This window comes from Notothenia rossii, assembly GCF_949606895.1.
Source record: "Notothenia rossii genome assembly, chromosome: 7".
Taxonomy (NCBI): domain Eukaryota; kingdom Metazoa; phylum Chordata; class Actinopteri; order Perciformes; family Nototheniidae; genus Notothenia; species Notothenia rossii.
In genome coordinates, this window is record NC_136905.1 from 64,163,408 (window position 1) to 64,225,747 (window position 62,340).

The 62,340-nt window shown below is 41.0% G+C and overlaps 1 protein-coding gene and 1 long non-coding RNA gene across 3 annotated transcripts; both read right to left on the reverse strand.

Annotated features, from left to right (window-relative positions):
- Positions 1-2,058: 2,058 nt before the first annotated feature.
- On the reverse strand, positions 2,059-12,225 carry LOC307012965. 2 transcript variants are annotated; one of them, XR_013800794.1, is made up of 5 exons: positions 11,966-12,225; positions 4,463-4,561; positions 3,820-4,009; positions 3,527-3,682; positions 2,059-2,147 (listed from the first exon to the last, which is right to left on the reverse strand). It is a non-coding gene; the product is annotated as an uncharacterized lncRNA (long non-coding RNA). The 2 variants fall into 2 exon arrangements; XR_013800795.1 differs by lacking the exon at positions 11,966-12,225 and adding an exon at positions 4,739-4,846.
- A 3,299-nt stretch (positions 12,226-15,524) lies between these two features.
- Positions 15,525-58,918, reverse strand: pxdn (peroxidasin; the record flags this gene model as incomplete). The annotated part of the gene is made up of 23 exons (XM_079692830.1): positions 15,525-18,103; positions 18,932-19,045; positions 19,511-19,643; positions 21,034-21,145; positions 23,270-23,478; positions 24,196-24,330; positions 24,455-24,951; positions 25,079-26,085; positions 27,919-28,076; positions 39,338-39,446; positions 40,492-40,648; positions 41,077-41,189; positions 43,623-43,898; positions 44,442-44,714; positions 46,165-46,334; positions 46,540-46,657; positions 49,360-49,529; positions 50,460-50,531; positions 52,454-52,525; positions 54,625-54,696; positions 57,080-57,151; positions 58,385-58,456; positions 58,863-58,918. The coding sequence occupies 23 exons, from the start codon at positions 58,916-58,918 to the stop codon at positions 17,960-17,962; spliced, it is 4,311 nt and encodes a 1,436-aa protein (XP_079548956.1). The 3' UTR covers positions 15,525-17,959.
- Positions 58,919-62,340: the final 3,422 nt, after the last annotated feature.

The window sequence follows — 62,340 nt, forward strand, 5'->3', positions numbered from 1 at the left end:
TTTTGCTTTATTGGGGGGGTCTGGGGGGGGTCCGAAAACCAGTCCTCACACCAGTATCTGGTGTGAGTGTTAGGATTAGGGTTAGGGTTAGGGTAATGTTGTGAAATCGAGTGGCCCATGGTGGTGGTGGGGTTATGGTGGCAGGCGTATGTTATGGACGATGGCTGCAATCGGCTATTCTCGTCTACTTTCGAGGCGAGCCGTAGCTCGTTTCAAACAAGCCTAGTGTGTTTCGTGCCTGCAACACATACTTTTCTCCGGTCGGGTCTACTACTAGCCTACTACCAATAGAAATACATTGCTTTTAAAATCGTTCTGTGTGACACGAAAAAAAAGGGGAAAATCGTGTTGGTGAGCACAAATAAATAGATTAAATGTTGTGACTATAACACGAAATGCCGTGAGACTGGGTTGCCTGGTTACAGCAGTAAATCGAATTAGTGTAACCGAAACGCTGCAAGTTGGAAACTGGAATGCCATTCAAACCAAAATTAAATAAATACATAAACAATTAAATACATATATATATATATATATATATATATATATATATATATATATAAATATGCCTATGAAATAAATTCTGAAATAAATAAATGAGGAAATAAATATGTATACATGTACATTAAAATACACATTTATTTATTTCATTGGACTTTTATTTCATAATGACACATTTATTTATTTCAAGAGACTTTTATTTCATAATGACACATTTATTTATTTCAAGAGACTTGTATTTCATAATGACACGTTTATTTATTTCAGGGGACTTGTATTTCATAATGACACATTTATTTATTTCAGGTGACTTGTATTTCATAATGACTCATTTCCATTCCTTATATGCAAATGAACAGGGCGTGGTTAGCTCACAGATCAAGAGACCCAGACCAAAGCAACAGCACCACACTGACTACTCGAGAAGAGGAAGAAAAAGGTGGAGAAGGATTACTGAATAAAAATAAGGCAAACTACTAAATGAAAATAAGGCGGAAGCAGAAGTGGCATGATTTTGTTCTCAGGAGTGGACTTTGAGAGAGTATTGCCCAAAAAGTACACAGTAAAAACTTCATTTTATTGTAGGAATCAAACTAGGACTGAGTCAAACAGTGTCAGTTTTATTAAGAACTTATAGTACAAATGACTTGTATTACAAATAAAGCAGAAAAAAACATGCTTTATTTGACTGTTGTACAGCGATTACCATAAAGGCACTATTAATTGCGCACTCAAAAATGAATAGCTGCTGATTTGACCAAGCGAACGCGAGAGACGGCTGAGTTGACCGCAGTTATGCAACAGCAACCAAAGCTAAACTGACTATCTTGACTACTTGTTGCTATCCTATTGTGGCATAAGCCGTTTTTTACCTTTTCATTATGATTCTACTTGTGATAGTCCGACAGCACAACCTGTGCAGCCCATGTATTGAATCCATCTGATAGCTACTATAATACAAAACAACACTTCTGCCTGCTCTCCACAATGATCAATGACAGTGAACGGATGGTCAAAGTAAGGTACAAATAAACAGAATCACACGAAGCCTGGTTAGTGTTGCCTGACTTTATAAAGTGTGTTATTTTTTTAAAAGTGTGTGGTTGCGTTCCTGCTGAAAAAACCAGCATGGACCAGCATGGACCAGCATATGTTGTGTTTTGGTCACCAGCATGGACCAGCATGATCCACCAGCATGGACCAGCATGCTGGATCATGCTGGTCCATGCTGGTGGATCATGCTGGTGACCAAAACATAACATATGCTGGTCTTGCAGGCATACCAGCAGACCAGCATTTATCTATCACCAGCTTATAGTATTAAATATACAATGTATTCTGGTAACTATCAAAATAAAGACATTGTATACTGTCATAACAGTATTTTTATTTAATAAATGATACTTAATACAAAAAAAAAAACCTACATCTAAATAAATATATCATCTAAAATAGATGCATTTGATTTAAAAATAAGAAATATAATTTCAAAATGTAAACAGCAGCAAAGAAATTATAAAAATGTTTTTTATTTTTCTTGTTAATATCCATTATCTTCTCTGTTATGTATCTTCCGGTCTTTGCCAATCTGTCCAGCATTTCTTGGTCCTCCACGTCTTTCTCGTACAGCCACTGCTTGAAGCAAACTGAAAATAAGAAACAACAATGTTTTAACAAATCGTATTAAATTATGTGATGATAAAACTGCTAACAGAATAGCTGAAACTTTAACAAAATAAATAACTCAGTTACCTGTAATCATTAACCCATGTTTGTATCATTGAGTTAACTCTGTGTGTTGCTGCTAGCATACATAATATATACCTGACGTGGAAACGTTACTCGTGGATGGGGCTACAGAGCTACTAGAAAGACAGTCAAACCCGGTGCATTTCTCCGTCTGGATGTGGTGCACTTTTGCTAAATGTTTAGACAAATAGCTCGTGTTACCGCCCTTACATGCTAAACTCTCATTGCACTTTTGGCAACGAGAATTGTCCACCTCAAGACCAAGCCCCCAGGAAGTGCGCCGGACTCTGAGGAAAATATTCGTTGTGTCCAAACGGTGGTACTACAATTTCCTTATCAGTCTGTGACGTCGACCGGCCCAGAAATACTTTTTCCCATTGACTAACATTGGGAAAGAGACATCTGTAAATCGGTGGATAATTTTTTTGAAACTAAATAAACTGCCCAGTATGAACTATTGTACAGCCCTTATTAGATACATTCGGTCCTTAAAGTTGTAAAATGCACTAAAAGCCAAATCTAGATTTATATTCTCTCTCCATTCTTTCTCGTGAGCCGAGAGTGGGTGCTCGGGGGGCGGGGCTTAAGGGGCGCATGCTCTGTGAGCGCACAAACGGGTTCTTCTGCTCTGACAGCCAGGCATGACGGGTAATCTGACGTTTCGCTCTCTCAAAAGTTGGGCCATTTTGACTTCATGCGCCAATGAGCAGCTCTCATAGGGAAGAACGAGACCCCTCCTCCCACGCTGTATCCAGTTCTTATTATACATCCATGCTCAAGACTGGTAACATAACTACCCTCAGGGCACTTAGTTCTCTCCGCCATGTGTGTGTGCGCACTTGTGTGTGTGTGTGTGTGTGTTGCATGCATGTAGCAGGTTGTGTGTGTAAACTGCCCCACCCCCTCGCACACCGACCGGGGAGAGAGATCTCTCGTCTGGATTGGAAAGATCGAAAATAAATCATAGACGCACTTTGTAGTCTTATTGCATATTAGAAACGGAGTTGGCGACAGTAAGACTGCGATATAATGTTTATGTAGATATAATACATACGACATCTATTTTTTAAATGTCTCCAGTACCGATAAAAACATCGATGACGTTGGAGCTTAACGGTACCGCGGTCTTTAATAATTCAGCCCCGGGGCCCCGTTAAATACAGGGACCCGGTGCCCATCCCTAGTTTTAATTATGAAATCATCAATATTACATTTCAAATAACCAAGTACTTGGTATCTCACTAAGAGCAAGTGGCTAGTGCTGCTAACAACAGACCTGGTGATGGTGATGATGGTGGCTCTTCGCTGCAGGATCTGGTCGATGTCCTCCTAGCAGAAGCGATTGCCTTCGTCGTTCTCTTCCATGATGGTGGCGTAGGCTCCTTTCCTCAGCAGGTCCTCGAGGCTCCTTCTTGGAGAACTGCTGGACCGGCTAAAGGCGACGCAGAGAGACATTTACTCAAGTGGATTTAGAAAACTATTTTCTAAAATAAACTAAGAGAACTGCAACAGCGACTGACCCAAGAATGACTTGGCATCTAGAAATATGACAGATTTTCTTTTTCTCACCCCGTTGTTGTTGCCTTCTTTGTTCCCACTCATGCTCTGCAGGACGGCACGGTCCAGCCCGAGCTTCAGACGAGGGATGCCAGAAACTGGCGAAAATCGGACAGCCCTGGCGAATAATAATTGATTATTCGCAGCAGTGAGATTCACAAGTTCTTGATCAGGTGTTTGATGTGGGCTGGCATGATCCTTTCTGCAGCGATAAATAAAGAAAACAAAGAAAACATTTTTAATAATAGTAATGATGGAAACAACAAGTTATTCTCACAACAAAATAAAGAACAAAACAATATCAACAATTAAAAAATTTTTTATTATTGGAATGTTCAGAGACAAAGAAATTATAAACATACTAAGAGGCCGACTACAAAAGGTAGACTCAATGGCTCTTGATGACATCAAAACATGCTGCTGTATGAAAATGAATAGGTCCTGATTTATTCTATTTAGTGTTGGATGATTTGTTGTACTGAGTGCTGATGGATGTTAAGATATGTTTTACAATTATAATAAAAAGATTATTGTAATTGGAATCAAAAAGTTTACAAATCGTAGTTTTAATAAAATGACTAGCAATATAGGGTTTATTCAACACCGGTAAAGCAGTAAGTTGCTAAATTAACGTACACTGAACTGTAAAACTTACCACTATTTAGGAAAGGACCTGATCAGAAGGATTGACTAGTAAGACAGCAAAGAGGCGGAGGAGGTCTCTGTTATGTACAACCATTGGTAGATGTTACACCTGAAAGAAAGATAAGGAAATAAGAGAAGACAGGAGGACAAACATCCTCTTAAGTAAAAGACCAAATCATGTCAAGCTTTAGATCTTTCAGTCTTTACAATGCACTGTTGGAAATTACATTCCAAAGGCTAAATTCAAACTCAATACCATAAATAACTGGGTACCAAAGTGCTTTACCTGATTTAACACGTACCACACGGAGCAGCAACCATCCGGCTGGGCCTTTTGCTGCATATCATCTCCTCCCTCTCCACTGTTTCCAGTAGATACAGTGGGGAAAAAAAGTATTTAGTCAGCCACCAATTGTGAAAGTTCTCCCACTTAAAAAGATGAGAGAGGCCTGTCATTTTCATCCTAGGTACACCTCAACTATGAGACAAAATTAGAAGGAAGAAAAAAAATCCAGAAAATCATATTGTCTGATTTTTAAAGAATTTATTTGCTAATTATGGTGGAAAATAAGTATTTGGTCAATAACAAAAGTTCATCTCAATACTTTGTTATATACCCTTTGTTGGCAATGACAGAGGTCAAACGTTTTCCGTAAGTCTGCACAAGGTTTTCACACACTGTTGCTGGTATTTTGGTCCATTCCTCCATGCAGATCTCCTCTAGAGCAATGATGTTTTGGGGCTGTCGCTGGGCAACACGGACTTTCAACTCCCTCCAAAGATTTTCTATGGGGTTGAGATCTGGAGACTGGCTAGGCCTCTCCAGGACCTTGAAATGCTTCTTACGAAGCCACTCCTTCGTTGCCCGGGCGGTGTGTTTGGGATCATTGTCATGCTGAAAGACCCAGCCACGTTTCATCTTCAATGCCCTTGCTGATGGAAGGAGGTTGTCACTCAAAATCTCACGATACATGGGCCCATTCATTCTTTCCTTTACACTGATCAGTCGTCCTGGGGCCTCATGTATAACGCCGTGCGTAGGATTGACGTGGGAAAGGTTGCTTACGTAGTAGAAATCCGAAAAATAGGTCCATACATTTTCCGCCACTTTCCGATTCACCAAACATTGCGTACCGGCGAGGAAAGTGGGTATGGCACTTCCTACGCCGGTTTCCCTTTATAAATCACAACCGACTCGAAATGCAGTGCAGCTTTTGCGGGCTTCACGTAACGCCCATATTTGCCTATAAATAGTCAAAGAAACGCACATTAATTCATTCATTTTGACTGACTGCATGGAGAAGATCGCAGGAAATGACGACAGAACAGCTAAAAAAAACATCTCACACCGTGTCAGATTTTGGTTATTTTGGGGAGCTCGAGATAAATCATATTGTTTGGTGGATGCAGTTTGAACCAGAGTAGCAGCATGGAGGTCGGATCGTCACCAAAATAAATAAATAAGTCATTAATTTGTCATTAATGACAAAAAAAATACACATAGCCTTCCTCAGGCAGTGTGTTTGTACCGGGGACAGGAGACCCCCCCTTGATGAGAAACTGTAAGAAATGATCGGGGAATCCCTCCGAAGTGGAGTCATGACGACTGGATCTGAATTATGTTTTTGTATTTGGTGGTTTGTGTCCCAGCTGTCGATCAGCTGTGCGCAGCGCACTGCAGCCTGTGCATCTCAACCGCCCCCCCCCCCCCCCTCCCGCAGCAACTCTATATCCACCAGTTAAAGGAAACACAACTAATGTGTTGTGTTATATTAGCTGTACAATTTACCACATATGGTGCTCTTAGTTTCCATACCTCCTGTGTTTTACGAGCGACTTATCAAGTCTTGGCAAACGGCATAAAACACGATTAAACATGTATTAAACATATATAAAACCATGCTCGTATCTACAACCTATAGAAATGCAAAACGGCGTCTGTTTAGACGTAATTCTGTCCTCCTGCTTTCCGCATCATTTATGAGAAAACATGTCATAACATTAACACAACATATTCGAGGTGGTTTTAAATAACATATGCGTATTTATTTATTTCTCCCAGTTATGTTTTTGTGTGCACTGAGGAGTCTCAAACAGGCGTTTGTTAAATCATTTTAAGATTGGCTTTAATCAATGTTTGAAAATGAATTCTTCATATATGATAAATGAGAGGTAACAGTTTATTTATGGTATTATTCCCACATATTTCTCTCCATTCTTCCTTCTGCCAACGGTGTCGCAGTTTCTCGTCTCTCCCGTTTTTGTGCTTAGTGCCTACGCATGGGTTAGAGTTTGCGTGGAGGACCGCACGTTTTCCCGTCTTTTTTGAGCGTATATCCCTTTATAAATGAGGCCCCTGGTCCCTTTGCAGAAAAACAGCCCCAAAGCATGATGTTTCCACCCCCATGTTTCACAGTAGGTATGGTGTTCTTTGGATGCAACATGCAACTCCGCATTCTTTCTCCTCCAAACACGTCTAGTTGAGTTTTCACCAAAAAGTTATATTTTGGTTTCATCTGACCATATGACATTCTCCCAATCCTCTTCTGGATCATCTAAATGCTCTCTAGCAAACTTCAGACGGGCCTCGACATGTACTGGTTTAAGCAGGGGGACACGTCTGGCACTGCAGGATTTGAGTTCCTGGCGGCGTAGTGTGTTACTGATGGTAGCCTTTGTTACTTTGGTCCCAGCTCTCTGCAGGTCATTGACTAGGTCCCCCCGTGTGGTTCTGGGATTTTTGCTCACCGTTCTTGTGATCATTTTGACCCCACGGGGTGAGATCTTGCGTGGAGCCCCAGATCGAGGGAGATTATCAGTGGTCTTGTATGTCTTCCATTTTCTAATAATTGCTCCCACAGTTGATTTCTTCACACCAAGCTGCTTACCTATTGCAGATTCAGTCTTCCCAGCCTGGTGCAGGTCTAAAAAATAATTCTGGTGTCCTTTGACAGCTCTTTGGTCTTGGCCATAGTGGAGTTTGGAGTGTGACTGTTTGAGGTTGTGGACAGGTGTCTTTTATACTGATAACGAGTTCAAACAGGTGCCATTAATACAGTTAACAAGTGGAGGACCGAGGAGGCTCTTAAAGAAGAAGTTACAGGTCTGTGAGAGCCAGAAATCTTGTTTGTTTGTAGGTGACCAAATACTTATTTTCCACCATAATTTCCAAATAAATTCTTTAAAAATCAGACAATGTGATTTTCTGGATTTTTTTTCTCATTTTGTCTCTCATAGTTGAGGTATATCTAGAATGAAAATGACAGGCCTCTCTCATCTTTTTAAGTGGGAGAACTTGCACAATTGGTAGCTGACTAAATACTTTTTTGCCCCACTGTATCTACTGCCCCAAAACAATCATATTTTAAAAGTTAAAAACAATAACTTGCTTTTGGCATTCAAATGTATTAGAATCTCAACTTTTTCCTGGATGTCAGGAAGGCCAGGAAGTCGTTCCCTTCAAGTCTGCAACCAGTCATAGGAGTTCAAATGCAAAGCCTGAACGATGACAAGAGCGCGAGACTTACATTTTACAAGATAAGTAATACGAGAGCAGTGTGTACGACATGCAGAGAAAAGATCAAATCCCCTGACAGGCTCACACACTTTGGTGATGTCCTCATCTGGTAATGAAGTTTCATTTTTAGCAGCAAAGTAACATTACTCAAGGTATATGTTGGACCCAATTCATGTACAGTGTGTTTTGCATCTCCTCAACAATGATCTGTGTAGTTGAGTAGAAACAAACTGTCCCTACAGTTTCAGGTAGATTAACACACATTTGTAAGAAAAGTTTGCAATGAAGCACAAAACCCCTCTTTGTATTAAGCTACCTGCCACAGAAAGTACAGCTTAACCTGGTAGTTAGCTAACGTTAGCTAACTTCATGTCCAACACAAAACCTCTAACGTGCATTACATTGACGATTTTAAACGCAACTTAAAGAGCATCTTGCAGGTTTTTTTGTAGGATTGTAGGATTTGATATGTTTTACGAGACATAAGGGCAGGAATTCAGAGGGAAAGGAGCAATTTTGAGCTCTGCTCTTAAAAACGGCTTTTTTTTAAGGTCATACGTCAAACGCGTCATATTACATCACGCAGGGGACACATCTCCGCTCTCTGACCGCGGGTATAGTTAGTAGTTGCGTTGAGTTGAGCGGTTGTGTTTTAGTGAGCTGGTATTTTTCGGTAGTTTTACATTGTATTTCACCATTCGTAATCATGGTGCAGTATTGTGTTTGTGCAGGTTGCACAAATACCAGCCTGTCAGGACATTGAGTCCACAGTAAAAAGGACCGGAGCTAGCATTCGTTCCTGGGTGCGTTGTGCATCCACCTCCCTGCAGCACATACTCTCCACAGCTTTATCAGGAAACCGTTTTACTTCTCTCTCCCCCCCCTTCGCTGCTCTCTCTCTCTCCCCTCCGGTACACGGCACCGTAGACGTAGTGTGGAGTTGCATTAGGTAACGCTGTGGTGGCTGTACTGCTCCAGCCATCTCCTTTGTGTTTGTTTGTTTCCCCCTGTCTGTGTTGTTTGTGTGTGCGTGGTGGCTGTCACTCCTGGCTCCCGGCTCAACCTCCACTCACCTGCTGCAATCAGCTGTGCACCCTCCCCGACTACACACCTGCTTTCCATCAAGCCATTTACAACGGCATATCAACGGAGGCTCCACAACCTTTCTCCGCCAGATCGTCACGTATCAGCCGTATCTCGCGTCTTCCCTCCGGTACACAGCACCGTAGTGTGGAGTTATATTAGGTAACGCGAGATACGGCTGATAATTGTGCATTAGTTTCTGTTATGGATCAGTATCAACAGTCCTGCCAGTAACGTTACCAGAGCTCTCAAGTCTCACGCATTTGGCGTGAGACACACGCATTTCACTCCATTCACACGCTCACACGCCACACCTTGTGTTTCTCACGCAGAGATTTCTTTCCAGGGTACCACCAAGTCGCGCCGCAATTTTGTAAACAAACTAGGCTTGTTTGAGACGCGTGCACTCCACTAGCACCCCCCCCCCCCCGTTGACATTCACGATACAGAGGGCTTCATGGGAACTTTGAGGGGAGCCAGAAGTTGGAGTACCAAACACCGCTGCCAAAATCTCACTCTGAACTCTGTTCAAAACTTGAGTGCCCTGCGTCACTATATTATCAATGCTACGTTAGTTATAGCCTGATATATGATAGCTAACTTCACAATGTTGTGATGTGACGTTAGCTAACATTCTGTAGCTAACGCCGGTCACTCACCAAGATAGCTGCCCAGTTCTCCACTGGTTCTCCTCACACCACAGCTCAATTTCTCTCCGATGGCCGTTATTTCTTCTAATCCTTGGCTGCTCCTGGTCTCTTGGACGCCTAGCAGGCTCATAATTATAAGGTTGTGGTCCGTCATATGCATTCGAATATTCATGTTCAACTTCTTCTGTGTCTTCTGTGTCGAAACTAGCATTGGGATCCATGTTTATTAATAAGTTACACCGGCCGCTCTCCCCCTTGTTTCCCCCATGTTACGTCACACGCGGGAGGTCACGTGCCGAGGCTTTTTTAATGCGGAAGTGAACATTTCTTACAAAAACGACGCCAAATGTCACTGTAGTGTATATTTCTGTATATTTTTTTGAAAATCTAGTGTATTCATCATTTTCCTACACATTTATTCACAGGTGTCTTTAACCTGGAAGTGCTCTTTAACTCTCTCAACTTGTAAAATAACGTTAATTTAACATACCCTTAAATAACTACATCACGTTTTTCAGGGGCAACACAAACTGCAGAAAACGTTAGCTGCTAACTGTTGTTAGCTAAGACAGCTAGCTCGTAACAATAGCCCAGTGTTTCCCCTATATACAAATAGTGGCGGCGCAGCGCCGCTGCTGAAATATGAGCACCGCTGCTAGGGGGCGCCAGCAAGGTACCAAAAAAAATGAAAATAATAATAATTTTGTTTTTTACTTTTTTTTTTTTTCTTAAAATAATAATAAGTGGCGACCCTTTTTCATTTTTGATTGTTTGTTATGTGGATTTGTAGTATTTGTGTTACTGTATGGTGTAAGGGGTATTTTTGCTAAATCTTGAGACATTGCCACTGTATGTACTAGGCAGGGACAATTTCTGGCATAATACACAGGCGGTCGCCTAGGGCGCCAGATCTGGGGGGCGCTGCTCTGGGAGGGAAAAAACATTTTTGACCGTTGGCGCTCATCCAAATGTTCGGCCTAGATGTAACAACATTCATAATTAAGTAAATGTAACACCCTTTTCACCCCGGTTACACGTTTAATTTGCCCTGTACGGTGGGCGCTGTAAGTGATGAAAGTGGGGGATGTTGGCTTATTTGGCTCACAGCCAAAGTGCGAGCGTGGTAGCGAGAGAGCGAGCAAGGGAGAGGGCGCACCGGTACCGGCGCTGTTGTTATTAGAATCTGGTGCTAGCTGCGCTAACGGATATAAGAAGTAGATGTTTCTACAACCAGGGTGTAGGAGAGCTCTCCTGTCAGACTGAGAGGCTCAGTGAGGTAAAGGACTCTCTGAGTATTTAGATAGTTAATTTTAGTCTAAGTTATCTCAGTGGGTCTCAAACGTTTTGACCACAAATTATGTAAACACATATTTCCAAGGCACTCCTTTATAATTATTAGGATAAATAAAAACAGGTTTGAAATCATTCCAATGTATACTATAGGACAGTAAATCAAAAATATCATTTAAAGTTGGAGAGATACAAAAATATGCATAAATAAATAAATGTTAACTTGTTAAAATAAGATATGAATGAACAACAAAAATAAAATAAGCTACATTTATTTGTTATTAGCTATGGTAGGTTATTGGTTATGTTCATATACTTATTTGATTATTAAAATGTAAACCGATCTTTTTCATATGGGCGTTTTAGAGTTGTACCCCCAAGATCAGATCTCTAGTAATTGTGTGCTCAAAGTGCACCAGATTGAAGCATTTTACTGTAAAATGTTCAAAAAAATATCTTCCCGGGGGGCCTTCCCCCGGACCCCCCTAGAGGATGTGACGTCCACCCCCCAATTCAAACATGTTTATACAATACTGAATACATTTGAAGCCATTTTGACGTCTATTACCTATGTCAATAAGTTTCTGTTTTTGCAGTGTATTTGTCTTTTGTAGAGATTTTTTATTTATTCTTTACATATAAAATGTCAGCTAAAATCTCACCTAGGGCAGCAAATTGTCTAGAACCGGCCCTGGTACTAGCCTCAAGAGCCTTTCTTGTGCTGACACATAGAAAGAAATTGGCGGGGCACACTTCGTAGACACTAAAAAATTCCACGCGCTCCGCGCTCACATTATGCTGGGCCCACGTGCCTTAGCACCGCTGCTATGACTCCATCCTAGGGGAAACACTGAATAGCCTCCTAACAAACTTAAGGTTACGTTAACATTAACTTAACGTTGTAAGAAAGCAAAACGAACCTTCGAGAAATCTTTTACTCTCAGACTGGGTGTAATTGTGTAGTGTTGCTTACCTCCAGAAGGACTTTTAGCTATTTCCAAGTAGAGATTAGAGTGAGCTGTCAGAGCGGTTCCTGTCAGAAGAGCAGCATTGGGCGGAGTCACAGAAACGGCTCTCAACCGCTCTCAACTGATATTCACCATGGATGTATAATAAGAACGATCTTCTCACTTTGCTCAGCGCTACTGCTTGTTACAACTTTCATTTTCCGTACTCGCCATAAGCTGTTATTATGGCTCAGGTTAATCTAGCCCCCTTCCGACGTGAGCGTGGTTCTTGGTTCTTGCCGGGCAGCCAAGAGGGGTCAGCTAAGAACCGGTTTTCGGTGTTTAGAGCCGCTCCGCTGCGGCTGAAACAGGAAGAACCAGAGCTAAATCCGGTTGTAGCCCGAATCTGGCTCTGGACTCAGAACCAGAGAATAACCAGTTAAGCACAAGAAAAGCACAAGAATGGTTCTTGAACTGGTTTGGTTTATTGGCAGTTTGCAAACCACTTAAGAGTACTGGAGTGTGAAACAAAAGCTATTGAGTCAGTGTTGTGGTGCTGTTGCTTTGGTCTGGATCTGTGCGCTAACCACGCGCCGTTCATTTGCCTATAAGGAATTGAAATGTGGCATTATGAAATACAAGTCACCTGAAATAAATAAATGTGTCATTATGAAATACAAGTCCCCTGAAATAAATAAATGTGTCATTATGAAATAAAAGTCTCTTGAAATAAATAAATGTGTCATTATGAAATACAAGTCCCATGAAATAAATAAATGTGTATTTAAATGTAAATGTATACATATGTATTGCCTCATTTATTTATTTCAGAATTTATTTCATAGCCATATTTATATATATTCAGGGCTGCCAACACTCACGCATTGAGCGTGAGAGTCACCCAATTAGCCCATATCTCACGCACTCACGCCACACTTGCCTTTCCTCACGCTAAGTTTTCGTCCAAAATAAATGTATATAAATATAAAAATAAAGTGAAGGAACAGCAAACCGAGCGGTCTACGAAATGAGACTGTCTTCTGATTTTTGTATGTATGTTTGGGGCAGACCTCCCAAACCAGAGTTGGTGATTTTTGGAATATTGGTATGACTAGCAAAGACCGTTTGATGAGTTTTTATGAGTTTGAGTTAGATGACGTGTTTAACAAAACAGCAAGGTCACATTAATGTCAATAAAGTATAAGGACTGTCCTTAAATACCGCTTTATCAATTATTTACAAACTCTCAAAGCGCTTTACACACTACATGTCCTCATTCATCCAGAGAGGTGTCATACAGCGTTGGCCATGCCATCGCAAGCAGCTAGGGGCTAAGTATCTTGCCCAGGGAAAACATGTTGACTTGTTAATGGGATGGATCACAACCTTCTGGTTGAAAGACGACTGCACACCCTCGCAGCCACAGCCCCAACATTAGGCTTTGCTCTATCTTAGAATAACACAATGTAAAGATCCAGCTTAATTCAAAAGAATATAATGTGAAACTAACTTGTTTGCCATTATGCTGTATCTTGTGATTCAAAGCAGGTAAGACACCAGTCACCTCCCTAACCCTTTAACACATAGGCCTACGGTAACTGCCTGTGCTAACACATGCAGTATTAACTCAGTGGGCTTGTGTGTCAGTGCCAAAAACACTAGCGGGAAACCATCTCTTGATATTTCCCACCCACTGGGGGTGACAAGCCATCCCTGCAGTCCTTTGAGTCCCGGGTTGCAAAACCTATTTTCCCCTAGCGGGACGCCACTTCTCTCGCTTTCACCCGCCTCGCTCTGGAAATTAGAATGACGTTCCACTAGTGAGGGGAAAGAATTCCCCGCCTTGGCGAGTGAGAGGTGCAACGCCGAGAGCCAATTGCCTAAATGAAATTCCAGTAGGCTGCGAGATGAGTGGGAAGTGTTGGGGAGCCACCGAGCCAGGCTTCTGCAGCTGCAGGCCTGTGTCCTGTCCAAACCCTGAAAGACACTATCGCTTCTTTTTCTCTAGTCTGGATGGAGATATAGATCAAGGATTTTGTCTCAGTTGACTGCAACCGATGTTGTGCTCTGATACAGGTTGTTGTGTGTGTGTAGTATTTTCTACCTACATCTAGATCCTAACACCTACAGCAATTTCTTACTTACATAATCAGACTGTCCATCTCAAGTAAACAAAGGCGATTTCATTCAAACGGCCTGGAAGGGGAACTCTGCAGCAGATTTGTGAATAACCAGAGGAAGTGCACGAGACTGTGTGTTTCATGTTTGGATCTCACAGGAATAGACCTATTACTCAAACGTAAGGTAGGTCCCTTGTTGTCAGAGTGATAATATATTTTCCTGCCTGGCTGGAAGATGAAGGCACTTTTATCTGTGCAACCACTGGAAAGCTCATTTCCTGGTCCAGTTTTCTTTCCAGAGCCTCGGTCCACTCCCCGGCCTGGCCGCCAGAGCTGAGTCTACAGGGAGAGGTAAAGAAAACTGAGGGAGGGACACAAAGTGGGGGGGATGGAGAAGATTGGAAGCAGAATTAAAGGGGGGAAGATCATTTTGTTTTTGAGACACTACAGGTCAACAACACCAATACACTTTTTGTGTTTATCCAAAAATGTTATATTGCAGAGCAGACATTATTTCCCACTAAGCACAGGTGCTGAAACAGTTAGTGGGATTATGTGCCAGACAACCTGTGACAAACAATCCAAAACTTAGTTTCACAAGGTTTATGTTCTCATGCCTCTTATATTACTCACCTTGCAAATATCTTTCCCCAAACACTTCACAGCTGCTTTCCGTTTAGACACACTTTCTTAATGTTGTCTCTAATGTCAAAACCTGGCTGTTAGCAAAAACAATGCTGTCTCAATTCAATTTGTCTGTACTTTTACTTTGAAAACACCCCATTGCTAACTAGCCAAATTGCAGTATAAAGTATAGCCTTCTACATTAAAGTGTTCTTTGGGAATTATCCACATTTAGCATTCAAGTCTACAGCCACACTGAACTAACTAACTGCATTAGTTCAATATCTAAACTAAGGCAGTTATGTGACATTTGTTGACCTACATTTTTTTAAGTCAACGTTTCAGTTTTTTCAGTGTAGGGGGCTCTCCAAGGGCAACTTGTACTTTGCATTAGCATGCTAACATGCACATACACTAATGACAATGCTAATTTTATTATGTTAAACTGCTCTGTTTATATAGTCACCCTATAGCTTAATGTGTAAGCATTTGCTTATAATACCAAATACAGAGCTGTCCCTAGAGCCATGACACTAGCATGGCTAACACAAGAGGACCAGGTAGGAAGTTTTGTCTACAAATATCAAAAAGCAATTCATGCTTCTGAGGAACTACTATAGGAGTGAATGCAAGCGATACATCCTAGATTTGCTCTGCGGTAAAGTGTCCAGGTTAATGAAAGCAATAGAGAGCAATATCAGAATCCCCAAATGTCTGTGTGTTTTCAGAGCAACAAAGAGCTGATGACAGGTCAGATCTTTCACAGTGAGCTCATCTGTTGTTCAGAAATAGGCCCACTTGGCAGAGGAGCTCCAAAAGAACAGGCACAGACATGCATTACTATAATTAACATGTGGCTTATTTATTTATTAATTATTACTATGGAGAGGCATACATACATTACAGTGCAAACCATTCTTTGGCATACGTACAATACAATTGTCATGATAGGTACTAATATATATCCACATAGAGCACTGGCTAAGGGACAGTGTAGGTAAAGCATGTTCAGTCTTGCAGAGCAGTGCATCCATTGATACTTTCTTGGGAGGAATAAAAAAAACAAGGGAACTATGATGAAAACAGAAGAGAAAAAAAAAAGAACTAATACAACAGATATGTGACTACGCTGACAGGTAACATGAAAGCTCACAGTGCTTTGACAGCCAAAACATGGGACACTTGCCAAAATGCATTTAGCCTGACAGTCATTCATACACGTTTATGGATATAAATGAAAAATACAAAATTCATTAACATTTGAGCACAAGATATGTTTTAGAGAGAACATCAGAAAGTGATTGAGAGAGGAAAACAGATTTTAAAGGCTGTAAACACAAACCTGACCAGTACATTTGAACATTGATATGGTAACAGTTCACCAGTGCTGCTGCCAGCCCAGTAATCCATGTGGAATCCTGCAGGGAAGATTCCAGAGAGCATTATCCCTGTTTAGTGACAGGTGCTCGCTCAGGACATTACTCAGAAAGAAAACAATGGAAAGGAACCCTGCAGCCACTTCTCCAGAATTATGAGCGGATAAAAACAGGAAAACAAAAAGGTGACGCAGGCTTCACTGAGTGGCCAGTGCACGGCGTACAAAGGGTGTACAGTCTAATACAGTCCATGTGGGCGGTCAGTGGAATACATTTCACAATAGCAGGATGGTGGAGTCATGTTTTGATTGACACTGTATCCCGATCATGAGTGCCCCTCCCCCTACACTACCCTTGCTTCCCCTCTCATATGGCTTCCATTAGAGCGGAATGAGGGTCAGAGCGCTGGAGAAGGCTGTGCTCAACACATGCTCTGCTGAATGACGTCACCCCGGTCTCAAAATCTTCAACATGGCAGAGAAACATGAGCAGGACAAGCATTCCTAACCTATATCAACACTGAAGACGGTGCTCACAGGGGAAATCTCAACACACATGAGAAGAAAGGGAAAAGATTGAGTCAAAGCGGAGGCCTGAGAAAGAAATGGGTGCAAGCGTGTCCTTGTCTAAACTGGAGCTGCAGGTCCAGCACGGCAGAAAGGAACAGTCAACAGTTATGGTAGCAGTCCTTCAATAGTGTGTAGTCGGTGGACAAAACACAATACATGAATAACAACAATCTGTGACCAGGCCCAAAGGAGAATACTGCCGTGGTAGAGCTAGCAGTACCAAATCCTGACCTCATTACAACATTTGTACAGAGTTTCATAGATAGACATGTGCTATTAATTTCATTTTTAGAAGTAACTTAATCACGCATTTGAGACCGGAGAGAATACTGGGACATAGTTCTTGAGATTGCAGTGGTAAAAAAAGGGATTTTCTCTTACTGCTTTCTGAAAGCAAAATGAAAGTTGGAAAGGAGCACAAATGTGCAAGAGCTGGTTTTGAGTGTCCTGCAATGGGGAGTGCTACACGGCTCCACCTCACTCAAGTTCAGGACAGCCGACAGGTTGTCCAGGTATAGAGGAGCAGTGATCAGTAGACATCTCTTTTGCGTTACAAACATTTTCCTAGGGCTTCACATTATCTTCATATGTAAGCATTTTAAAATAAAAAGGGAGGGAAAAACATATTAATAACATGATATAAAGCACCTTGGATTAAAAGATGAAATCTCTATTTATAGAAAGTCTCAGTTTGAATGAAACCATCCTCTCATTTGTGATTTATTATAAAAAGGCATATACTCAGTGTATAAAGGTTGCTTTGTATACAAAAACAATACTTTTAAGGTTTGTATTTAGTGATTAAATCATTAATAAAAAAGGGGAAATAGCACCAGTTTTCGGCATCTCTAACCTGAGAAACAACAAGATGGCTGCCGCTTTTCAATCTACTTCCCTTTCCTGCTGGTCGACGGCGAGTGGCCCTGTGTTTTGTCACAAGTGTTATTGGCAGGAGAAAAAACACAGCGGCTGTTTGTTACACTGAGCACAGGAGGAGAGGTTTGTCCGTCGTGTTTACAATCCACCCATTCATCCATCGGTTCAGGAAATAAATCCATTTAGTGATCTCTGGCCGGCAGCCAGACCATTTCAAACCGAGCCTCAGGCTGCTGGCCCTGGTGGGGGCAACAATCCAAACATTTAAATATAGTCACCCCCTTCCCCCATCAACGGAAATAATAATACAAAATGAAAAGAAAAACTGAGGCTATTGGGTCAATTGAGGATATTGGTGGCAGTGGGTTGGCACACCTTCATGAGTCCCATCCTCTCTCTGTATGTCTGTGTGTGACTCTCAGCCACTAGAGTGTGGGCGGGTGGGTCCTGAGGGTTTATTCGTGGCGGGTGCCTGCTTCTTGCCGCTTCTTAACAACAGCCTGTGGAAAGCACAGAGGGCAGCAGGCTCCTTTTAGCTTTACAGGCTGCTTGCACTCGGCCGGTGGACAGGTCTCCACAAAGCAGGTCACCTGGGTTTCCTGCAGCGGAGGAGAGGGACAACAGGTCAGTTACCTTATTAGATTAGACTGGAAGGAATGTCCCTGATTTGACAAGCTGCTGATACAAGATGTTAAAAAACAAAACATTAAACATGACTAAAGCAAATGGAAACTGTTATACATAGCAAAACAAAAATATGTAATCAATTAGTTCAAAAGGAGTTGTCACTCACAGGCATACATAATGCAATTGTAAATTAATGATCTGAATAAAGTCACAAGCTGGCACTGTCTTGTGCATTGGTTTGGCACCGAGTTACAGAAAGTAAACGTTTTGCCTCTTGTAGATGGACTGACGAATTAAGTGCTTTGTTTCAGCGCAACACCACAATGTTTTGAAGCAAAAAATATTCTTTCCCACACAGTCCTTATCACTGTGCAAATGCCTGGCAAATTCAATTAGAACAAAAAAAACCTCTAATCACAGTGAAGAGTGGAGGGGGGAAAGGGATAGTTATGTGGGGGCCAAGGCGAAAGAGAGAAACATAAAAGATAAAGTGATGTGGTTAGCAGAATAAAGGGTAACAAAATATAAGTGAGGGAAAGGAGGGCTGAAGATCAGAGGCATTCAGGTTTGGCATACAGAAAGTGAAGATAAGAATACGAGAAGTAGCCTTGATAGAGGAGGTGAAACACTGGCAAGGAGAAACTGGGGCATTTTAATCAGGCTGACCATGTCCTCTATGAGAAACAGGGAGAATCCTAAACATAATCAGCACTTAGAGTGTGAAAACGAGTGCATTAGGGACTGTGCACGTGGTTATGTAAACCATTTGAACTCGATATTGATTTATATGTTGGACATACTCTGCATTCACATGTGGTGCAAGAGTCCTTTTTCCACCGATCTCCATCGGTCCGATCACGTCCCTCACTGTCAGTGCAGTCAGTCTTGCTCAGACGGCCCTCAAGCTTTTTAATCTGCAAAGACACGAGGACACATATACTCAGAGGAGCACGGCCACAAATACCTACTGCCAGCTACACATTTCACATTTTACAATATTTGAGTAAAATATACATCAAAGTGTCAATCATGCAGGAGTACAACATCTACGATCAAGTGAAAAATATGACATTTCTTTAATCAAACTTCTCATCAAAAACCCACCTTATCAATAACACAATAATTCAGCACGCTCTAAAAGACTTTTACCACAACTTTCTATACATCATGTCCCTTCACTTTAAAGTCTGCTGCTGACCAGAAGATGAAGTCAGGGTGCTGGGCCCCATCCTGAGGAATTAACTGTACCGCGGACACGTTAATGAAAAACATGTCTGTCTGGGGCTCTGAATGTGTCCATGAACTAGGCTACAGCACAGCTTCAGTGCAGGTATTCAGCATATCAGAGATGAGACGAATAATGTGTGTGTGACACTCACCTGCTTTCGTAAACTTGTGATCGTCTTCTGCATATCGGTAACAAAGCCCTGGAAGTCGTTCATTGATGGTTCAGTGCTTTTTTTCGAGGTCTCATCTACCTTCACAGGACTTTCTACAGCTTCCTCCAACAGTCTATAAAGAAAAACGTACATACATTAAGTCAGGTTCAATCTCAACCATAATTTCTTTATATGTCCTCTAGGACAGACAGTCTTAAAGCTCACCGAGAAAAGTAAGCTACATCTTATGAAAATAGTTTTATTTTAACCGTCTGGGTGTCATGGTTGGGTGTAGCATAGATGTGTTGTTTTGAATATTTAATTTAACTTGAAACTCAAACATGAACTTAGTTGGGTTTTGTTGGGCATGTTTTTTTTCTGGTAGAAGTGTCTGAAAATTGGAGTGCTCTAAAAAACAACAACAATGGCGACGTAAAAAAAACTGTTTTATGAACACTCATCCTACTTAAATAATTATATTTTAGGCTTTTGATTTTGAGTTTTTTTTAGGGGGTTAGATGGTCTGTGTTTTTTTTATAGGGCAAGTGGTCCTTTGTTTGAGAACGTGTGAGAAACACTGCTGCTACTCAGTGGCATTTTTATATGTACAAAAGTGGTGGGGCACGAACAACTTAGATGTGTATAAGGAAAAAACAGACACTCATCACCGATGTCACAATATCAATTGATCCAGCAGAGCAATAGCCTATAGGCTAAACACAGAAGATCAACACAATATATGACATCAAATGAACTTATAAAAGCTGAAGTAGATGGTCAACTTCATTCATTTACTTTCCGTTTTACTGATTTTAATCGCTATACGCTGCTCTCTCTCATCTCCTCTTTACAAACAACTACTATTTTTGCGGCACACGTACTTACAGTAAAGCCAATCAGCTCTCTAAATTATGAGATGACGTTTGGTAGGTATGTCAGCACAGTGCCCCTAAGGTGATTATTTTTTTGCCGCACACATTGAATAGAAAAATACTCTGAGCATGCGCAGTGTAGTTTTTACAGCAACCATTCACTTTCACAGTGAGAGAGGGGCTAGATCGGGGCTTGACCCACATCGCTCAAAACGGCTAAATAGGCACACACTGTAGACACTAATTAGAAGAACACAGACTAAAACAGCAATTTACAGACTAATCAGATGACTAAACATGATTTAAAAATATATATACTGTGATATATATTTTGTTCTTGGATTTATTTGCATTTTTTTGGAATTATTATTTGAATTACTTTCTGCTGACACTAGGTGGGGCTTCCCCTAATGACCAGTCTCCACTGGTTGGACTATATTAACTACAGACTAACTTCTGAATTATTGCTGAAAAATCACAGTTATACCTGCCATGCTGAATTCATTTCACACAGAGACAGGCTTCAGATTCAGAGTAGTATTCCAGTAACATTATAGTCACACCTTGAGAACAAAACATATTCTTTCCAAACATTTCTTGTCCTTAAACCAATCCTTAATAATTAGAGTATGTTATGCTGAGTGACTTCACCTGGTTTCCTGGACGCTGTCTGCGGGTGCCTCCTCTTTGTAGCTGTGCTCAGCTGACCGGCGTCCTCTGAAGTGGTACGACAGGGCGTTGAACTGACCCTTAGTTCTGCAGTCTGTTGGGGTCCAACATAATACAACATGCAGTGATTCACTAACAGAGACCAAATCAATGAGTGACATTCACACGAAAATACATCTTAATTGTAAACTTTTCAAGATCAAGATATCATTTCTTATTCAATACGATAAAATACCAACAATAAGCAACTCAGTGAGCACACAGAATAAAGAATACTTGTGCAGGGCGATCAGGTTAATAATAGTTTGCTTATGCACAAACACCCATTCACATGCATACATTCTCAAAACAGTAAACCATGACTACTGATGCCACTTTCCTGCTGCTTCAGAGTGCTGATCCAGAACTCTAAGGCTTATTGTATTACCACGAGCCACTGCTAGCTGTACTACTGTACCCAGATCAAAGAGAGTAAGAGGCACACACACACAACCCTGCTCGTGCCCTAGTACACACATGCTGAGCACGAGTGAAGAGGAACAAGAGACAGTCCCTAATAAATTGGGGGGAGGACAGATGAATGGGATCAGGCCCTGTAGTGAGGAGGGCTTCACCTCTATCTGTAAGAGTTTAGAGGTGGCTGCTCAGCCTCAGAGGGGCTTTGATTTACTAGACAACAGTCAGTAAAAGACAAGGACTATCTTAACACAACAAGGCTTCCTATCTCATGCTGATAGACACGCATGAGCACACAGATGCACGCTCATCCCCTGCTACACACACCTCATCTTTCTGGCAGGATATCGTGTTGTTTATTAGCTTAGCTTTTCCCTTGTACATTATGTCAAGCAATGGTGAACGCCGGGGTCAGAATCTGGGATGAAAGGAGAATAATTAAGTGGCACCATGTGCTGCTTATTAAAATGTTGTTTAAGGAAAAAAATCCTTGTACGCTGTAGCTTGTTCCTCAAAGACAATGAATTGATGAGTGGGCTTCATTTCAGTTTAGTTTAGTCTTTTGTTGAAACCTTAAACTAGACCTACAATACATCTAACACATCATGGAAATTAATATTGCCTCTTAAAGAGTGTACTGAAACCCATTTCTTTGATCTTTTAAAAATACAAGAAATACCAAAGCAAAATTCTGAATTGAGAAAAAGTCGAACAGCCTCCAGATGATGACAGACATTCTGATGTGTTTACAGATACACATTATAACACACAAAACATGTTTTTTCCATGAACCCAGTAACTTACAACTTAGCCTACTCAGGAAACGGGAATGACTCATGTTTTTTTATATTTCGAGCTCATTCAATTAAGTTCATAATTATGATTGTTCAATGCTAATTAAACAGATAAATGACACAAGGAAAACAATCATTAAAAACCCTAATGCTGGTTTATTATTAAAACATTTGTCTCACTTTGTCAGCTGCACATGGGTGGACTGCTTAAACAGGAAGTACAATCTCTTCCTCCGTACAATTACTGGGAGCAGTGTGTGAAAAAGACCACATTGGTTATGTCATGAGATTCAGAAAGAGGAGTTTAATGTTCCACTGAGGCTGTGATCCAGCGAGTAGCAACAGCATGACATTTGATTTGAAACGTTGTTTTACGCTGCTTTCACAACAAGGTCAGAGGAATTATCCCAGACGCTGTATGTCTACAGTTAAATCCCTTTCCATTATGAGGTCCTGAAGCTGGAACAATGATTGTTATTCCCCTTTTCATGTTTTCCTCCAAGTATCAAACACGGTCCAGTGAAATTAACACAAATAAATGTATTTGAAATGAGCTGTACAGACAGCCAGGCCCGCCCCTCCCTCCCTACACCCAGATCATGCAGACTGTGTGGGGCCTCATCTTGCGGAGGGGGCCTCATCTTGCGGAGGGATCCTCATCTGATGCAGAATTTAAGCGCTGCAATTGCGCCTCATCACATAACTTTGCGTTGGGCCACAAGTTGGCCAGGGGCAGCCCTGCAGACAGCAGTGCTTTCACGTAAATTGCATTCAAAGAATAACGTTATTCCTTTCAAAGGGGGCTTAATTGATTATTGGGAAGCCAGGCTGCCTTGAGCACGATGTTATCAAAGGGAAACAGGAAAAAAGATATTGTCCGGCTTTTTATTTTACAAAAACCGCCTAGATGCTGGACAACATACATGTATGTTGAGGCAGTTTCTATGCTGTTACACTATTTCTCTCACCTTCACAGCAGTCCTGCCACATGCGCAGGTCGATCTGAGGGACGTCCTCACAGCTGCCGTAGCCGTGGGGCAGCTCGGCCACCCTGAAGACGTCGTGCTGGACGCGTGTGATGTTGTCCCCGTTGTCACACAGCACCCGTGTCAGAGAGGCCTGCTTCAACTGTGTCAGTTGGGCAGGAGAGAACACGCCCGCGTTTTCATACCAGAACCTGAACAAATTAAACAGAGGAAATGGTAGTGTTGGAGAAACACCTGGTGAAGATGTCGTTAGCTTTAATTTGAAAGATTCCTAAAATAAATAATATCAGAGATGTAGTACTAAAGGTGCTGATAATAATTTCTATCACAATACGATATCATACTGTCGGAGAAAGAAGCATTGGGATTGGATAAAGTGCAGCGGACCTTGAGATGATCAACGTCATTTTCTGATCCCAAAGCCAGATGGGAGCTAAGCTAACCAAGCTAGGACGTAAGGCTATTGTTTTACATAGACTGCTCCTGGTTGATGTTTGATCGTTGGAATATAAGATGGATGTAATGATTTTATTTATTTTACAGTGACCTGGCTGCATCGTGGTATTCTGGATCAAGCTATTGGACTTGATGGGATGACCAAAGAAAAGAGCGCAGGACTCCGGAGGGACAAGAGGAGGTGGATCAAAGTTGATGGAGATTGTTTCCCTGAATATTTATGTTGAAATAATTGTATCTGCTCAAAGGATTCAACTTTTTGTTGCTGCTGTCTACTTTTCTCCTGAGGAACATGAATGCTCTACTGTTTTTGCTGGTTTGGTTCTGTTTTTCTTGTGTAGCATAATCAAGTAAATAACTAAAAACTGCATTTCCTTGTGCAACCAAATTTTACAGAATGACAAAACATGATATTCAAACTCCTTCAATGGCGAGGTGAGATGTTGCTGTACCTGTCTCCATCCCGTAAGCGCTTGAATTGAGTTGCCAGCAGACACATGAGGGTGGGCCCCAGTCTACTGCCAGGGACCAGATCTTCAGCCATCAGTGCAGGGAACAGATCGATGTTCAGAGGAGTGCCATATAGCCTGCCGCACAGGGAGGATCATTATTATAATTATATATTAATAATATTATCGTTGTTAAGTTGTCTCAAGAAAATGTATAGATAATTCCAACAACTATGAATAATCATCTTGAGTTTATAATTACCTCTGCAGTTTCTCTCTGACAGTAGGATTCTTAATCTCATTCTTAAGGTCATCAAATGTTTGTGCTGAGGTTAGGTTGCAGAAGGTCCTGTAATCATTGTACGGTGGTATACCGTGATCCCTCCCTCTCTGAATATTCATAGCAGCCAGATCCAGAGCCACAGCGTGGACCATGGAGAACAACCTCTCCGTCAGCTCTGTATTCACCAGCTGAGTGGAAACCCTCATTTTACCAGCGACACCAAAGAGCCCGCGAAGGAGTGGGTCGATTCCGCCCTCATTCACGATGCGGAACGGAGAGAAGAAGGCCCGGTGCAGGGAGATGTGTCCCTGGGGGATGGGCTGGAAGTCCTCGTCTAACCTGTACAGTATTGGGTTGATGAGGGTGTGCCCGAAGCGGAAAGCAGCAGTGGCGAAAGCATTTAGGATGCCGGTGTTAATATTTGGGTTGTAACCGGTGTATGTGTCCATCAACTTCATGCCTGCATCACCCAGGATCTAGGAAAAGGAATGTAATAGTCACACTTCTTATCATCATCTTTAAAAATGTCATTATAGTTTTTTTTGTAAAACAAAAGGCTGTACAAATATCGTAACAGAAAACCAATAAGATGACAGCCGTTACCTTTGGCAACCAGTGACTGTAGGTGATGTGCTGCATCTGGGCCCCCACTATCTTCCTGGCCTCGTGGTAGATGGTGTCTCCGTCCCAGTGGGGGTTCAGTCTCAGGAGCTCTGTGGCTATGCGGTTGTGTTCTCTGAACCACAACGTGTGCATGGCGGTCAGACCGAGCTGCTCATTAGCTCGGTGATCTCCAGCTAAGAAACATGGAATTGGACTCTCATTTTCGTCCTTCATGCACTCGGTGGGTGGCCCAGAAGCAAATGGAAGAAGAGGCTTCCCTGTTCGCTGGATGATACCTTGCCGGAGCAGACCCCTTTGGCTTGCCAAATCGCGGATTTCCTCTGACTCGTGCCGTGAACTGCCGTAGACATTTGAGGCGTCGATGTAAGAGGTCAGCTGGTTGATTTGCTCTCTCGGGTAAACGCTGTTCATGAGAAGGGAAGTCATCCCGCTGCCACACACAGGGCTGGATCGGACAAAGAACATGCAGCGGGCGCCACTCCGCAGCTGCCGAGGGTCATTGGGTGGAAACTGGATTGGGTAGCAGGGCGGGTCATTGGTGCAGACCTGCGTACACAGCTGGCCGTCGGAGAACCGCGATTGGCTGAGGGCTGCCACTGTCGAGTCCATATCGTGGTCTAGAAACTGACCCCATTGCATGAGCATGTGGGTGTATCGGTCATCAGGGGTGATGGTCTCTGTGCCCATCATGAAGGTGGAAACCAGCCTGGGCAGAGGCAGACTGTGTCCATTATGCAGCTGCCCAGTAGCACCTCTCGGCAGGTTGAAACCATTATCATAGACAGACTTCAGCAGGCGCACAAAGGCTGTGAGTGAAGCGCCCCACATGGGGTGCTGCAGGTTGTTGCAGGTCCCGTCGTGGGTGCGGTACTTCTGGTGGAAACAAATGTCAGAGCAGTTGTTGAAGCGACGGTGGGCCGTGCAGCCGGACAGGTTGGCAATGACCTCCAGGAAGTGAGGGGACACCAGGTCGTTGTAGCGAAATGCTGTGGGAAAGAACACATAAAGAGCAGTGTTAAAAAGCTTCAGAATTGTGACACTAAATTCACGTAAGACTTGCAAATATTTGGATTAAAATACATCATCCAAGCCATCAGTTAGCAGCAACTGGTTTCAAGTAATATAATTCACAGACATGTATCAAATGTTTTTATAGTAAACATAGAGTAGAAAGAACCTCCTGTCCCGGGGGCACAGGTTGCAGTATTTTCCTAACCTGCCCATACTTGCTTTGATATGCGAGCGCTCCTCTGTTAAAGCTCCAATGTACTACAGTGCATGTGTAGGTCTGTGATGTGTTAGCAATGTGCTGTCACGGTTATGCATGAGAACAAGTGTTAAGTGTGAGCGGCCAACCTCAATGAGGGTAAGGTGAGACTTCCTTTCGAACATTAATGGCAGAACCTACTTCTAGCTTCAAGCCTTGCCACCTCTTTTTATTATTATTGTATTGGTTTGTCGCGTGTGGTTCTGTATGTAAATGTGTGTGAAAACAAAAAGGGAAACTGTGGTGCTGCCATCTCAGATAGAAAAAGAACGGTATGTGTGTTTCTGCTGACGGGCAAAAAACCGTTGGCTTGTTTTGGTGCCAATGCAACAATGAACACTTGATTGTTGGCATAAGTAAAGATAACACTGTCTCTCTCTCACTTTCTTTATATTTCACAGAGCTCAATTTCTCTTCACCTACCTCTTTTACTCAACCTTGCAAACATTTTTACATTGTGCGAGATCACTCTTTTTATATTTTTAAATCTGTTATTTTTCTTTGAAATAGAAAAATATGAGACACAATCCCCCAAAACATAGGCTCTGTACACAATCAGCCATTTTGACTTTTGTGTTACTTTAACCCTCCATTACAATGAGTACCTTCATGTACCATACATAACTTTGTCCATGCTTATGTGAATGCAAATAAATAAGGCAAATCAGCCCATGCTTTCCCAATTTCCCCACACACATGTATAATTGAGACAATCTGTGTTCACCAACACACATCATTTTAAAATGTGTCCTGTGCTCGGCAGTGATTGCAGGTTAAGTGTTGTTGGGTGTGACAAACTGGAGGGCTTATAAAACTGTTTACAGGCTCCTTGTCAAATGCTTCATGATTATGACTCTATGCCTTGGGTCATGCTTAAGAGGAAATGGCATACAGATGGGGGTCCATCCACAGCCAAGTGTTGCTCATGATAACGTGGTCGTTCACAGACTGGTTGAGAATTGAAAAACTGGTTGCATGAGATTTTGCTTAGGAAGCTGAATGGGAGCTTCTCACTAAATCGAGAGTAAGATTAAAGTACAGTGTTGCATGTCCAATGACAAAAATGCGTATCGGTGTCAAGTTAGTCTTTTTAAAGTGATTATAAAACAACATATAAAGAACATATACTAAGTTTACATAATTATAAACTCAAGCTTTTTAAAGACTTTGAAAACCACAGATTGAATGAATCTTTTAAACAAACTGAATCTATATTATACATTTGTACTGATTTCCACCTTTATTGTGAGAGCAAGATGTTTGTCTTGATGACGTCAAACTCATTCAAATATAAACACCTATTAATCATTTTTTCCAAACATAAATTATTTCCAGTAATTACTCCACTACAGCATATTCAACAGCGATGGTGGGCCAAAGGCTCCGCCCTGCGACAGGACCGAACCGGAGAGCAGACTCCCAGAGGCCCTCTCAGGTTGTTCACGCCCTGATGCAGAGGTACTTGTCTTTATACAGCTACAGAGTGACACCTGATGCGATCATGTATAAAGTAACAACAGCAGCAGAACAGATGTTTGGTTATCAGACTCACCGGTGCCGTTGGTGTCCACCATGAGACCCTGGTTGACGTGGTTCTGGATGAGCAGAAGCGTCTGCTCGAAGATCTCCCCGGCACGCGCCTGCTCCACTGTGTAGGGGTCTCGTGGATACCGGAAAAGGGCAAGCAGCTCTCCTGGGGTACGAGGCTGACTGGAGGGATGAGGGATAGAGAGATGATGTAGAGAAAGCAGGGACGAAGAAGAGTCAAAAAGAGATGCTGTTGTTTGTAGAGGAAAGCTCCATTTAAATAGCATTCTGCCGAAACTTGATTTCACTTTTTCTGAGGGGAGGAAAAGCAGACCGAGCTTTTCTCTGACCGGTCAGAGTTCAAACATAAGGACCCCAAAATATGCACAACCATCATATTGATTTTACTTTAGTTATATCTTGTCAATCATTATTGAGTTTGTGCGCATGACTGTGGGGTTTTGTACCAAAGTCTAATGGACTGGTTTACTTAAGCTGCTCTTATTAACAAGCAGTAACTTGTGAATCATTAAAATACAAACCGAATCCACAGGTTTACCCAACAAAAACATACATTTTCTCATTTGTTAAGAACATTTCGAGTATGACATAATGCACATGTAAGCCAAGTTACTTGTAAAATATGAACACTTTATTTGACATCTTAATGTGTTTTGTTTTTGTTGGAACAAAAAGAGCTACGCTGCTTTTTATTGGATCTCTGCTACAGCAGTAACACTCTCCAAACGCATGTATTCCGTGAAAAACAACATAAATCACATGCAGGATAAATTATTTGTGTTGTTAAGGACAATTTTCGTCCTCCTACAGCTGCAAACAATAACATTGGTGTGCAGCCGACTGATCGAAGGTGTTTTAACACTATTCTTTCATGTGGGAAAATGGCTGCCTTAAATCCAGTTTGGTTTGATAACTTGAAAAAGCTGGCAACACAGATGCAATTCGTTTCTATAATGAACAGCTGCTGCCATCAACAGACAACATGCGAGGTCTAACGGTCTGAGAGTTAGCAGCAACCACGCCAATATGCTTTATGATCCGAGTAACAAGTGCTACTATCTTCGATCCAGATGCGATCTCCGCCTCCAGTGTCATTCGTTTTTTTTTGGTGTTATTTCTAAATCTTGTTTAAAAAGCCTGGTGCCAACAGCCAAGAAGGAGGCTGCCTCTTAATCTGTGATAGTCATTAAAGAGAGCTGGAAATCCCCTCATCTGTGTGCTCAAGTGAGCCTTTCTCTTCTTTATGTGTCTATGCCTCTATGTGTTTGTGCCTGAATCTGTGGGCAAAGTGCGTGTGTGTGTGTACATGCAAATAAAAAACACAGCAGCTAACCACATCATTCAACAGGATGGAAACACTTATGAGAGATATTAAGGTCACTTACAACTCTAACAGGGACCGAGTGCTATGAAAGAAGCAGTGGTTAGACAAAGACTACATCATTTCCTTCATCATCCCAACAATGAGTATAATGATGCACTGATGTAATAGAGCTTTAAAAACTGTAAACAAGCAGTCACAAATATTGACTGCAGCTGTCAGAATAACTGGCTGAATAAATGCCCGCTCCCAAGGCACCGTTTTTAATTCAAGCGTTCTGATTTAAAATGTTAAAACTGCAAACCTTGTGCACTGAAAGAGGAAAGAGCAGTAATATCAGCAGCTATTCTGAATGGCCACAGTCTTTCCCTGAAGGCTCTGACTCAGACTCAGAACATGCAAGTCATGTGCCAAGCTGATGTGAGACAAGCCATTTCTGTATCCTAACTTAGGCCCCGTGAGCTTGAGCTCTGGGCTGAGTCTTGCGAATGGATCTGGCCCTTCCTACATCCACGACATGGTTAAACCGTACACCCCAGCACGTGCACTCCGCTCTGCATCAGCCAAACAGCTCGCTGCATCCTCACTGCGAGGGGGACCCAAGTTCCCATCAGCAAAAACTCGTGGGTTTGCTATCCTGGCTCCAAAATGGTGGAATGAGCTCCCCATTGAAATCAGGACAGCAGAAAGCTTACACATCTTCGAGCGCAGACTGAAAACTCATCTCTTTAGACTCCACTTCGAGCGATTGAATTACTAACAAAGCACTTATATACTAATAAAGGGCTGGCTTATCTAAAGCCTGTTGAGTAGCACTTAAAATGTTTGGCTCTATGAAACCTGATGTACTTATATGATTCTGTTTTCTTCAAGGTTGTATCTTCCTGGTCGAATGCACTTATTGTAAGTCGCTTTGGATAAAAGCGTCAGCTAAATGCAATGTAATGTAATGCAATGCAATGTAATGTAATGTAATGTACAGGGGAAATAGTTCACTAAGTCCAAATGTATAATGACTAATGACAAAAATGTTGAAGATTGTTGCTCTAATTTGCATAGTTAAATCTATATCAAAGATGCAATTATTTTTAAGATAATTTATGTTTTTGAAATGCTCTTTGCATAAAAAAATATTAAAAGAATGCTTGTTAGCTAGCCTTCTTACAGTGCAGACGCTTTTCTGCTTGCTCTTGCCTCTGCTTACTTTTTTATGCTGATTTTCCTATTTTTCTTTTCTGAAAACTTCGAGCAGCAGCTCCTGTACATTAACTTATCACTGGAACAGTTATTCTTCGTAAATAGACGGAGGGTTTCAGCCATATTTCAATATTTTTACGACGACCTCAGTCTTACAGTAGCGTGGCCTAGCGACAGCTAAAGCCTGGTAAGCTACTGCATGCTATTTAGCTAGTTAGCAGCAAAATGCCTCCGTTCTCTACAGATGACTTCCACAAACTTCTACAGAAGATGGTCCGTGTTGGAAATGAAAATGCAATGGTTGGAAGTTAACGTGGAAGTGAATGGACTAGGTTGGAATGACACCACTTTACCAGTGTTGCAAAAAGAATGGACAAAGGCATGCTAACTCAAAGCTAGTTAGCAGCTACAAGGATTCCAAGGAACAGGAGGGCTGTGTACCGGGTACAGAGCTCTCAAGTGTCACGCAATTGGCGTGAGACACACGCATTTCACTCCATTCACACGCTCACACGCCACACCTTGTATTTCTCACGCAGAGATTTTCTCACCCAGAGATTCTTTTCCAGGGTACCGCCCACCAAGTTGCGCAAACTAGGAATGTTTGAGACGCGTGCACTCCACTAGCATTAGCACTAGCACTTTTTCTGTGACCGCAGACATCTTTTTAAGGCAAATGGAGCAAATGGAACAAGTCAGGAGAGAAATTGTTTATCTCTGTCAAGGACAAGCAACAAGAGGAATCAAAACAAGAGAAAGACACAACACATCGCTCCGAAAACATTGAAAATATATCACTGCACCCGCCTGAGGAATGTCTTGATTATGGGAGACAAATGGAGGAGTCTCAACCGCCCTTCGCCCCCCCTATCACCTTTGAGGATACTCTTCCTTCACCCCACAGCTATTCTCCGTTCACCCTTTCACCCTCGCCCTCCCTCCTGGAGATTGCTGAACACATGAAGGAGATACAGAGGGTTGGCACCAATTCCTTCCTGGAGTTCAATGAGCAAATTAAGGTGATCAGAATTCCCGTTAGAATATTTTTTCTAAACAACATGTCAACATGTCCGTTAAAGTTGAAATCTTCAGGACAAAATTTGAAAAGTGCCAGTCAAAGGTCTTCTTTGTTATTTATTGAGCTTTAAAACAAATTGATATGATTCGATATTAAACAAACTAATTATAGTAGATTAACTATTCAAAAGTTTACATTAATTTACAATAACACGGGAATAATAAACGGAGCCCTCTCTCCCTCTCCTGACAGCCCGCCAGTATCATGCAGCTCGCGGATCAGTAATGAGTGACCCGACTGTAAAACTAAACATATCTATAACTAGTTTAGGTAGTTTGAGAGGTAATTAAAATAGCTACGTGTGATATTCTAACCTGAAGTGTGTGTCTTGTTCCGCTCACAGCTGCATGTGATTATGCAGAGCTGCGTGTCGACTCGTCAGCAGCAGCTGATCTCTCTCTCGTCAGATTAGACTTCACTCATTGCGCAACTGATGCGGTATTGCGCTAAGGGGAAATTATTTTGACCGGACACTTTGACCGGAGAGATGTAGAATTGCCGGTCTTCAGCATATTTTACCGGTCATAGTCCGGTAATTACCGGCTAATGGGAACTCTGACGCAGGGTTGGCAGCATGTCCTTTACCCCCGCCCCTCAACGACGCCCATCAAAATCACCGAAGCAGAGACGCGTACCATCTCCCCCGTCTTCATCACCGTGCCTACGTCAACCACCTCCCCCCTTCAAGAAAGCATCTGCGGTCTCCGAAGCCTGATAAGGATGTGTGTGTACAAAACGCAACAAACTCTAACTGATATGTGCTGGGTCCAGGCTCAAGGGTGTATGGCACTCTCAACCCTTTCCGGGACATGCCGGAGCCCTGCCTGCCAATAGCTTTGCCGATATCTGTGTTGATAGGTAATAGATTAAGAGCAGTGAATCAGCTTAGAAACAGGAAGTGCTCGTTTGTGAGTTTTATCAAATTTAGCAGTGATTCCATATCAGCCACAGCTTGTCACAAAAAATCTTACTAATAGTTTATTTAACAAACTTAAACTAGCTTTATTAAATATCAGGTCTTTGGCAGGAAAAACATTTTTAATCAATGATTTTATCACTGAGCACAATCTCGATTTTATGTTTTTAACGGAAACTTGGATTGAATAAAAATAACAGTGCAGCTGTTCTTATCGAATCAACCCCTCCCAACTTTAGTTTTATGAGTCAGGAAAGAACTGTTTTGTGTTCTTGATAACTATGGACTAAATCAGCATGTGACGGAGCCCAAGCACAATAAGGGGCACACTCTGGACTTAATTATCTCAAAGAGTCTGAATATCTCTGAGGTTGAGGTGAGTGATGTTGCACTCTCTGATCATTCCTGTGTTTTCTTTGAGAGCTCTATTTCTGTTCACAAAAATGTTCAAAATGAGGTAACCACAAAGCGATATTTAACTGAAAATACTAGGGAAATGTTTACTCAGAATTTTTCTTCCACACTTGCCCTTGCTAACATCTCAGTAAATGAGCTTGTAGATCATTTTAATTCAAAAATAAAAAATGTTATAGATGCCATTGCTCCAACTAAGGTAAAGGAAGTGACTGGCAAGACAATAGAGGTTTCTCAATACTCAAATGTCCCCTCCTCGACTCCTCGGTCCTCCGGTAGTGACCCGGAAATGAATTTCAGCGCGCCATTTTGAAGGGCATCTCATTTCTCTAAATGCACTTCGAGCATCGAGCATCGTGGAGGCTCTCAGGAGGAGCTCTAACCGAGGAGAGACTGATGGTTCCTCCACGGTGCCTCCGTGGATGCATTTCCGGGAACGGTGGAGGCGTTACGCACGGCCGGAGTTATCTCAGCCAATGACAGCTCTGCATGCATCCCTTGGATATTATTTTAGTAACTGCTTGAACGGCAACGCGATGTTTACAGTGAGAACAGCTGTGAGGTCCGTGCAGAAAGCAGAGCAGTGTGTATAATATATATCACTCAGTATAACAGGCCTACTCTCTTTATTTGCTTTAGTTTAGCAGATATCTACAAACAAAGAGTCGCTATTTTTCTAAGACCATTTAGTGCTTCACATAATAAAATACACAACGGCTGTAGCCTGATTATGCTTTAGGAGCTGTAGGTGTGTGTGGTACAGTGTGTGTGTGTGTGTGTGTTGTACAGTGCGTAGATGCGGAGGACAGACGGGTCTCAGTTGGTTTGGTGTCATATGCTTACTTTTAATACTTGTACAACTTTTAGCCCATAATTTGAATTCCCCATTTCAGCGACCAGAGAGAGGGGGGGATATATCCAGTCTCTGATTTTGTTACGTTATTATGAGAGTGCTCTCATACTTGTTTGATTCGGAAATTGTATATATTTATATAAATATATGTGTGTATATGTCCGCATCTGTAGCCTGTTATTGTCTCATTATACCGCACTGTGAATGAATTAAAAGTAAATATATATAAGTCATCATGAACACATCTGTCCATCAGACAGAGTGCTGCTGTGCCTCCGGTCATCCTTAATGGACGTCTCTTTAAAATGACCGCTCAGAGGAGAGGAGTTCTCATTTTTCTAACCGCCTGCTGCTTCCACTCCTCTCTCCTCGGTACCCCTCCTCAGTCCTCCGCTCGCATCTCCTGTGGGCAGCACCAAGTCTCGAGGATATGAGTCGAGGAAAGGAGTCGAGGAGGGGAAATTTGAGTATTGAAACCTCTAATATCTTCATGGAGAAAGGCTGTGACTGTGAAAACAGAAAAAAGAGAGTGTGGAAAAGCTGAACGTAGGTGGCGAAAAACAAATCTCCAGGTTCATTTTGAAATCTATAAAGAGAGACTTGGCCTTTATAATTTGGAATTGAAAAATGCACGACAGTCTTTCTTCCCTGACATCATTACCAAAAAATAAAAACAACGCACGTGCCGTGTTTGCTACCGTCGACAGACTAACAAACCCCCCAGTGTTAGTAGCCTCTGAATTTCTATCCACCAGGGCCTGCAATGACTTTGCTTCCTTCTTCACTGACAAAATTCAGAAAACCAGACAAGCAGTCAGTGCGTCCGTATCAGGTACAGCAAATGTGTTGTCCCCGTGTCCACCTAATATCAATTCAAACATTATGACACAGTTCCATCAGATGAATGATAAAAACCTAGAGGACATTATTAAACTTCTGAAATCCTCCTCCTGCTGCCTTGATATTATTCCAACAGGATTTTTCAAAGATGTTTTCCATTACATGGCCTCAGATCTTACTTCAGTAAACAAGTCTCGTCTTCACTCAGGTGTTTTCCCACAGGCCCTGAAAACTGCAGTCATTAAACCGCTCTTAAAAAAGAATAATCTAGATGCTTCAGTAATGAACAATTACAGGCCCATATCAAAACTCCCATTTCTAGGTAAAATCATAGAAAAAGTTGTTTTTCAACAGTTAAGTCATTACTTGCATTTAAATAACTGTTTCGATGCGTTCCAGTCAGGCTTTTGACCAAACCACAGCACTGAGAATGCTCTTGTAAAGGTCTTCAATGACATCCACTTAAACAGAGACAGTGGCGGAACTTCAGTGTTAGTATTATTAGATCTCAGTGCTGCGTTTTACACTGTTGACCACAACATATTACTAGACCGACTAGAAAACTGGGTGGGACTTTCGGAAACAGTTCTAAATTGGTTTGAATCCTACTTAAAGGACAGAAAAAACGTTGTTTCTATAGGTAAATAAACATCTGAGTTGACAAATATGAAATGTGGAGTTCCTCAAGGCTCCATCTTGGGGCCTCTTCTCTTTAACATCTATATGCTACCACTGGCTCAGATAATGAAAAACAACTAAATAAGTTACCATAGCTATGCGGATGACACACAAATGTACTTAACCATTTCACCAGGAGACTATTCTCCAATTCAAACACTGAGTAAGTGCATTGAACAAATCAATGACTGGATGTGTCAGAACTTTCTCCAATTAAACAAAGATAAAACTGAGGTAATGTTTTTTGGAGCCAAGGCAGAACGTATCAAAACATTCAAAACAACAGATAAAGCCAGAAATCTAGGTGTAGTCATGGACTCTGACCTGAGTTTCAACAGTCACATTAAAACAGTTATTAAATCAGCCTACTATCACCTAAAGAACATATCTAGGATTAAAAGACTAATGTCATAGCAGGATTTGGAAAAACTTGTCCATGCTTTTATCTTCAGTAGACTGGACTACTGTAATGGTGTCTTTACAGGTCTCATTAAAAAATCTATTAGAAAGCTGCAGCTGATTCAGAACGCTGCTGCTCGAGTCCTCACTAACACTAAGAAAGTGGATCACATCACTCCTGTTCTGAAGTCTTTACACTGGCTTCCTGTGTGTCAAAGAATTGATTTCAAAATATTGCTGCTGGTTTATAAAGCTTTGAATGGTTTAGGCCCAAAATACATTTCTGACCTACTGCTAAATTATGAACCATCCAGATTTCTCAGGTCTTCAGGGAGTGGTCAGCTTTCTGTCCCCAGAGTCAGAACTAAACATGGAGAAGCAGCGTTCAGTTATTATGCTTCAAATATCTGGAACAAACTCCCAGAAACCTGCAGGTCCGCGGCAACTCTGACTACTTTTAAATCCAGGCTGAAGACTTTTATTTTTGCCGCTGCTTTTAATTGAACTATTCATATCTTAAACTGCACTGTAACTTTTATCCATGTTTTTTTTCTTGTAATGTTTATTTTATTATCTTTGCTTTTTAATGTTGACGATTTGTTTGAATGTGTTACAGTAGAAATTTGTATGGAAAAGTCTAAAAATGTTATTGTGAGTTGTATATACAGAGCTCCCGGAACCTGTATTGACACATTTACAGATAGGGTAGAAAACATGTTTACTAAATCATTACAAAAAATTATGTTTATCTGTGGAGATTACAATATTGACCTGTTGAATCCAAATAAGCATAAAATGACAGAACACTTCATCAATACATTTTACAGTATGGGTTTGTGTCCTAAAATTACCAGACCTAGTAGAATCACTTCTCATTCTGCTACACTAATAGATAACATATTCACAAACATTATGGAAAACAATACAGTAGGCGGACTATTATATAGTGACATAAGTGATCATTTACCTGTTTTTATTGTCTATCAATGCAGTTCTAAGAAGCCGAAAGTCGCCAGCCATTTCAAATACAAAAGATTGAGAACTGAAGATAACATAATTGCATTTAAGAATGACTTACTAAAGCAGAATTGGAGGGTAGTATATGAGAGAGACGATATTGACAAGGCCTATGATGAATTTCTAAACATCTTAAAAGCACTTTATGACAAAAACTGTCCCGTGAAACAATGCAGAGAGAGACACAAACAAACTCACAGTGCATGGATCACTAATGGCCTAAAAAATGCCTGCAAAAAGAAAAATACACTATATAGACAATTCATAAAATATAGAGCTTCAGAAGCAGAAAATAAATATAAAAGATATAAGAATAAATTAACCCATATTCTGAGGATATGTAAAAAAGAATACTATAATAAAATATTAGAGAATAATAAGAAAGTTTTATGGAAAGTATTAAATAGTGTCATTAGAAATGGAGCAGAAAAGCTCTGGTTACCCTGAGTTTTTTGTGGACAAAAATAATGTTATTAATAATACAGAAGATGTGGTTAATGGTTTTAATGAATTCTTTGTAAATGTGGGGGCAGATCTGGCAGAAAAAAATAAAACCGTAGAAACAACTAAAGGGGAAGATACGGACCTCTGGAATGAAAACAATAGCTCTTTCTTCCTCACACCAGTCGAAGAAAAAGAAATCATAGATACTGTGCGAAAATGTAAAAGCAAATCCTCGACCAATTGGAATAATATTGATATGATTATAGTAAAAAACATTATTGAAGAAATTGCAGAACTATTGACTCATCTCTTTAACTTGTCTTTTCAATCTGGTAAATCCCCAAATAAAATGAAAATAGCTAAAGTTATACCATTATATAAAACTGGGGATAAACACCATTACACAAATTACAGGCCTGTTTCATTGCTCTCTCAGTTTTCCAAGATCTTTGAAAAGCTTTTTACAAAAAGACTTGACAGTTTCATGGAAACACATCAGCTTTTGGACGACAGTCAATATGGATTCAGGAAAGATGGATCAACATCTATGGCACTAATGGAATTAAGTGAGGAAATAGCAAACTGCATGGACAATAAAAAACAAGCAGTGGGAATATTTATAGACTTACAAAAAGCATTTGATACCATAGATCACAATATTTTACTGATAAAACTGAAACGGTATGGCATCAGAGGGGTGGGATTAAACTGGGTGAGACATTATTTAAGCAACAGACAACAATTTGTTGAAATTGGTGAGCATAAATCAGAATACATGAACATAACTTGTGGAGTACCTCAGGAGTCCGTGTTGGGTCCAAAGCTGTTCATAATATACATCAACGACATTTGCAGAGTATCAAATATATTGAAATTTATTTTATTTGCAGATGACACTAATATTTTTTGTTCCGGTGACAATTTGAAAGAGCTAATGGAAGCGATAACAGCAGAAATGATTAAAGTAAAACATTGGTTTGAAACAAACAAATGATCATTAAATATAAGCAAAACAAAGATTATGTTATTTGGAAAACATAATAAAAATCCACAGGTGCAATTAATAATAGATAACATAAACATAGAAAGAGTTTATGAAATGAAGTTCCTTGGTTTTAGACCACAAAATCAGCTGGAAACCTCATATCACTCATGTAAAAGCAAAACTGGCTAAAACTATCGCAATATTGGGAAAAGCCAGATACATTCTGGACTCTAACTCATTGTATACTCTATATAACACACTAATTTGCCATATCTGATTTACTGTGTGGAGATTTGGGGAAACACGTATAAAACCAAACTACAGCCGTTATGCACATTACAAAAAAGGGCTATAAGAGTAATCAATAATGTTGGATATCTTGAACACACTAATGTATTATTTTTGAAGTCACACATATTGAAGTTCATTGATCTTGTTAAATTTAAAACGGCACAAATCATGTATAGAGCAAGACATAATCTACTTCCTAGGAAATAAAAAACTGTCGTAGACAGAGAGGGTGGGTATAATTTGAGAGGAAATCTACTTTTTAAACAACTCAAGGTCAGAACAACTCTGGGAAGTAAGAGTATAATCTGTGGGGTGATTTCATGGAATGGTTTGGAGCAGGAGTTAAAACAAAGCACAAGCATCATTCAGTTTAAAAGGATGTACAGAAACACTTTTTTGAAAAACTATGAGAATGAAGAAAAGTGATTGAAGAGGAGAAATTATTGTATATGTATGTATAAATGTAAATGTATGTAGGAATAACTTGCATAGTGATTTTAAAGGACAATCATTGATAAAGTAAGGGGTGGGATTTAATAAGCATTTGCTTCCTCCTACTCCCTTTCGGACACATATGATTTATTATTATGATTAATATGAAGACTTTTTTTGTTTTTTTGTTGAATACAGATATTACCGTGAATGTGGATGGATACTGTATTTTAACAATGCGGTGTTCTGTTTTTCACATTTTCTTATTTGTTATTTTTTAATCTGTTCGAAATAAAGAATAAAGAAAGAAAGAAATGACTTTTTTAAATGCCATTTTCTTAATGCCTTTCATTTTTTGTAAAGCACTTATAATTGCCTTGTGTTGAAAGGTGCTATATAAATAAACTTGCCTTGCCTTGTTTGCTCATACTATGAACACCATACACCAGCCTTATTCCTTACAGCTGACGCATAATGAACAGCATGGCGTTCCCATCACTTAAGAGACTTGAGTGTAAAGAGGCTGTGTGTTTGTTGTATGAGTTTCTCATAACTTACCCATCAAAGAGACGTCTTCTTGTCGACTCAATAGCGCTATCCACATTACGGATGGCTTGTTCGATGGAAGTGCTCACAAAGGTGTCTCCCTCTCTGCTGACTGCAGGAACTGCCGCACAGAGACAGAGAGGGAAGCAGATTAGAACCAGGTAAAAATATCTAAAATGGTTTGACTTGCGAACGCATTAGTGCATATGTGACCCGCTCTATTGAAATCAGTCGGAATTCGCAACGGCTCATTTAAAAATAAACGTGGATTTGCGTAAAAAAATTGTTTTTCGGGGTTCGGGTGTTTTGTTTGATTTTAAATAATCAAAGTCTTGGTTTTCAGAATATGAAACTTTTATTTCCAAAATCACTTGATAAATACATTTTTGAAGCTTGTAAAGGGAAGAAGACAGCTCTCACTCGCCACTCTGCTGTTCTACAGCGCCGCTCCACCTCCCTCCGGCTGAAATTATGAATGTAAGGCGTATAGTAATCATAGATAATGCGGCAGGTTCCGTGACAGTTTGTGTTCATCTGATTTCAAATAAACAAAGTCTTGGCTTTCAGAATATTATATATATATAACTTGTTTCGGAAAAATCAGATGATAAATACAACTTTGAAGCTTGTAACGGCATAATTACAAGCGGAGAAGGGAGTAACTTGACATCACAGCAGGCATAACAACAGCCGGTGTTTCTCGTGAGTGTTTTCCCCGGGAAACAAACACCACACACAAACGCACACACACACAACTTTGATCATTTGCTCTGCTAATAATCAATCAGATCGATGAATTCCATAGAAGAGGAAACTTTGAAGGTCTTTTTCTCAAAATGATGACTCGGTAACAGTCATTATATAATGTGACATATTTTGCTTAATATTTCTGGAACACTCTTTCGCCTAAGTTTTCCATGAAATAGAGGGAGATTGTGACGTGAGGACTAAGAGAGTCCTACAACATCAAAGAGCATTGATACAGTTTATTGTTCACCAACAGAGTAGCCTACTGAGGTCTGAGCTGAGGAGTCTCAGGAGGAAATATCAAGTCACACAGCGAAAAGCTTACAAGTCACACAGCTTACAAAATATGTTCACTTGTTCTGCGTTCTATTCCCTTCCTTTTGCATGGTTATGCGCCGTTTGCATGAGATGTTTTTTACCTGTCACAGTGAGCACCATGCTGGCCACTTGGTAGCCGATTGGATTGCGGGCGACACATTCATAGCGTCCGGCATCAGCAGTGCCCACGTCCTTCACCTCTAGAAAACCTTCAGGGCTGATGTGGAACTTGCCGCTCTCTGTCACCTGTACACCATCCTGGAAAGAGGGTAGGGGGTGGGACAAGGCTGGAGTTCAGGACCCTGGGAGATAGCATGTTTAGGTGTGTATCAAACTACAAGACACCGATTAAGAGCCTTGCAGATGGGACCTGTTGTGTGGGCTGGTTACTTTATAAAAGATGTTTTTGGATGGAAATTTCAGCTTAAACTTAACCTTATTAATCAATGAGTCACTTAATAGTCATATATTTTAAGTTCTGCCACTAGGAGTCTCTCAAAACAATGTCAGAGAAGCCTTGGATGGTGAGATCTTGTCATTGCAGTTAGCATCTCCGGTTGATGGTTAAATCGTTCAAAAGGTTTCGCGGAGGTCTCCTCCTCTATAAACTTGTCCTAAGCCCATGAACTCTGTGGTGGTGAGGTGATAAGCACCTTACCCAGCCCAGAGGACCTTTATCATCTAACCTTGTTCCAGGTGAGCACAGGTTGAGGCTGGCCCTGAGCGCTGCAGGGAATCTGGACGTCCTGGCCAGACTCTGTCGTCAGGTCCCTTGGAGCATTTGTGAAAACAGGCGTTACTGAATGAGTTAAAACATACACACACATATGCATGTGTTAATGATTATGCATCAGTGATCAAAGTATGTACATTTCATTTCATCACACATTCATCAATCACAGCAGAAACTCTAAGACTTAGTCTAGGCATTTGACTTTCTGCGTAGGCTAAAAGATCATTCACATACACACCTCTTTTGTCTATTACAGGGAGCAGAACATTAAACATCTTAAAGTCAACTTACAGATCAAAGAGAATGAAGACGATCTGTATTCTAAAACCAAATGATACATTTCTTTATACGGCAGCAAATAATGTAATGAGCAGTTGGTGGAACACATTTTTCTGTAATTCATCAATTCATTTGAAATGTTTTCCCTTTTGACTTTTGTGTAAGTCTTTTACACGATAATGTTAACCAAACACATATATACGTTTTTTCTGACTACAGGGACAATGTACGTGAAAAGAGCTGTTTTCCATTGTTGTACAGGGATTACGTTGGTCAGCAATCACAAACCACTTAACTACCCCCCAACACACACACATACACACACACAGTTTTGAGCATTGTTACAGTGAGTCACTCTGTTATACTGTTTAAGATTCATAGCAGCTGAATTCCACCCCCCCCCCTCACACACACACACACACACTATGATCAAATGTCTTCAATGTTCCCATGTAGCAGGCAGCAGTCAGCCTGGGAAATCCCCACAAGTTTTAGAAACACACGATAGGATGGGAGGCAGTTTCATAGCAGTCTGACACTAATTAACTGCTTTTAAACAAAGTTGAACCTTTTAAAATACAAGGTTCACAGCATCAAAGCACAAAGAAATCTGGGATGTGAACACAGCCATATTGAAAACGTATTATTTGTATTTTAAGCATTTTCACCTTTATGTACAGTTAAAGATCCACTACTGGTGAAGTTATGATCATTTGGCATTTGCTGTAAATGTTCAGCTACCAAGTCCGTATCGAAACATCTTTTAATAAACTTAAAATCACTGTGGAATGGAAACAAGCTTTACTCCAAGAAAGGTAAAGAACCAGCCTTTCACTTTCTCCTGCACGTCGCTCTTAGAATAAGGCATCTATCATACTACTGGTTGTGGGCTTGTTCTGTGCTTTCACAGTGTGGGGGCCATTATGCAACATGTACTTTGTGCCATGTTAACAGCCACTACTACATGGAAAAACATGGTGTCATCTCAGGATTACAGAGTGCCATGCTTTCCTGTGTCAAGCCTGTAATTTCAGCTACACACACATATACACAGCAGTGTTTCCCACATCATTTGATTCTATTTGCGGGGGCACAGCACAGCACAGCACAGCACAGCACCCCCCCCCCCCCCCCGGGCAAGAAAAGCCAAAGGCCCCTTAACCTATTTGGGTGGTCCATGCATCCACCCCCCCCTCAAATAAGATAATACATGCGAGTTCATGGCTACTGTAGACAACGATCTTGTTGCTCTGTGTTGCGTTGTTAATGAGTGAAACACACCAGAGTTGAGGATCTGTGGGGTTTATTCTCCCAAAAATATCATTTACAATTTACAATTCAGGCATTTCGCAGACGCCTTATTCCAAAGCGACTTACAATGATCAATTACAGGGACATTCTCCCTGGAGTAACCGAGGGCTAAGTGCCTTACTCAAGGGCACACTATTACTGGTGTTCCAGGCAGGATTTGAACTCGCAACCTTCCGTTCATCAGCTCACTTCACTATCCATTAGACTACCAAAACAAATAAATAATAATAATTAAAATAATAATAATAACTTCTTTTTTTTTTATGAGATCCATTTATGGCGGACGATATTTAATTGTGGCGGCCCGCCACAAATAAATCAATGTATGGGAACACTGCACAGACACACACAACACAGCCATGTGCACAAAACAAAGAAGCAGTGAGACACAGCAACTTAACTTAACAAAAACATGCAAACACAAATGCACATGCAGTGTGTTATGTTAACTATAAAGGTAAATAAAGATGCATTACCTGCATTGTAAACGTTCAATTGAAGCTTTGTGTGTGAACAAGTTGGCTTTGAATAGAGTTCTGCAAAACTCATTTTGTCTCCTACCACTTCCCTTCTACCCATCATGCAGTGTTGGAAGAGGGTCTTTTAGCAGTCACCCTAGTCTGTGTATGACAGCAATTCTATAGCCTCCTGCCTTATGCCAAATGTGCACCTGGGGAGTGCTGCCTGTGGTGAGGCGTTGATTTACTGCTCATCAGCTTCAACTGCAACTACTTTTGTTCTACTGCAAAGTGTAGCGAAACTAAAAGTGACTACCATGCACTGCAGTGCATTATAACCAGCAGCTAAATGGCTCCTTCTTCTCTCCCACTTAAAGTGAACTGCACATTACATAATGTGGACCTGAAGCATTCTTTACATTAATTGTAAAGCCTCACCCTCCATCCTTACCTCTCTGCTGGATGCTGAGCTGCACGGAGGTGCGCATAGTCCCCACAGGGCTGACTGCCTGACACTCATACTGGCCCTCGTCATGGGCGGCCACTCGAGTGATGCGGAGAGTACCGGAAGACAGGACCATATGGCGGCGATCTAGGGGTAATGGACTGCCCCCACGCGTCCAGGCAATCACCGGCTGGGGGTAACCACTTGCCTCACAGGGGAAGTCCACTGTGTGACCCTCCAGTGCTGATTGGTCCTGCGGCGTGACCGTGAACTGTGGGATTGCTGGGGGCAGTAGACAAAAAAAACGTTATTTCAAATAATTAATGCTGAAAATATACGACCTGGAGATAAGGGGATTAATCAGTAGGAGAAAATCTGACTGGTAACACGAGCCAAGAAAACATTCATTTTGTCAATATGAAATCTGAAACTGATGACACACATTTATAATCAAACATGTTAGGTATATAAAGGCTATCAACTAAAAGGTCCATACAAATTGCAAAAGGAAATTCATCACATTTGAGTGGCATGGAGATGCTTCTGTCATAGAACACTGTCCTTGCCGTGAGATGAGATAATGCAAGCAGAATAGAGTCTTGAATTCATATTACTTTGGATTGGGTAACATGAACTGAGGTGATTGGTCCGGATGTCTTAAAAGATCATGTGTGATTCTGTAAGATGCACTTTAATTGAATAAATACAAATTGGTTTAGATTGTTAATGGCTTTTAAAGAGTCCCAAGTTGCGTTTCCTAAAGCATTTGAAGGAAAGTAAAACAGTCTCCACAGAAGAAGAAATCTGGTATCTGGTAAGAAATACCTTGTACAATGATATATGCTGTCGCGTGTATGGTATCAACATTATTGGAGGCAAAACAGGTATACTGTCCCCCATCATCCTGGACCACGTTCTGAATAAAAAGCCCTCCAGAGGGTGTGATGTTGATGCGAGCATCGTTGGGCAGCGGGGTCCGATCGCCCTTTGTCCAAGAGACACGAGGCTGCGGCTGGCCGGTGGCGCTGCATTCCAGGGTCACACTCTCTCCCACCAGCACCTCCGTGTTTTGCGGCTGGATCACAAAACTTGGCCGTGCTGAAAGAGAAGGGGGAGGGGAAAACGTGGGAACTGGGTTAGATCAATTAGGTGAGAGGTTCTTTTTCATCTGGGTCTCTGGTTTAGTGTTTACACATTGGTGAAAATAAAGCAATTGAGAAATGTGCGTTTGAAAGGCCAGTTTATGCACAAAGATCATCTTTGTATATTTCTGTCAACAACGCCACTTTGAAAACTGCTAAAACAACCTCCCACATGTATGACAACATTTGTTGGGGTCCTGTCCATATTTGGCCAGTGATTACAGTGGAGTCAGAGGAAGTATGTATACAGGGAGAGGACTGGTGTTTACAGTCACACTGAGAAAGGAAATGCACAACATCTGCTCTCAAACTGTTCCTAAACAAGGGGTAGTCACTAAGGCCATCCATCACCGCGGCAATGACCCTTGGGTCACTTAAAGACAGACATGCTAATCTCCCAGAGGGACAGATATGATACTGTGACAGATGGATGTGTGAGTAATGTGTGTGTGTGTGTGTGTGTGTGTGTGTGTGTGTGTGTGTGTGTGTGTGTGTGTGTGTGTGTGTGTGTGTGTGTGTGTGTGTGTGTGTGTGTGTGTGTGTGTGTGTGTGTGTAAGGAGCTAGAGAGAAGGAGCAACAGAGGACAGAATGCACTTGTGTGAGTGTTTCTCTTAGTGTGAGTGTGTCAGAGGAAAATCTAAGGATGAAAGCCAGCGTGCTTTGCTCACAGCTCAGTGAGACATCCCAGTTATTTGACCTGCTGAACTGTGAGGGTTGCTTAGGGGCTGCTCAACATGCAGACACTTTGCTCTATTCTGATCACAGACAAAGATCAAACATGAAAAACTGATACAAGTTTTAAAAGAATCTGGCTCACAGGAGAGATGTATAAATTAATTGTTTCACTTTCGTTGAAATTGAAAGATAAGACATTTGTCACACATTCAAGTTGGTGTTAGAATAAAGAAATTAAAAAAAGTTCTTGACTATAAAAGTTGAGGTGAAAGTTTCCTTGAAAAAAAGCTATCAACATGTTGTTTGAACTCAATGAACTACAAGACATCTTTTGTTTAGGGTTCATGTTGTTTACACATTATGACTCAGAGCTCAAGTACAAACGGAAGAGCGATTTTCCTGGCAGGGAAATGCAGCATTGGCCTTGGAAGAGGTCTGAGCCGTCCTTAAAGTGTGTATAACATGACCCCCAATGACACTACGATAAACCAATTAACAAATGCAGTACATCAATGTTGGTATGTGGATCTGAAAGGTTTTTGTCAAGAAGATCACTTTTCAGAGGCTAGTGCCCTTAATCTGAATTTTCCAGTTTAATCTGCAATGTAGGTTCAAAAGCCTTGACTCCGTCAGATTCAGATGTCTGCATGAAATGTTCACAATGCAGGTTTAGAAGTTAATACAATTCCCCTGTGATAAGCAGAGGTGGACATTGAAATCAGCAACTTACTTGGGGCTCCAAAATATCGCAGCGTGACCTCTGAAGTCTTGACCTCCCCAGCCACGTTTTTGGCCATGCACTGGTAGACACCCTGGTCTGTCTCCCTGGTGTTCTGAATCATCAGCGTCCCGTCTTCCAGCAGGTTCAGACGGCTGTCATCACGCATGTTTAGAGCATTGCTATCAGGAAGGCACAGAGACACACATCACAACCAATGAGACATGAATCATTATATGTATACAGTCTATGTAAATCACGGGTCCTAACTGGGAAAAGCTGACTTAATGAGAGCAATGCGTCGCACCAAACGTATTATTTTGTAATTAATTACATTGACACGCTTATAACCAAACATTACATATTATGTGTATTTCAGTGCCTTACTTGTTCCTGAGCCAGATGATTTGTGGTTTTGGGTTTCCTTCGGCCCTACAGGTGAAGTAAACAGTGTTCCCTGAGGTCACATCCACATCCCGCGGCTCCGAGGTGATCCTGGGTACCTCTGGAAGAAAAGAAAAGCGAGAAGAATGGGAACATTATTATACACAGAATGTCCATTCATTTGTCCCTGTATACTGTTTCAACCAGTCTGTCCTTTGAACTGAGCCTCTTGTGAATAGCTCTAGCCCTTTCCATTATGCTAGCAGGGAGTCTGTAGCTGAACAGCATGCCTAGGCAGACATTCAAAACAGTGAAGACAAATAGTAGACTATCCTCTCTGGGCATATTTCCTGAGCCATTGAGGGAAAGTGACACTGTCAGTTCATTAGCCAGAGCCGCAGAGTAGTATTATTCATTTATAATTCAATATAGTCAGCATGCCCTAACCCTTGAACCCCCCTCCAAATATAAATCACTCTCGAGGACATTATTGAAACGGCATGTAATGTAAGGCACTTTCCTTGCCAAGTGTATGTAGATGATCATCCACAATAGCAACTACACACAATCTTACAGCCATGTGTACGAAAACCCACAGACGCTGGGGTAAGGAATATGCACAAATGTTTCCAGCTACTAAAACACGATACACCTTAAGTTTTACTTCTGTCTCAAAAGGAAGTAAAGCTCCCACACAATGCAGCACACACTTTTTTTCTGTGGCTCCTGCTAAACACACTCACTGTACAGATGGTAGACACATTTCAGAGCTACCTCTACAAACACTTATTTCCAATCAGCTTACATAAAGAACAAGCCATAGGATGTGGGTATATCTGTGTACAAACTCATAGGAAGCTTGTGAACTTCAGGCTACCCATCTCTCATCTTCCCACCAAATTACTCCAAATAACCCTGGGGATTGTAATTACAGTTTTGTGGTAACCCACCCTCCATTGTTGTTCAATAAGGAGGCAAGCCTGGTTCATCAGATACAACTTGTGCAGGGAGGTGGCACTTCATTTTTAAGAAGGATGGTTGTTTCGACAGCTGCTCGACCCACCATGCATTGTTCCACCTCGTTTACAGGAGCAAGAAGGGAGTACAAGGAGGGAGGGAGGAAGAGAGGGAGGTGTGGAATTACTTCCAGCGTGTTTTGAACCAGACATTCTTCCTCTGCTGCTTGGATATGCAGACAGATGGAGGGGGTAACATTGAGCAAGAACGGGCAAGTTGGTGCCATCAAATTAGCTGCTGAGAATTAAATGTGGTTGGCTTACAGTCAGCTGCCTGGCTCAGACTGAAGCATTCAGTGGGAGCTGGAGGAAACACTGAGCTGAAGCAGTTAGATTTACTGCAGCAGCCGACCGCCGGGTATAGAAACCAACTGGAAATCTGCCATGCAGGCTTATAGTGATGTTGTTTCTATTGCAGTCTTTAACAGTACCAATACACTCAGGGCCGCCCCTGACCAACTTGTGGCCCCACGCAAAGTTATGAGATGACGCCGGGGGGGCGTCGAACTTACAGTAATTGCGCCGCATAAGCGCATAAAGGTGCGCCGCATTTGCGCTTCGGATGAGGCCCCCTCCGCGAGGTGAGGCCCCACGCACTCTGCGTGATCTGCGTGTAGGGAGGGGCGGCCCAGAATACACCCTGTGGTTAAGCATACTTCCCTTTGGATTGAAAAGCTTGCAAAAGGTACTCCACCCAAGGTAAACTAATCAATATTAGTTATGTTAATAGTAATTGTTAATATCCATTTTTGCTTTTCTCTCTGTGTGTAATATTAGTTTTCATTATACTATTTTAACATAACATTTGCAGCAAAAGAGATAGAGGCAGACTTCCAGATGTCTATCTGTATTATCTTGCATTTGATGTCAGGTATCATCTGATCTTGGGCTATAGAAGGAATGTAAGCACAGGTATTTAGGATTGGCTGGGGGTATCCTGTAAAAGACGGTAGCAACCATTTGATAACCTTATCATCAGTGTTTTTTCTTTACATCCTACTAATTCACATAATAACACTTATGTTATGTGTCCTTGTGTGCCTTTCAATGTTGTGTGATATATTGTTTTGTTCTGTCTGTACCCTGTATAAATAGAAAACTGTAAAAAAAAAGAAAAGAACAAATGACAAAAGCTTAGGACCACCCCATCACACCCCATAACATGAGCACACATATCATACACAGGCTGAGCAGCTGCTGGTGGTCTGGGATCAGAGGCCAAAGAGGGTCCTGACTGACATTTCAGCCAGACCAGAGACGCAGCTGGCGATGTATGAGGAGTGAAACAGCTGTGTTCCCACAGCCGTCAGACACAAAGAGAGGATACACCTGTGTCTGTGTCTATGGGTGTACGAGTACGAGTGATTCAGGGTGACGACATGCTATTTGCTGACAGGACGGCTGCAGGATTTGTATGTGGATTTAGGATTAGGTTAAGATGTATAGAAATAAGAACATGGAAACCACATGCAAGCTGCTATGCAAACATGCATGGCTGTATGCTTGCCCCTAAATATGTGTTTTTCAGTTTCTTTTTAAAACTAAACTTCCAATTAAAAAAAACAAACAGGTTTCAATAAAGAGGCTTTTAATAAAAACATCTTGTGTTGCTTTGTGCTTTCTGCAAATAGTTTGCCAACTGTATTTGATTTTTACAAATGTGTCAGTTGGGCTTGATGGAGATATGTCATTAGAATGGATCATAAAAACCCTGCTTTTCTCTGACTTTATACATTATCTAAAACACATGGTCATTATATTTCAGAATTGTCATGATCAGTGGGAGGTGTGGTTATTCTCTCAGTACCACAATTGAGCTCCTGGGCGGTGAGTGTTGCCACCGATCTGCCCTGCAGGCGGCTTGGGTAGTCACAAGTGGCAGCAGCCTGGGCATTTCCCGACTCAGCATACTCTTTCAGCAGATCAGCCAGCCACAGCAGCTCACAGTCACAGTTCAACGAATTGGAATCCAGTCGCCTGAACACATAAACAACATGCACAGACACATAGCAAGTGAGAAATTGGGTCACGTTAAAACTGTTATACTGTATATGAAATGTGAACTTGTACCAGCAGCGGTGTAAATGAACTAAAACTGGTCTGGCATGGCATGGCCCCGCTCAGTCCAAACAGTGGGGCTCAGCAGGGACATATTGGAAGACATTCTCCTTCTGCCGTGGGAAACTCTCTCTGTTTGGCCTCTTTTCTGATTAATGATCCAGCTTTCAGCTCTAGTACAATTTTTCTTTTATCCATAATAGGTTTTTCAGAAGAATTAGCTGTCTAAGTTTTACGTTTGTGAAGCTCTATTGGATAGTGTGTTCATTTGTGTACCGCTTCACTTTTAAGTTTCTTTGTGATCATTTATATATATTAAATATTTACATACTAGAGTCATGATTAGAGTTAATTCAATGCCAGTCAGTTTCTTTTATTATCTGTTTAAGTTCTGGCCTAGGATCTGACAAATACTTAAATGGTCCTTCATGGGATGTGGCCAAACTGTGGATTTGTCTACACTGCTTGTTGGCTGGATGAGGTTAGAGTTTAAAGATAATAGGCCTCATGTTGTAAGACCACAATTCTCATATTTCATGGAAGATTAAGCATATGTTGTGCTTAAAAACATTTAAAATGTTTTTTGCTTTGCTGATCATAACTTACACTACACAATCCATTTTTAATCCCCGCTGCAGCAGACTCAAAACTCTAAACTGCAGGAAGGGCTATGACTTGTGATAGAATGCACCTTGCAGCCAAAGTGTGAGAACATTGCAGTGTGGTTACGTGGCATGAAACAGACGACAGGCCCCACTTGATAATGGGTGTCATGGGAGTAAGCTACAGAAATTGATAGAGACATGCGTTTCAGCACAGCTGTTTGAGGGACTTTTTTTTAAAACTTACAATCGCTTCATGGACTGAAGTTGAGTGAAGGTTCCCGGGACTAGTTGGGTGATTCTGTTGTTGTGCAAAAACCTGAGTGAAAGACAGACACACTTTAAGATAAACATTTCACAGAAATCCTTTTTTTTTTTCAAATAGTGGAATAATAATGGAATATATGCTTTTTGTTAATATCATGTTTCATTTATCATAATGGACAAAAACATGATTATTTTCCCAGACGTGCAATGGAGGTTCAACTGGATGACCCCGGAGACTTATATTGTTCTGCTATAAGTAGACATCAAAACATTTCCGTGTTTATGTAAGGCTTTGTAACAAAACCTCCCCCCAAAACTTCTCATTCTTAAACTACAGAGGATCAGGAGAATCTTCGAAGCATTACTTCATCTTCTATCCCAAGCTGTAGAAACCAATCTACAGATATGATCACTGGACACTTCTGCTATGACCGTGACCATGGAGATATTCCCCAACAAGCCACTCAGACTTTGCACTTGGGAATTCCTTCCCTCCCCTTCCCCCCCCCCCCTGGTCTGCAGGTGTCTCTCCTTCTTCTTTCCCTCTTCAGTGACTGGGAAGTATGGATGAACTGGGCAGCCACTGGCCCATAAACAGGGATAATGAAACAGGAATTTAACAGGACATCTTCAACCCCCTACCCATCTGGTAGAACATTTTAGAAGCGACATCACATCTGCACGCTGTCAAGAAAACTCATGTCCAGAATGTATGCAGGCATTGCTGACAGCTTTACTTCGACTTCTTATGTTTGTATAAATATCTTGATTCTTTTTCATTTGATCTCCTTATTGCACATTCTTACTTTTATTGTTCTTTTATAAAATGGAGCAACTTTTATGAAACCTAATATGCTCCTGGAAAAAAGTAAACTGGTTCCGATATGAAAGATAATGGCAGTTGGTCCACAAAAGAACCACAGCTACATTATTTTAAACCATTGTATGCATGTGTTTATGTATAATTGTGGTCAGGGAAAACAATATTAATATCACCACTTCATTTTTAAGAAGTAGCGTGCAGGATTTAAGGGGACCTGTAAAAATGGGATGTATTTGTAACACTTTTTTCATTGTGTATAATCACCTTAAACTAAATATGGTTTTATCTTAGTTAGCTTATAATAAGCAGATGGCCATGTTGCTCCACCATGTTGCTACAGTATCTCAGAACGGATAAACCAAGTACTGACTATAGAGAGTCTTTGAAGTTTTGACATAACCTGATAGCCAAAGATTATCAGCAGAAGGTGGGGTTTGCGATAGAGCATTTGATATTCAATTCATAACCACGCCGCTGGATGCCACTAAATGTTACACACTGCTCCTTTAAGATGACCATATCAAGATTCCAAGGGGAAACTCTATATCTAGTACATTTAGATTGCTGAAGTTACAACGGTCCTACAGAGTTGGAGGAACCCATCACAATATAAGCGATATACTGGAGTATATAATCAGTGATGTTCAGATTGACATTCCTATCTGTGGTTGCAATTAGCTCAGCTCCGTGTTTAATGAGGCCAAGATGTGTCCTCGACCCCGCAGTCCACTCCATGACTCTGACTTGACAGTTGTGATCTCATTCAGCCCCCCTGGTTTGTTTTTCTCTGACCGATTGTCCCAATGCGAGTATTTTTGGAAGCAGCATGATTAGAAAATAACTGAAACCCAATATATTTCCTGATAGGTCATAAGTCATCTATTAAACAAATAAACCACTAAAAGGACAATTGCATAATCTCAAAGCTGAAACGGGACAAACTAAACCAGCGTCATGGGAACCAAGTATAGGTTCAGAATCTTGACCTGCCTGATTTTTCATTTATTTTACAGTAAGTACATCTTGCCAGTTATTGCTTTATGGTTTCTATGAGTTGCCTTGGTGAACCCATTTGCTGTGTTCGATATTTTTTTAAATCAGATGATTTCATTTAGCATTTAGGTTGAAATAGTCGGACAGGATGAACTTACAGTCGCTCCAGCTTTGGTAGTTGAGTGAATGATTCTGGTTCCAACGAATCAATGTTGTTGAAGTGCAGGTACCTGGAGAAGAACAGAGCATAGACAAAGCACAGTCAAACTGGATTAGGGATCCCTGTCTGACTAAATATAAATTCATCGTCCTGGAAGAGCCTAAGAGGTGTATCATTTAGAAAACTGTTAAAAAACAGTGTTTTCTAGTTTTTTCTGTTCGCCTGTCTATCCCTTACACTTCAAAATGTTCAAAAGTAGTTTTAAAAAAGGTGACAGAAGGAATTTGCACATCCATCTTGGAGAGTTGATGTACAGGGTCTGAAAATCTATGGCTGAAGTTTGAAATGAGATTGCCCACAGGTGAAAAGCAGGAACAACGATTACCACATGGAATGCAAACACAATTTATGCTCTAAAAAGCCTGAGCTGAGAAAACATAAATCAAAGCACAGGCTAACAAATACAATGTCAGGGAAATCAAAGGGATGGCAGATCGATAAGTGTAAGGACTCAATTGGTTTGTTTGGACAGTGAAAGCAACAGACAAAGCAGCTGCAGCGACAAAACAGACACGCAGAAAAACTAAAGCAGCATAGAGTGTAACATAAAATGCTAAATTCCTCTGGATGTGTTCAACACTAGAAAGTCATTTTTAGTTGTTTCTCAACTGCTGATTTATTTCTGTATGTTTAAAAGCTGAACTGAACATCCAACATTTTGTCTTTGGGTGTGTTCTAGTGTTGAAAGGAGCCTGGACAGAAAACAACACAATGCAGATAAGCAGAAAGACACAATGGTGTAATGAAGACCTAACCTAAGAACTAAGCTCATTTAAAGCCACGTAACACCCCTCTAGTTTTCAATTAACATCCTATTTCTTTATCATTACACCTTCAATAACATTTGAGATCAAGTTTTACTGTTATAACAATTTTAGATGTGGATAACATTAAAATGTATCAGAATTGGTTTTAAATGTAAAAAACTAGATAATGTCTTGCTTTGCATCCATGTTGTGACCAAGTGTGTGTGTGTTCCTTTGTGATCCCTAACAACCCAACTGGCATCTTGATAACACAACAACAGAGAGAGCTGGGGCTATTACTAAGAAGTATGTGACTTAACGCTCCAGCGGTGATATAGAATAACTATTCAAGTATATTCAATCGGGCTCAGAACTTGTCACTTGTATATAAAACCCTTCATTATTGCGGCGAAACTCAAAACAGCTGCCAGGCATGGACCCCGATGTAGGGGGTGGTCTGACTTGGTGAATTTTGTATTTGTTGCTCTGTAAATCCAGTTTTAGAGAATAAGTAATCAGCTCCAAAAAGAGACAAAAAACCTTTAATCTACAAAAAAAAAAAAGGTGCAAGTCAACCATGTAAATCTTGTACAATTTTATGATCACACAATTCATATATCATCAAACAACATTTTTAAATGTGTTGTTATTGTCAAACATGAAAGTATGGTATAAAGATAGAAGAAGGTTGTGTGTGTTTTAAGACTTACAGAAAGCAATTACATTTCATCACAAATACTTAACAGACATTATGCACTGAAGGGTTCTCAAAACACTTAGAGCAGCAAATTGGAGCACAAGGGACGTTTCTGCAGTAGCAGGAGACACGCATTGCAAGTCAAGCTTTGCTCTGAAGCACGAGCTCTGACCGAGCACAACACTACTGGCAGCACGAGGCTAGACGTCATGCTCTGGGCTTTGCATGGGGGTGGCAAATATCTGCCGTCCTGACCACAAGACATGCGACTCATGCAAAAGGGTCAGCGCGGCATACAAGGGTGGGTGCACACACGGCATGCATGGTGGCGGTGGAAAAGTAGATAGAGGGGCGCACGCAGGGGGTGGAAAGTGACACGGTAATGAAAACTGAACATCATGACAACTGTGTAAGGCCCACACAGTCATGTCATACAACGTTCATAACAGCTCAAAAATAATGCCAATATTTGTGAAATGCACCACATGACTTGTGTAACAATGTTGACCTTACCAGGGATCATGAATTGTTTTTTTTTTTAGCAATCTCTCAGGAAGGGGTGGGTGGGGGTAATAGAGGTGTTTTACAGACGGGGAGACAGTAGGGGTAGGGAGTAGCAGTTTGGTCGAGAAGAAGGAAAGGTAAACGAGGAAGTTGGTCACTTACAGTTGCTCAAGAGAAACAAGCCCCTTAAATGCTTGTCTGTCAATTGATTGGATTTCATTCTTGTACAAATAGCTGGAAGGAGAGATAACCAGTAACATTAGTAAAACACAAACACTCACACAGGATCATCTGAATTCTGTCTGGTTATTATAAGAGAAGGTAGAGGGGATCTGATCACAAAACAGTTGTCTGGTTGCCATTTTATGATGGTATGATATGAATTACATATATGAATACTGTAGAATATGTTTTTAATGAAGTATATACTACACTTCCTGCTTCATTGACATCACTAGTCCAACAGTATAGGTTTATATTTACATAACACAATCCAAATCAAAGACTTAGATATGTGCACAGCTCATGAGAACATGTGTAGCTGTTAACATGGTGTGTGCATCACATAAGATCATCCATTTGAACTTGAAATAATTGTGTAATATGCAGCATATACAGGATGATTATGGGATGTTAGCACACTGAAAGACAAATACCCTTGATGTGTGCATGTTTTCCATCCATCATACATGTTACAGAAATGTGATACTAGAAAAGCAAAGATTTAAGGCTCTGCCCTTTACTCTCCCATATTTCTGTGTGACTTTCCAACACTGCACTCATAATGAGACATGATGAGAGATAGAGAGCTCCCCATAGTACAAGTGACGCAACGCATGGACAAATAAACATTCTCTTTTTATAGTTGCATGCCTTTCTCAATGTTAGAGCCTGTCTCTGGTAACGCTACCATGACAATTCATTACCATGCCAAGCTATTTCGTACATACTGATGATGGTAAATGCAACTATAAGTGTCATTTGTTTACTTTGGTGACTTCTTTTATCACTGTTTTTGGGTTTAAGAACCAGGAAGATTTTTCCTGACTGCTGCTAAACATCACAAAACCAAAAGATATACATTTAAACTAAAACAGCATCCGTATGTAACTAAGAAAGTTAAATTCAAGTTATTTGATGTGGAATTAAATCTGTGTTCTTATGGTAAATGCACTGATTGACAATTACAGATGGATGTAAGGTAACAGAATAATAATACATTATTCAATCAAGGGTTCCCAGAAAGAGGAGCATTGAGCTCTGTATGACTGTGCTGTGGAAGAGGGGGAGGGGGGCATTAGGGTTTGGAGGACATGAAAGATGACAGGGAGTGGACTTTACAAAGGTTTAAAGGAAGTAAAGAGGAGAGATGGGGGGGGGGATACCTTACCCTAATCACAAAGAGGAGACAATGGTGCAGGCTTAAGATCAACTCTATGTTTAGCTGTGAGGGCCATTGTAATTAAAATAGCTACAGGATTCAATTACAACACAAAGAGGGAGGATATATGCCGGGAAAGCATGTTTGTGTTTGGGTGAAATGAGGAGAGAAAAAAAGTAAAAAGCCCACTCAGCCCCACTCTCTCTCTCTCTTAGAGTTGTTGTGTATGATCCTGTCTCATGTGTGTAGTGCTCGGCCTAAATATGGTCTGGACAGTGATGTAACAGTATGTCACCTAGGGCTGCCCCCTGAGAATCCATGTGTGAAACTATCGGAAGGCGACCCCTCAGTTCATTTGAAATTCTTTAAGTTGAGACAGACCTTTTCTTTGTCAATAAGTGTGCATGACCTAATGTTCTTATATTCTAGCAGGGCGAGAGTATTTGCTTAATCTACAGGCAGTATAGACTTGATCTATATGAAAAGGCAAAAATGTCACACCTAAAAAGCATGGTAAATGGTTGTGGTCCGTGTTTAAATACATGACATTCTTATCCAGTAAAGCCTTAATGTCACACTACTTCTTTCACACAAACAGACTTTTATCAGTAGTTATATTATTCATTTGAATATGGTACTTTATCTGCCATTATGCAGACACCTAGCCTTGTCTAATCAGAGCTAAATGGAAAATAATGATAAGTTCAGTTCAAAATGTACAAAAATATCACCAAACACAAGGCACTGTGCGCATGTACTGCGTAGTTCCAGGCAGGGAAATCAGCCCATATCTAACTGTGAGCACAGACAGTACTCTTACCTATAGCCTGTGGGATGATAATGTAAGTGACGAACAAAGGAAGCAAACTAGCAATCCCACAGAAACCTTGAGGCTACACACGCCTCGACAATCTGTTCTCAACCCTGCCTCCAGGTCACGGCTTCCAGACACTTAAATACACAGGATCAGACAAAGGGAGACTGTTCCTTGATGTATTTTTTTTTAACACTGCCCTGATACATGTATACTGTCTGAGCAGTAACCATCAATAAGTGTTTTTTTGCAACAATAGTATCAGACATGTTTCACCATGCTCCCTCTTCTGTTGATGGAACAAATGTGAACTCCTTTAACAGCCAACTATCACGTTTGACAGTAAAGAGGTGCTGCCACATATTCTTAAACTCTATCACTTGACCTTAAAAGCACAACAACATTGACATGAGGCAACTTACAGATATTTGAGGTTTTCCAGATCTTCAAATGCCCCCCTGGGGATCCTTCGTATATGATTGTTGTTGAGGAGGCTGTGTAGAAAAGACAACAGGGGATCTTTTTTACAAGATTGACAGTTTGTGTGGGCTGATTCGGAGAGGAGTGCAAAAAGCTATTTAAGGCAAAATACATTATAATGGCATTGAAAGGATTTGAATCAATTGCCTCCTGACGTCTGTCACAGTATAGGTTCTGTTGGTAATCTTATAACAGTTTCATATTTCTCAGCGATTTAAAAACACCTGCAGTGTGCAGAGTTGTTATTCCCAAAGTGTTGTGATCTTTTTAGTAAAGTAATATAGGACATGTCGCTGTACTTCAAAGACTGATGGTTTTTAGTTGTTGTTGTTCAGTCTGTGGAACTGCAGACTGAAACCATAAAGAGCTGTTGGGGATATAAAGCTCTCAGCAGTCCACATAGCTGGCTGGCTGATAGGAAAAGCCGGGCTTTCTCCTCCTACTTTAAGGGACTTTTCTTGACTTTGAAACTAAATCTAAACCACTATGTTAATAGCCTGCAATGATTCCCATGTTTTTGTATCTATGGATATACAGCATATAACCGTATATACTACACATTCCATTTTTACTCTTCTTCTTTTTGCGTTTTTCTTCTACCTTTCTTTGCAGCTGCCACAGGAGAAAGCATTTTAATAATGTTAAGGTGTGTCTGATTTATTTGAGCAGTCAGCTGAACAGCTTAAACACTGTTATTACTGGATTGCTGAAACATGCACCCATTTGTTCTTTATTTTAAGAAGGTTGCTAAACTAATATGTTGCCCAAGAAAATCACAAACACTTGAAACATTACAGGTCCTTAATTAGCTTAGCAATGCACCATGTAGCAGCCCGGACATATGACCAATAGCTCTGTGGGTGGAAGTGGAAAAGTAAATTCCTCATAGATTACGAGCTGACCTACATGTGTGAAACCATAGCAGAACAAGCCTGTGTGTGTGTGTGTGTGTGTGTGTGTGTGTGTGTGTGTGTGTGTGTGTGTGTGTGTATGTGTGTATGTGTGTATGTGTATGTGTGTGTGGTGTGTGTGTGTGGTGTGTGTGTGTGTGTGTGTGTGTGTGTGTGTGTGTAACAAACAGGTCTTTCTAGGGAAGTGGCAATCAGCAGAGTGTTGTTTTAAGGAAATTGTCTAGATTTATTTCAAAAGTGTCATTAAATACAACTAACAACAAAATGCTTATACAATGAAATATTATTCAGAAAACAAATTTGCGTCAAAAAAGAGGAGCGGGGACAAAGACTTACAGTGTATTGAGGTTCTTTAATCGTTTGAAGGAACCTGGTTGTAGATCCTTGATTTTGTTGAACCTGAGGTCGCTGTAGAAAAGAAGACAAATATATTCATATTAAGGAGAGTATCAAAAGTTGTACATGAATACAAGTTACTTGAAAGATCTCTAAATGTTTTGAAAGCCTGCAATACACATCTTCATTAACTAAAGTCAACAGCAGAGCTTTCACATAATAATCCTGAAGGATAATTGGACACATTACTCATTTCACAAGAATGCCTTTGTGAAGCTTTAATCATGTGGGCAGATTTATATAACATTTGCCCCAAAGATAACAATCGCCAAGCCAGTCGCAGCAGTCAGCAGTTGTCAGGGCCTTTCTCCTTTAACTTCTTAATTTAAAGTGGCTGTGTAATGATAACAATAACTTTGACATGGCACTAATCACTCTTGGTCTACCAAAGAGTGACATAGCTTGACGAGGTAAAGACCTTAAAACTGCAAATATCCCTGTGAAGGTGAAATCATTCTGAAACCCACGAGGCATTACTCGAAATTGGAACATGTCATCTGAACAGTGATGTTATGTTTATAGAACTTGGGCTGTAAGTCATCTGATCTTCAACTAAGCCTTTTGCTAAACGTATTTTAATAAGATATTCTGTAAGGGGAACCAGCTATTGAGATGACGAGGGGCAAAAAAATGCAATGTAATGTAATTTAGAGAACTCTTAACAGTGAGTGCATGCAGAAACACCATTTGTATCAAGGTCTTTAAGGTAGGGCTGCTCAATTCATCGTATTTTAAATCGCAATTACGATTTTGGCTTGCAACGATTATGAAAACATCATAATCTAAATAAAACGATTTTTTTTTTATTATTATTGGTTTTTCAGTTGAATTATACTTAAAGTTCAGGGTAATCAACTGTTAAAAACATACTGTTCACGTTTTTTTTTTCAATAAATGGATGTTTTCAAAGTAAATGGATAATCGTTTTTAATGATCGTGATATCAATTATTGACCCAAATAATCGAGCAGCCCTACTTTAAGGTCTGCTTTAACCCACAACAACCAAAGAAGTGTAGCATTATTCGACAGAGCGTGTCACCTGAGAGGAAAGTCTATCGAAAAAACCTCTGGCCAAAGAGATAAAGGGAGCATTCGGGTGGAACCACAAAGCAGATTTATCACTGCACTGAAGAAAGGAAGAACTACATCAGCCTTTTTCTCTAGAAAGCCTCACTCACTGCAATGACCACAAAGTAAATAATCTTAGACCGGGTCACGCAGACATAATGTGATTGTGCAAAACTGTCACGGCACCAGGGTGATGAGAACCCTGGGATCAGTCTTATTCTCAGTTTGACGGCAACATTACAGCTAAGTATTTATCTTGTCCATTTCCCTTTATTCACAAAAAGCAAAGCAGCGGTGACTCCTTACATTTCTGAAAAGATGACGTCCAAATAACCAAATCAACTGATTTCATAGCCGGTGAAATGTTTATGGGTCAGTGACTCTGTAAAAGCCTTCACATATGGGTCCAATCAGAAGGAGTCCAACTTTTTCATATGCTGACTTCCTTTCATATAGACTGTGAGCTAGTGCAAGACTTCACTAGAAGAGCTTTTCTGTTGCTGACATGCTTTGTGTGGAACGTCCTTCAAACAGCTATTATATTGTTGTTTCTGGCACCACCGTCTGTAACTTCAAAATAAAACTATTATTTTCAAATTAATCAACAGCTTTGACCAAACAATACAACCTCACAATCAGGGGGATGAAACAGGAGTGCAAGTTTGATGCACTTGGAGCACTAAGGATACTTAGGGCTATAATTGGGTAAAATTGACTGTCAAAAACATTTGAGGTGAAGAGACGGTTGAGGGTCTTCCGTAAGAAGATCGGGGATCACTGTGAGGTGAGGAAGTACAGCACCCTTAGGAAAACTCCCCTCTTGAGGCAACAAGCCCAGGGTACATAATGCACTCCCCTGACAAGCTGAGGCAGGGGCTGCCAAACTGCCTCTAGCTCAGAGAGATGAGGGTGGGTGGGGAGGGGGGTCTACATGCTGGTTCAAGCAGCACCCATCTCAGGTGCAGAGATGAAAGCCCTCTTTCTCAATTCTGCTGAGGTAAGTCTAAAGATAAATGAAGGGTCGTACTCTAGGGTCTTAGCTTTACCTTGAACTGGCTCAACCACACACACACACACACACACACACACACACACACACACACACACACACACACACACACACACACACACACACACACACACACACACACACACACACACACACACACACACACACACACACACACACACACACACACACACACACACACACACACACACACACACACACACACACACACACACACACACACACACACACACACACACACACACACACACACACACACACACACACACACACACACACACACACACACACACACACACAATTTGTTAACTGAACTTGTTGTCATGGTTGGTTGCTGTTGTTTTGACTTTGTATGTCACTTAACGGTTGAGATGACCCTGTTTCTTTATAGAGAAGGCTATGTAAGACCAAGCAGTGTTGTCTGTGTTTAAAGGAAAAGCATGAAGGGTTTGGAAAGGCTCAGCTTACTCAAGTCCTCAGCTGAGTGTCCTGAAGTATTGGGGTTGATGACATTACCATTGCCCAATAGTGGTCTCAGGCTTGCAAAAGTGGCTTTTGACCACAGAATGGCAGCTCTGGCTCTCTGTACTGTGTGTTTTAATAATTATTTCTCTAGAACTGTGAATAAAAAACCTTATCTGTCGATGCATCATAACCCAAACAATGATTTATTTTCACTTTTATAATCATAAATCTAATCGATAGATTTATGATCAATAGATTTATGATTCAAAAATTATGTTTGAATCATGGATATTATCCGACTGAACAAAACATGATCCGTCTCTTAAGTGTGTGTGAACCACAGACCTTATTTCGAGCTATTTTCCAAAATCCTATGGAGAAATTGCATTGCTTTTTGTCGAGGGAACCGGGAGAAGCTTACTTCCGGGTTTTAGGACGCGTCACTGCCATACTTGCCAACCTTGAGACCTCAGAAATCGGGAGCATTTCAAAATGCAAAATGTGGGGGGGTGCTAGTGGATCGCCGGAGCTGTTAGATTAACATTAACATGCTTATTGTAATTCTAAGTGCAATGCCTTGTGGCCTGTAGCACCATCCTTGATGGAGCATATGTGTGGGCTGGACCTGTATTTCACAGGGAAGGAGTGAGCAGAGAGTAGAGTAGTTGTCGATTCTTGTTCTGTTTTCTGTGACTATCTGCCTCACCCTCTCAGACTTTGAGTTGCACGCGCTACTAAGAGACGTGTTACCATGGAAACCAAACAATGGTGTAGCTGTATTTAAGTCCAAGTGGAAACAGTCCTGAGTAAATCTGATTTTGTCAGAAATCGGGAGAAATGCGGGAGAAACATTACCCCGGGAGGAAACCGGGAGAGGGCAATGAAATAGGGAGTCTCCCGCGAAAATCGTGAGGGTTGACAAGTATTGTCACTGCACCACTCTATAAGCAATAAGGCTGGCTTAATGATACTAATTTCACAAGATCTACCTTAAAGTGCACCCATCATGCTATTTTGTAGGCAATAGCATAGGTCTCAGATATATACAAATATATAAAAAACATGTCTATGATTTGTGTTTTGCTCAAAATACCAAAAAGATCACCCATTCTAGCCATGCCTCATATCCATCTATTTCACTTCCTGTTTCAAAAGTGCTGGTTTTGGGGTATAAAGCTTTGAAAAAAAAAGGAGGGGGCTGAGCTCATGCGGGACCCAGCAGCTACTGTCTAAACTAAATACTGCCTTGATGAAACGACATATCCTGGATTATCAAGGATTATTTCTGAAACAGTATTGAGCTCAAAGGCTTTCTCTCTTGCCGGTTATACC